This window comes from Physcomitrium patens, chromosome 11 (genome assembly GCF_059467195.1).
Source record: "Physcomitrium patens ecotype Gransden chromosome 11, ASM5946719v1, whole genome shotgun sequence".
Classification (NCBI taxonomy): Eukaryota; Viridiplantae; Streptophyta; class Bryopsida; order Funariales; family Funariaceae; genus Physcomitrium; species Physcomitrium patens.
In genome coordinates this window covers 3491441-3563529 of record NC_143420.1, presented here as the reverse complement: position 1 = coordinate 3563529, position 72089 = coordinate 3491441, and the positions used below count along the sequence as shown (strand labels likewise).

At 34.0% G+C, this 72089-nt stretch overlaps 5 protein-coding genes, 1 long non-coding RNA gene and 1 other non-coding gene across 13 annotated transcripts; 2 read left to right on the top strand and 5 right to left on the bottom strand.

The window, feature by feature from the left end:
* Positions 1–42883: 42883 nt before the first annotated feature.
* On the bottom strand, positions 42884–45252 carry LOC149988111 (serrate RNA effector molecule-like). 3 transcript variants are annotated; one of them, XM_090254108.1, is made up of 6 exons: positions 45113–45252; positions 44747–44798; positions 44017–44474; positions 43613–43852; positions 43367–43443; positions 42884–43242 (listed from the first exon to the last, which is right to left on the bottom strand). In XM_090254108.1, the coding sequence occupies exons 1-5, from the start codon at positions 45166–45168 to the stop codon at positions 43383–43385; spliced, it is 867 nt and encodes a 288-aa protein (XP_090110234.1). In that variant the 5' UTR covers positions 45169–45252; the 3' UTR covers positions 42884–43242; positions 43367–43382. The 3 variants fall into 3 exon arrangements, with proteins under 3 accessions (XP_090110234.1, XP_090110233.1, XP_090110235.1); XM_090254107.1 differs by having other exon boundaries at positions 42884–43238; XM_090254109.1 differs by having other exon boundaries at positions 42884–43238; positions 43613–43846.
* Positions 45188–49255, bottom strand: LOC112288845 (serrate RNA effector molecule). 2 transcript variants are annotated; one of them, XM_073537420.2, is made up of 9 exons: positions 48666–49255; positions 48206–48563; positions 47440–47522; positions 47240–47297; positions 46862–46936; positions 46453–46527; positions 46277–46360; positions 46073–46141; positions 45188–45900 (listed from the first exon to the last, which is right to left on the bottom strand). In XM_073537420.2, exons 1-9 carry the CDS (start codon positions 48751–48753, stop codon positions 45189–45191), a joined length of 1602 nt encoding a protein of 533 aa, XP_073393521.1. In that variant the 5' UTR covers positions 48754–49255; the 3' UTR covers position 45188. The 2 variants fall into 2 exon arrangements, with proteins under 2 accessions (XP_073393521.1, XP_090110232.1); XM_090254106.1 differs by lacking the exon at positions 46453–46527.
* On the bottom strand, positions 48732–50688 carry LOC149988110 (uncharacterized). The gene is made up of 2 exons (XR_016505390.1): positions 49264–50688; positions 48732–48865 (listed from the first exon to the last, which is right to left on the bottom strand). It is a non-coding gene; the product is annotated as an uncharacterized LOC149988110 (long non-coding RNA).
* Positions 50689–51109: 421 nt separating this feature from the next.
* LOC112288847 (mitochondrial import inner membrane translocase subunit TIM23-2) lies at positions 51110–52708 on the bottom strand. Its single transcript, XM_024533495.3, has one exon. The coding sequence runs from the start codon at positions 52178–52180 to the stop codon at positions 51587–51589; it is 594 nt and encodes a 197-aa protein (XP_024389263.1). The 5' UTR covers positions 52181–52708; the 3' UTR covers positions 51110–51586.
* A 1834-nt stretch (positions 52709–54542) lies between these two features.
* On the top strand, positions 54543–56416 carry LOC112288968 (mitochondrial import inner membrane translocase subunit TIM23-2). The gene has a single exon (XM_024533775.3). The coding sequence runs from the start codon at positions 55163–55165 to the stop codon at positions 55754–55756; it is 594 nt and encodes a 197-aa protein (XP_024389543.1). The 5' UTR covers positions 54543–55162; the 3' UTR covers positions 55757–56416.
* Positions 56417–57092: 676 nt separating this feature from the next.
* Positions 57093–61394, top strand: LOC112288967 (glucan endo-1,3-beta-glucosidase 13). Of its 4 annotated transcripts, none has more exons than XM_024533773.3 (6): positions 57093–57605; positions 58020–58174; positions 58579–59603; positions 59759–59975; positions 60248–60275; positions 60556–61394. In XM_024533773.3, exons 2-6 carry the CDS (start codon positions 58096–58098, stop codon positions 60677–60679), a joined length of 1473 nt encoding a protein of 490 aa, XP_024389541.1. In that variant the 5' UTR covers positions 57093–57605; positions 58020–58095; the 3' UTR covers positions 60680–61394. The 4 variants fall into 4 exon arrangements, with proteins under 4 accessions (XP_024389541.1, XP_024389540.1, XP_024389539.1 ...); XM_024533772.3 differs by having other exon boundaries at positions 57094–57605; positions 57786–58174; XM_024533771.3 differs by having other exon boundaries at positions 57094–58174.
* A 1573-nt stretch (positions 61395–62967) lies between these two features.
* LOC112289145 (small nucleolar RNA U3) lies at positions 62968–63197 on the bottom strand. The gene has a single exon (XR_002971773.1). It is a non-coding gene; the product is annotated as a small nucleolar RNA U3 (small nucleolar RNA).
* Positions 63198–72089: the final 8892 nt, after the last annotated feature.

The following is a 72089-nucleotide window of genomic DNA, read 5'->3' as shown; positions in this document are numbered from 1 at the left end:
TCATCAATGAAAAGCCTCCACCACCTTTGTTGCATTTGTAAGATTCTTTACTGGCTCCCATGTGCATTCACTAATATCATATCCGTGCCAATGGACAAGATATTCTAATTTATTTTGGTATCGCCTTGAATCTAAGACTTCTTCCACTTCAAACTCTTCATTATTATCTATTTCTATAGAATGAGGTAGATCTTGTCTTCTTCTTAGTATGTCCACTGTCTTGTATAGTTCAAGAAGAGATATGTGGAATAGTGGATGGATTTTCATTGACTTTGGTAGGAGTTGAAGATATGCAACTAGATTGATTTGAGTAAAAATAGGAAATGGTCCAAGCTTTTGATAGTCCAACTTGTCACAAGGACAAGTGGTCTTGATATTGTGACATATCTTATCATCCATGTGGAATGGTGGTTGTTCATTTTGATAGACATCTGCATTCATCTTTTGTTGTTCTTGAGCTTCTTTTAATTGTACCTTCATCGTTGTATGTAACTCTAATAAATGAATTGCCGAATCTTTCGCAGCAAGATTATCAACTTTTGAAAAGTCAAAAGTATCAAGTTGTGGATGATAACCATAATCGGCAAAGAAAGATGATTGTTTTATAGAAGAATGTACCATGTTATTGTACGCAAACTCTGCCAATGACAAAAGACTTGTCCAATCATCTTGTTGGTAGCTAATGGTACATCTTAAATATTGCTCCAAAACTTGATTAACATGCTCCGTTTCTGCATCAGTTTGAAGATGGAATGCTAAAGATAGTTTTATATATACTTTTAGAATCTTAAAAAGAGTCCGCCAAAATCTTAATACAAATTAAGTTCCCCTATCTGATATAATATCCTTAGATAATCCATAATAGAGATAGATATTGTCAAGAAAGAGCTTAGCTATTTCTTCACCTATGATGGATTTTGTACATGGTACAAAATATGCCATCTTAGTAAAACGATCTACTATCACAAATATAGAGTCATAAGAACCTGAGATTAGAAGATTTGTGATGAAATCCATAGAAACAAAAGACCATGGTTGTTCTAGAATGGATAATGGCTGAAGAAGTCTGTAAGATCGATGATGAGGAGTTTTTAATCTTGAACAAATATCACAAGATTTTACAAAATCTTTGACTCCTTCTGACATTTGTAGCCACTAAAAGTCCTTCGATATTAGTTCCAAATTTTTATTGTATCCAAGATGTCTTGTTGCTGGAAAGTCATGATAAGCTTAAAGAATACGTAATCGAGCTTTACCTTTTGGAATATATAGATATCTTTTTAAATATAGTAGATTTTTTTTGAATTCAAACTTTGAAGTATCATGAAACTTTAAAGGATTTTCCTTAATATCACAAATAAGAAGATCAGAGGACATACTTGACTGAACTTGCTAGATCAAAGTTGAATCAACAATTAGTGTTGATTTCATTGCTCGAAGATGAAGATGCTCTGGCTTCAAGAAAATTATCTGTTGTTGATCAAAAGCAGTATCTCTTTCCTTTAATACAAGATAAGATTGTCTAGAGAGTGCATCTAACAAATCTTATTATTTTCGTGGTCAATAAGTGAATTTGAATTCGAATCTTGACAAAGACATACTCCAATGGGCTTGACAATGATTCAAAATACATGTTGACAAAAAATGTTCAAAATTCTTGTGATCCATATACACGATGACTGGGCTAGAAGAATCTTCTAGATAATGGCACCATTCTTGAAACAAATCCATGATTGCAAGAAGTTCTTTATCGTGGATCTCATAATTGATCTTCGTTGCAAAAAAATTTCTAAAATGAAAAGCTATTGGATGAAGTTTATCATCTGTTCCCATTTGTGATAATATGGCACTCAAAGTAAAGTCTGATGAATCTGTTTCCATAAAAAATGGCTTAGAAAAATCAACGCAATCTAAGATTGGTGCAGAAACAAATACTAGCTTCAAAGCTTCAAATGCTACTTTTGCTTCTTGATTCTATTGAAGTTTGTCTTTACAAGTCAAACGTATAAGTGTAGCTGTAACTTGAGAGAAGTCTATCATGAAGATCTAATAGTAGTTGGCAAATCCCAAAAAGCATTGAACATCTCTAACCGTTTTTGGGATCTTCCAATCCATAATAGTTTGAACTTTCTTAGGATCTATCATAAGTCCATGATTTAAAATGATGTATCTTAAGAAGTCGACTTGAGTAGTGTGAAATACATACTTTTCTATCTTGGCATAGAGTCTCATATCTTTTAGTTTTTGTAACACACGACGAACATGAAGTTCATGTTCTTTTGAATTCTTAGAATAGATTAAGATGTCATCTAGGTAATAGACAACAAAATCATCTAAAAACTCCCAAAAGACATCATTCATTAGATGTTGGAATGCTACTGATGCATTTGTAAGTCCAAAAGGCATGACGTTGTATTCAAAATATCTATACTTTATTAGAAACGCAATCTCCCATTCATCTCCTTCTTTGATGTGTACTAGATTGTATACTCCTTGTAGATTTATTTTTGTGTAGATCTTAACTTGATTTAACTGATCAAGGAGTTCAGATATCAAATGGTGGTTGTACTCCTTCATGAAGGTCAATTGAACAGTCATAGGAACGATGTTCCGAAAGAGTTTTTGTATTTTTTTTTTCAAATACATCTTTAAAATCTTGATATTGGCTTGCAATGCCACTTGAAGTCTTTCCACCAGTAGAAACAGGTGTGGCATAAATGACACAAGGTGATCCTTCTTTTGCAACATGCAAGAAAGCTCTTGCACCTACAAATATAGGTTTAATTATACTAGACTTATGACTTTCTACTTGATTAACTACGTTCTTAGTTATACTTTTAAAAAAGTCAATATTATAAGAAGTTCAATCTATTTTAGGATTATATTTTTTTTTTAGCTATGATAAATCTAAAATGACTGGATTAAAAGGAGATCTAATGATATTAAATATTACAAACCTACTATGATCATTAGTTGTTATTTCTATAAGAAGGGTAACATCTCTTGAAGACAATAAATGACCATCTATAACTTCTACATGAACAAGTTTACTTTTCTTTATTAAAAGTATGCTATATCTTTTAACAAATTTTTCATCTAAAAAATATGCTGAAGCTCTTCAATCTAAGAAGGCAGAGGCTTTGTGATATTTAGGTCCTAGAATAATATTTATTGTAAAACATAGAGAGGGTTCTAAGGAGAGAATAGGACCTTTAGTAGGCTTTGTACAAGGTTTCTGCCACACGGTCCCTATTGTAGCTGGACAAATTCATTTTTTGACATGCTATCTTCTTTGATTGTCATACTCCTCATTTTATGGTTGCTTCATTTCTTTGGAAAATATTGAGCAGTGTGCTTAGATTTTCTACAATATAAGCACAATCCTTCCTAACAATGACGAGTCTTTTCTTGCTCAATAAGACGTTTGAAACGTACTACATCAATTTACATATCCTCTACTTCCAAATGTATGTGTTGAAGAGATATTGGTGTTGCCATTGAATTATAGTAACGATGAAGTCTACTTATACGACTCTCATATTGAAATTTAAAAAGACGATTGTCGCACTTCACAACAAAGTCAATTGCTTGACTCAATATTTGAGGATTAGTTTAGTTGAGCATTAATTTTTTTATCTTATATTATAATCTGTAGAAAAATTGGCTAATAAGTGCACCATCATCCTACTCAATATCAGTTGCAAGTTATTGAAATTAAAAAGTATACAACATTACTAATCGATTGCCTTGTCATAAAATATAGATCTTGTTGGTTGCAACACGAATAACATCATATTTCCTATACATGGATCAAAACTCCATTAAAAAAACCTTTAAATTATCAAATTTTGGATCTTGTCATTCAAAAAAAGATGAAAACCATGATAATGTTGAACTTGAAAGAAGCGTAGCAATGAATCTAACTTGTGATCCTGGAGTTGGATAGCTTTAAGGTTGAAGTTCAATCACAAGTTGTACTTGATTGATAAATCTTCTAAACTTTGATTTGGTGCCATCAAACTTCTCTAGTAAGGCAATTCTAGATTCTCTAACATTGGAAGGACGTTCCACTATAGGAGAAGGAATATGATTTGGTGCAGATGTTGAAGCAGCTCCAATCATTTCTATATCTTCACTTCCTGTCAATCTTGTTGCTTTTTGTGGTGGTAAATTGAGTTGATGTATCGCAAGCATTAATTCCTTCAATTGCTCTTGCATTTGTGCCATTGCATTCTTCATTTCAACAAGTTCTACCATGATAATACTTTAAAAAAAAAATGTCTAATATTGCTTACCACAAATAGAAGAGAAGACTTGAGAACAAAGAAAATATTGAGGACAATATCAGTTCAGAAGAGGGTGATCTGCAACTTCTAATACGCTTATGTCTTATGAAGAGAAAGGAGTAATCCACTCTTAATCAAGATTAGACAAAGCTATGATATTGTAAGTGTACTCTTATTAATTTATCAAGGATAAGAATTTCATAAAGATAAATAAATAAGTGAGACTTCTCTCAAAGAAAGATGACAACATAGAAATAACTCAATATGTATATTAAGAAAGAAACTGGAATGACTATTGCCAAAAGACAAGAAAACTAGAGACCCTTGAAATAAGACTAGAAGCAAGAAAGGAATTGATAAGAGTGAAGAAGGCTTCACTCTTGTCTCTATATATACTATCTAACTAGGGGCTATGTGGCGATGTTCTATAGGACCTCCAATATGTGTTGATTTTGTATGACACATGCCTTGACTTACAAGGCAAGTTTTTCTATGTGTAGGCCACATAGTTAGCTTGGTCTTTAAGCTAACAACATGTATGGCACATGGCCAACTTGTTGACCACGTTTCTAATCCAAAAAGTCAATTAAAGATACTTATAAAGTCAAAATAGAGTCTATAAAGCTTCTAGGAAGCTTCTATAGTAAATATAATAGAATTAACTTACTTTGATCTACTTTTACTTTTTTCTACATATATATACATGTAATTACTAGCTTACATGCATATGTCCATGACACAAAAGTGGATAATAATCAAAAGTTTGAGGTTGAAGAAGTCTTAGATTCAAAGTGGCATCAAAATAGATTAGTTTATCTTCTTTATTGGTTTGGAAATAATATTAATGAATATACATGAGAGCTAGCAAAGAATCTTATAAATACAACAAAGAAAGTTGAAGCTTTTCATCGACGACATCTATCAAATCAAGATGAAGAATAACAAATCTTTGCTATTAAAAAAATAAGATCTAAAAAAAATAGCATTCTATCTTCTACTTTTATTTATAAGTTTTGTGTATTTGTGATGCTAAAGAGATGAAAAATTAATAACTAGCAAATTCAACTCAAAAGCTATGACTTGTTGATTTATTGGATGAAACATTGCAATTATCAGAACTTTTGAAGATAACATAGTTGACATGAAAATCCTTAATAATAATATATCTTTTTTAAATAGATGGCAAGATAAAATGTATTTGGTATGACAACCTTAAAAGAAACTCTCAATATCTGGTTAATTTATTAGAAATAGGAATAACTCTTAATAGTATTCCAAATATTTTATTTGAAGGAAGTTACAAAGGCTTCAAAAATGATTAAATAACAAGGTGGTCTTCATGTCTTAATATGAGATACTATTTATGGCTGATAGAACCTACCAATTATCTTCAAAGGGAATAAAGACTAGAGTATGTGGCAAATATAATTTGCCACATCTTAGATTTGTAGAATTCGTTTCTAGAAGGAGAAATAATATCACAAACATAATTATTTATTTAAGTTTTTTTTATATAATTAAGTAGAAGTAAGTAAAAATAAATTTATTTCATGATATTTTTTAGAGATAATTCCTAGAAGCTTCAGACATTGTTTTGATTTTATATGTATTTACAGTTGATTGGTAGGTTAGAAACTTGATCAATAAATAACCATGTATTAGTAGCTTGTAAAATAAGTTAATTATATGGCTCACATATAGAAAACTTGGCTTGTAAGTTAAGATATGTGTCTTGTAAATTCAACATGTTTTAGAGGTCTTTTAGAATATTACCACATAATTCCTAATTAAGAGTATATATAAAAGCAAAAGTAAAACCTTCTTTATTCTTATCAATATTTTTTTAGTTCTTAATCTTATTTTAAGATTTTTTAGTCTTTTTATCTTTGGCAATAGCCATTTTAGTTTAATATCATATTATATTTGAGTGATTTTTTATTCTTATTAAGTGATATAAGAGTATTGATATTTTAATTTTTGAGATTCATGTCCTTAACAAAAGCTCCACCTAATTGCATTCTATTCTAAAAAGTTTTCAGTTGTAGAGATCAATAATAAAATTCACAATAAAAAACTTCTTGTGATTGTAGATTCTTTTCAAGAATGGCTTCACTTATTGAAAGGTGCTACACATCTTTTGATTATAGATAGATCACAAAAATTTGAAATATTTCATATTAACTTGGATTTTGAATCTGTGCCAAGTTCATTAAAATATGTCATCATTTTATTTTGATTTTATAATTGCATATCAATCAAGAAAGTAATAAAGAATATTAAACACTTTATCAAGCAAATTTTATTTTTCTCTAAAGGTTAGAGAAGTAACATTTAATCAATAATATAACATTCTCTTAAAACTAAAATAATTTTATCTTTGTGCTACTTCTATAGTTGTACTTCTTAATTTAAGTTTTCTTGAACAAATTTGTACAACATTAGCTAATGATTCATTAATTTGTAATATGAAGCAACACCTTGAAAATGACAAGTTTAAGATTGTGAAAGATCTTTTATATTTTGAAGATTGTTTATATATTCTAAAAATATTAATATAAATTTTTGTTCTTTAGTCTCATCATGATTTTTTAGCTATAAGATATTCTGGATTTAAAAAAATCTTAAAGCTTATTTCTCAAGATTTCTTATGGCTTTAAATATAGAAGATCGTGAAGGACTTTATTTTTTTATGTGACATCTATTGAAGACCCAAGAATTCTTCACATTATCCTTATAAACTTCTATAGCCACTATCAATTCCAAAGCAACTATAGTCTTTAGTATTAATGGATTTAATCATTTATCTACTGCCATTAGCTATATTTGATGCTATCTATGTTGTTGTAGATTGACTTATAAAGATGGCACATTTTATCTGATGAAAAAAAGTAATTTTGAGAGAAGAAAAAAAAAGGCTCTTTCTTGATAATTTATATCAATATCATGGCCTATCTGATGACATCATTTTTTTATCAAGGACCTCAATTCATATCAAACTTTTAAAAATCCTTTTTTGAAATATTGAAGGTGGATATCAAACTTTTTTTTGCCTTCTATCCTTAAATAGATGGTCAAATAGAACAAGTCAATTAAGTTTTAGAGTAATATTTACAATATACCATCAACTATCAAGAAGATGATCAAACTTACACAAAATTTTAAAAATCCTTTTAATAGAGTTTACTTATAATAATATTCTTCATGCTTCAATTCAACAAATACCATTTTATTCCAATTATGGTTACCATCCAAAGCTTGATTTGTTAAATACATCAAAAGATGAAAATCCAATAGTTAAAGATCTTGTAAAATAACTGTTATAGCTCCAAACTTTGAATTTTTATTTATAAGCATCTCAAGATTCTTACAAAGCATCTTCAAAAAAAAATTTAAAAAATCTCCTACTTTTCAAGTTGGAAATAAAATATGGCTTTTTTGACAAACTATCAAGATCAATTGGCCTTACAATAAGTTGAACTATCAAAGTTTGGGGCCATTTTGTTTCAAAAGAAAATCAATCCAATGGCTTATCGATTAGAACTGTCCTTATCTATAAAGGTACATCCAATCTTTCATATTTTTCTCTTAGAAGCTTATTTAGAATCAACTATTTCAAGAAGAATACAACCACCACCACCTTACATTGAAATAAATAATCATGTGGAATATGAAGTAGAAAAGATCTTTAATTCTTAGTAAATAAGAGACAACTTAAATTATTTTATTCATTGGCATAGCTACAATATCAATGAATGTATATGGAAACTAACAAAAAATCTAGTTAATATGCTATAAAAGATATAGGAGTTTCATTAATGCTATCTTCAAAAACCTAAACTTATTTTAAGATAACTTCTTTATGAAACTATTACTAAGATGTTATATATATTAGAAAGAAAGTAGATATGAAACCAATGTTCCTTAGAGAACTTTGAGTTAAAAAAAGAGATGAACTTATAGACATTCTACAAGAAGATTTTAAAAATATTTTTTAAATATTCTATTAGATTTAAGAAGGTGTCAAAAGATTATTCAAATATTTTAAAAATATTCTAATAAATTTTAGAAAAATCTAAGAAGATTAAGAAAGGTGTTTAAGAAACTTTCTAGAATTGCTTCATCTTCAAGCAACATAGAAACTTCTTAAGGAGCTTTTTAAGGTCGCTTCATTATCAAGCAATATAAAAAATTCTTGAAAAGCTTCCTAATACTTAATATATATTGGAGTTGAGGCTAAAAGAATCCTCAATCTTGACAATTCATCTCTTAAAGATCTAGCTCACCTCTCTTAGTATTGATCTTATATTTATTTAGTTTCTTATAAACTTGTTTTCTTACATATTATCCTCTTTTGATAGCCATATTTTTTATTTTTTGGTTGCATCATTTCTTTAGACAATATTGAATAGTGTGCTTAGATTTTCCAAAATACAAATAAAATCCTTCTTGATAACATCAAGTCTTTTCTTGCTCAATAAGAGGTTTGAAATGTATTGCATCAATTTACATGTCTTCCACTTTAGAATATATGTGTTGAGAAGGTAATAATATTGTCATTGAATTATAAAGTTACTCAAGTCTACTTGTGTAACTTTTAGATTCAAATTTCAAAAGTTGATTGTGACACTTTACAACAAAGTCAATTGCTTGACTCAATATTTAAAAATCATATAAATTGACTATTATTTTTTTTATCTTATATTATAATCTATAAAGAAATTGGCTAATAAGCACAACATTATATTTTTTGATATTAGTCACAAGTTGTCAAAATTATAAAGCATATAATATTATAAATCAATTGATTCATCACAAAATACAAATTATATTAGTTGTAACACAAATTGTATCATATTCTTGATATATAGATTGAAATTCCACCAAAAAATCCTCTAAGTTATTTGATATTAAATATCATTGTTATAAAAAAGATGAAAACCAAAATAATGTAGAATCTAAAAGTAGTATTCCAATAAACCTGACTTATGATCCTAGAGTTGGATAGCTTTCAGATTGAAGTTCAATCACCAATTTTACTTGATTAATGAATCTTTAAAACTTTAATTTTATATTATCAAACTTTTTAGGTATGATAATTTTTTATACTTTAATATTAGAATGGTCTTCTATTATAAAAGAAGTAGCATAATTTGGTGCAAATATTAAAGCAATTCCAATAATCTCTAAATCTTTAGTTCTTACCAATCTCATTGTTTTATGTAGTTGGAAAATGAATTGATTCATTACAAGTATTAATTCATTCAATTGCACTTGCATTTATGCCATTATACACTTCATTTCAATAATCTTTGCCATGATAACACTAGAAAAAAGAAGTTGTCTAATATCACTTTAAATATGTAAAAGAAGAAACTCAAGAACAAAGAAGCTACTAAAAATAATATCAATTTAGAAGAGGATAATTTGTAACTTCTAATATGTTAATATCTTAGCAAAAAAAAAAAAAAAAAAAAAAAAAATCCATTCTTTATTAAGAAAAGAAAAAAAATTTGATATTACAAATATATTCTTGTTAATTCATTAAAGAGAAGAACTTGATGAAAAATAAATAAGTGAGATTTTTTTTCAAAAAAAGATGAAAAAATAGAAATAAGAAAGTATGTATATTCAAAAGAAATTAAAATGACTATTGCCAAAAGATTAAAAAAAATAAAATTCCTTGAAATTAGACTAGAAGCAAGAAACAAGTTGAGAAGAGTAAAGAAAGTTTTACTCTTGCCTCTATATATACCATCTAACTAAGAACCATGTAATAACATTCTATAGGGCCTTTAACATGTGTCTATTTTATGAGACACATGTCTTAATTTACAAAATAAGTTTCTTATATTTATATTATATAGTTAGCTTATGCTACAAGCTACCAAAATATACATGTAGCTAACTTATTGGCAAAGTATTTAACCTATCAATCATCTTTAGATATATATAAAGCTGAAACAATGTCTAGAAAGCTTATCTATAAGAAATTATCAAGCTTGTCTATTTTAGCTCACTTCTACCTATTCATATTATTTAAGTAACTAATTGCATAAATATATATATTCGTGACATGAAGAAGTCAAAATAGAGATTGAAAACAGAGACAGTGGAGTTGAAAATAAGTAGAATCAAAATGAGAGTTAGAAACAAAGAAAGAAGTACTAAAAACAAAGAGGATGTGAATGATTATAATGATGGTTACAATAAAAGTAGATCACTTCAGTAAAAATTTGGATTATTTTATTATTTTTTTATATTTATGATTATAATTATTATTTATTGTTATTTCAAAAGATAGTAATTATATTAAATATTTTATATATATATAATAATATTATTTATATTAAATATTATATATATTCATATTGATATATATATATATATATATTAATAAAAATAAATTTTATTATTTTTTTAAATATATTTTATATTATTTAAGAATATATTTTTAAAAAATATTAAATTAATCTTTGCTTATACTAAATCAATCCACATATCAAAACCATCATTATATTTCCATGTGCTCTATCTTTATTTTCTTGGTTTCTAGCCCTTGTCTCCATTCACAATATCCATCCTTATTTTTAGTCCTTTTTTCCCGTCCCAATCCTCATGTCCCTATTTATAACCCTCATTCTCTCTTCTGGTTTCCAACCCTCTTTCTTATTTCCAAGCCTCCTACTTTTTTCCTAGTAAGTAATTTGACTTCAATTACTTTCTTATTAAGGCAATAAATACCTTTTGATGTCAAATGTAGGACTACATAAATACTCTATATACAAAACTTATTGCTTACATATAAAATTGCACAATGCAATCATGACAATTGATCATGTTGCAAAAAATGTATATGCGCTAAAAAGAGCTTTTTAATTCCACAATGATAGCCTATCCATAAATTTTATATTTTGAAAAAAATTAGAGAAGCAACTTATTTAAATTAACCACTTGTTAGGTAATCAGATACTTCAATTAATTATAATAATCTTTAAAGACATTAAAATCTTTATACATGAATCAAATCCTTTATGTTGTTGTAAAATATGAATTCTTGCTTGAAAATGTATCATACACCTAGCTGCGGAAGATAAATAGGAAATGTAACAACAAGATTCTACCAAGTCTTCTTAAATAAATCCTAAATAATCTATAAAATCTTTAATCAAACTTTAGCCAATTCAAAAGAAATTCAAAAGAAATTTAAAAGAAATTACAAAAGAAACATATAAAAAATGATAAATTAATCTCAAAATAAAATAATAAAGAAATATTTAAAAAAATATAAAATAATTACCTCAAAAAAATAATAATAATTCTTTTAAAATACTAAAAAAAGAAATATTTAAAATAATATAGAATCTTAAAGAAATATTAAAAATAGACATTATTTTTAATAAATCTTATATAAAAATTAATCAAATCTTAATAAATTCTTAATTAAATCTTAAAATATAAACAAATCCTTATAAAATCTTAGATTAAATCCCAATCAAATCCAAATAAATCTTAAGTAAATCTTAATTAATTACTATAGCTATTTAAAACCTCAATAAATATTAATTGATCTGTTGATGTTAACTAAAATTTTATTCATATTTCAAGTCATAAGAAATTAATAAGTATATAAAATTTGAAAAAAAATAACTTACTAACTTAAAAGAAAAAGCTGCTTGGATGTCAGCCGCCTTCTTTTTCTAATCCAAATGTTTATATTCTAACATCAACTTTTCTTTGTTGAGCCATTCAATTTCTTTAAAAATTGGCTAATGTATAGAATTCTAAGTCCAAATAGCTGTCACCAATTTGCACTCCAATTGAACTAGTAAATATTGCAATATTACAAAAACCCTCACTAATCCTAAATTTCAATTATCTAAGACCATAATCCACAAAAACTCTTATAATTGTCAATCTAACCATTTGATTAACATCAAAATTTATAAAAACATTTAAAACAAATATAATGATAGATTGTCAAAACTTCACTTATAAATATATTGTGATATTTATAAAATCATCAAAATTATGAACTTTTTTTTTATTTTTTAAAATCTAAATCCACTAAATACATCTCTTATTTTGAAAAGTCCTCAAAACCTCTCTATGCCTTCAAATCACATAAAATCAATTGTCTAAAATCTTTTCACAAGTCTAATCTTAAATCTTATTCTTTAATCAATCAAAGATCCTTAAAGTTGCCATAAGTGCATAATTTCTTACCTTGGGGTCTAATTTTAATATTGGTTCACATCCGGTCTTCTTGATGTATCAATTCTTCATATTTTGAGGTAATTTTTGCTAAAATCTATTCTTAATTTCTTTTTAAAGATATTTACATTGATTATTTATTTTATTTGGTTTATTTATACTTCTATAAAGTAAGTAGAAGTTTCTTTTATAAGAAGGTAGTATTATCACTTATTAATTTTTACTACTTTCTTGTCTATTATCTATATTTTTAAGATAATTTTCTAAAATATTTTTATTTAAGATCCTCTATAATAATTTTTTTTTCTTTCACCTAATAGTTGTATTACTTTTTAATAATGTTTATTTACCATAGAAATCTATTACACATATTAAAAAAGAAAGAACAATAGATTTGTCACTATACACATCATTCATACTTGTGGCTTCAAGTACTGATAAAGACATATAAACTAAGAGTCAAAAAGCTATAGTCATTACATATGTTTATATAATTTCTTGAAGAATAAGACAATTAGCATATAATATGAAGCAGAGGCTTAATTGACAAATGAGAGGTATGACATTAAGCTTGTTTATTTGGATTATCTTTATACAAATGATTAATTAATCAAAAGATATATGAAATATAATCATAGTTATACTATCATAAGAGGTTGAAGAAGAACAATTATGATATAGTAAATGTTGTCATGGACATACAACTGAAAAAGATTTGAGAAGGTTCTAAGAGATTTTAGAAGATTCTAAGAAGGTTCTTGTAGATCCTAAAAGATTCTAGAAGGTTCTAATAGATTTTAAGAAGGTTCTAAAAGATTCTAGTAGATTCTAAGAAAGTTCCAACAGATCATAGGAGATCTTAGAAGGTTCAAGGAGGCTTTGGATGATTTAAGAAGTTGCAGAAGAAAGATCTTGGGATTGCTTTGTTTCAAAGCCACGTGAAAACTTCTTAAGAAGCTTCTTAGGACCTAGTATATATAGGAGTCGAGGTTGAGCGGATCCTCAGTCTTGACAACTCACTTTTTATGATTTAACTAGGACCTTCTTACCTTGTATCCAGTTATTGTTATAATATCGAGTTAATTCCATTTCTTGGTCTTGAATCCTTATCTTGTATACGATCCCTAAAAATTTTTTGAGACTGCCATAAAATAATATTAGAAGCTTGGTCTTTCTTGAAAGAGAGTAGAGTACCCTTCTTCTTGGAAGTACTATAATCTTCTAAAGGTTGCAGATTATCTTCTTCTAGAGTAATATTGTTCTTTTCTTAATATTCATTTGATTTTTTTCTTTATACGATAGATCAATTTTTTTTTCTTTGAATGCATATATTTTTCTAATTTTCTATAGCAAAAGGTAGAAAAGCCAATATAACAAACTCTAAAGAGATCAAGTTAGATTCTATTATTAATACTCTTGAAGTATTGAGAATTAGGATAGAGACTTTATCAAAGTACAATGATGAACTATATATGACCATACATAATGGTCAAAGAGCTGGAGTGTCTAACCACTACATCAAATAGCAATAGAAGTTCTAAATTCTCAAACGACTATACTTGCTTCAACAAACATGAAAGGTGCATCCACTTAAGGCAATGATGTCACAACAATAATAATTAAAGAAACAAGGATCAAGCTTTCAAAATAGTTCAATAGCACCCTCTCAAAATTTTGTGGCTTTATAAACCAAGTACGACTAATCACCTTGCTTCAATCTTAATAATATTCTACTAAAGCATCTTATATTAGTTTGGTTAGAATCTTGTTCTCAAGTCAAGCTTTATCTTAGTTCATTCCATTATTTGAAGAGAATTCTCCCTATATTACACAATTTTAAAGCATTTTTGGCAGCATTTGCAAAAGCATTTCATACACATGATAAGATTTCTTCTTCAATAACTAAAATTTGAAGCTTTTGACAAGGGATGCATTTTATATCAATGTATGCTTCAGATTTTTGACAATTAGCATGTGATATAAATTGGAGAGAAGATGCATTGATGAGCCAATTTCATTAGAGATTAAAGGACGATGTCAAAGACTTATTTTTATTTATGTTGGATCTTCAAACACTCAATGAAGCCATTAGTCAAGCTATGAAGTGAAATAACCATTTATTTCAATGATGACAAGATAAACATTCTTCAATTATGCCACATGTAAATATCAATTATTTTACAACTTCTTCACTGTCTAATTCTAATGAGCATTTGGAAGCAAAAGATATGCAGATTGATGTAATTCACTTCAAACCTCTTTTTAAGCAAGAAAAAAAGTGTCAAAAGAAACTTGGCTTATAATTATATTGTGAAAAATTTAGCCACAAGGTTGATAATTGTTCAAAAAAATGCTAGCAAACATATTGAATGAAGAATGCGGCCACATTATCAAAAGCTTTGCAAGAAAATGAGGGCATCTAAATAAGGCACTATGTTTGATGTTTACGCAAATCTACAATTGAAACTTGTGGTTGCTACAGTAACAATTCTAGAGGTGTATAAGGATTTTACAAATGTATTTGAAAAAAAAAATGTGGATATCTTGCTAAAGCATTGCCATTACAATTGTCAGATTGACCTTCAAGAATATACTCAACCATTGTTTTGATCCATCTACAATTTATTCTAGAATAAGCTTGCGACTTTAAAAGAGTACATTAATGAAAATCTAGCAAAGAATTTTATTTGATATTTTAAGTTGCTAGCTAGTGCTCCAATATTATTTATAAAGAAGAAAGATGGATCTTTATAGATGTGTGTTGATTATTACAGTCTTAATAAAATCATGATAAAGAATTAATATCCATAGTCATTGATATCCAAACTTCTTAATTAACTTAGCCAAGCAAAGATCTTTACAAAGATTGATCTACGAGGTGCATATAAATTGGTACGTATTAAAAAAAGTGATAAATAAAAGATAGCATTTTGTATCAGATATAGACGTTTTGAATACAATATCATGTCTTTTGGACTTACCAATGCACCAACCATATTCAAATACTTAATGAATGATATATTTCATGAGTATCTTGATGACTTTGTTGTGATCTATTTGGATGACATTCTAATATTTTTTAAGAATCCAAAAGACCACAAAAAATATGTCCGCCTTGTATTGGAAAAGCTACAAAATATTGGATTATATATAAAACTAAAAAATTATATATTTCATGTATCTCAAATCAAATTTGTTGGAAATATTATTTCCAGTAAAGGTCTTTTTATAGAACCAAAGAAAGTACAAGAAATCATCGATTGGGCAAAGCCAAAAACTGTATATAATATCCAATATTTTTTTAGGATTGTAAAATTCTATAGGATTTTTGTTAGAAATTACTCCAAGATTGCAGCTCCACTTATGCAATTGATATGCGACGTTAAGCTAAACTGGGGACTTAAAGCAGAGAAAGCTTTTCAAAGCTTAAAAGATACTTTCATAATAGTTCTAATTTTCATACATATAGATTTCAATAAGCCTTGATTTATGGAGACCAATGCCTCAGACTTTGTATTGAAAGTAATCTTATTGCAATATGGAAAAGATAAAAAACTTCATCTAATTGTATTTCATTCTAAAAAATACTCAGGGGTAGAAATCAACTATAAAATCGACAATACAAAGTTGCTCACTATTGTGGATTCTTTCCAAGAATGGCACCACTTTCTTAAAGGCGCCTCTCATTAGGTGACTGTATATACAGATCACAAGAATCTTGATTACTTCATATCAATTCAAGTCTTGAATTATCACCAAGCGCATTGAAATATGTCTTTATCAGAATTTAACTTTTGTATCACGTTGTCATGATGTAACACGACTAATAGGTGAAAGAGTGTAGAAATTATTATAATGTAGGAGATCTTAGTTCAAAGTATTAGAGCAAATTATCTTAGAAATATAGTTAATAGTCAAAAGGGTAGTAAAACTAAAAGGTACCAATGCTGCCTTTTTAAAAAGGTGACTTCTATTTACTTTGTAGGGCCAAAAATAAGGCAAAATAAAGTAGATTGAAAAAATAAATGATATAGACATCTTTAGGAGAAATTTAAGAGTAAACTCTAGCAAAAATTACTGAGAAAAATTAGATATTGATACCCAAGGAGGGCCGGTTTTCAACCTGGGTCGAAATCAGACCCTGAGGCACAAAACTGAGGACCTATGGCAATTCGGGGATTTTTTTGTAGATCAAAGAATGGGATTTGATAGCAAACTGAATATGGTTTCCATGAGCATTAGATTTGGGCGATTTGGAGTTTTTAAGACTTTGAAAGGACTTTATAAAGTCAAGATTTTTTTTGGATGGTTTGAATTTTATAAAATAAAATAGGATTGTCATTTCTAGTGATTTCAAGAGTTTTGTAATAGATCTATAAGTAAAATTTTGTAGGTTAATGGTCATAGTTGTACTTAATATGTATTATAAATCTTAGCTTGATCTAACAATTGAATTAAGGATTACTGAGATTTAAGTGGATTAAGGTCTCAGAAAATAGAATTTTAGATTCAATGAGGGTTTTTAAGATTTCTTACAATCTACTTATGGATTGGAGTGAAATTTATATGAAATAATATTAAACTTGTTTTTCTATGTATATGAGAATTTTGAGATCAATCGAATAGAGAAAAAGAGAGATATTGGCTCTGAGAGATTGGTATCAAGGTTGGAGAAGGAGGCCGGCCAATACTTGAGCACGTTTTTGAGGTTATTGTCTATTTGGTAATTTCGATCCTTTTCAAATTTTTTGTGCTTGTTTTCAACTTAGTTTTTAAGAAGTGTGAAAAATTTTAGTTAAGATCGACGGTTCATTCATTAATTATTGAGGTTTAAATCTATTGTAGAAATTACTAGAATTTAGGATTTAGGATTTGGTTAGGATTTAATTTAGGGTTAGGATTTGATTAGGATTTGATTTAGGATTAGGATTTGATTAGGATTTTATTTAGGATTAGGATTTAAGATTTGGTTTAGAATTTAGGATTTTATTTAGGATTTAAGGTTTGATTAAGGTTTGATTTAGCATTTAAGGTTTGATTAGGATTTGATTTAGGGTTAGGATTTGGTTAGGATTTGATGTAGGATTAGGATTTGATTAGGATTTGATTTAGGATTAGGATTTGGTTTAGGATTTAGGATTTGATTAGGGTTTGGTTAGGATTTGATTTAGGATTTAGGGTTTGGTTTAGAGTTTAGGATTTGATTTATGATTTAAGATTTGGTTAGGATTTGATTAAGGATTTAGGATTTGATTAGGATTTGGTTTAGGGTTTAGGATTTTATTAAGATTTAAGATTTAGTTAGTTTTTGGTCTAAAATTTAAATGAAGTCCAATAGGATTTTAACTAGGATTAAATTAAGATTGAATTGAGATGTATTTGAGATATATTTGTGATCATTCTAATATTTCTTTAAGATTTTTTATTTTTTCTTTGTAATTCCTTTGAGATTTCTTTGAATTTGATTAAAGCTTGCTTAGTAATATTATGGTCTAATTAGAATTTAGTCAGTATTCTATTAGAGTTAAGATTTTGTTGTTACAATTTCTATTCTACTTTCCACAGCCTGGTGCCCGGAGCATTTTCAAGCAAGACTTCACGTATTACGACAACGTATTAACCCAAGAGCCAACAAAGATTATTAGATGTATTATCAAGACATTGTTGTAATGTAATACAATGAATAGATGAAAGAGTGTAGAAATTATTATATTATAGAAGATCTTAATTCAAAATATTATAAAAAATTATCTTAAAAATATAAAAAATATTCAAAAAGATAATAAAATTAAAAAACATTAATATTATCTTTTACAAAATGGACTTCTATTTATTTTTATAGGACCATAAATTAGACAAAATAAAATAAATTAAAAAATAAAATAATATAGACATGTGTAAGAGGTGATTAAGAATAGATTTTAATAAAATTTACCTCAAGAAGCCAATAATTGATATCCAAAGAGGACCTAGTGTCAACCTAGGTCGAAATCAGATCCCAAGGTACAAAATCATATACCTGTAGTGACTCCAGGGTTCTTTTGGAGATCAAAGAGCGGAATTTGATAGCAAACTTCTTAGGATTTATATAAGCATTAATTTTGTATAATTTGAATTTGAAATGAATTTGTAAGAGCCTTATAAAGTTAAGATTGTTTTGGATGACTCAAATTTTTGTGAAATAAAAGAAGGTTGATATTTTGGACAATTTCAAGAGTTTTGAAGTAGATCTATGAGTGAAATTTTGTAGATCAATGGTTATAGTTGCACTTAACATATGTTGAGAGTTTTAGATTGATCTAATAATTGAATTGAGAATTATTAAAATTTAAGTGGATCGGGGCTTCAAAAAATAGAATTTTAGATCTAATGAGGGTTTCTAAGTTTTCTTGCAATCCACTAGCTGGATCGGAGTAAAAGTTATATATATGGATATTAGAATTATTTTTTTAGATATATGAAAAAATTTAAAATAAATTTAATTGTACAAAGAAGAGATATTAGTATTGGAAGATTAACATCAAGATCAGAGAAGGAGGTCGGCCAACATTTGAATAGATTTTAGGATTTTTCTTCCATTTGGGCTTTTTAAGGATTCTTTTAAGATTTATTATGGATTATCTTTCAACTAATTTAAGATTTTTTATTAATTCTTTATAATTTCTTTAAGATTTTTTTTGAATTTGATTAAAGCTTGTTTAGCATTGTTAAGGTTTAATTAGAATTTATTTAGTATTCTATTAGAATTAAGATTATATTATTATAATTTCTATTCTGTCTTCCATAGCTAGATTTTTGGTACACTCTCAAGCAACTTTTTATATATTATGACATATTTAATCAATCCAATGTAAAAAGCTTGAGATAAAAGGTATTTAAAAAATTACTTGGATTATTTGATTTATGAAGAAGGAAGGCAAGAGAGTTGAAAGAGGGGCTATGGATGGTGCTTTGATTGGAGCTACAAGTAGAGGTACTTGTAGAAGATAAAATATGTATTTTGATCTCAATTCTACAAGCATGTTTGAGGCTTTTGCCTTATTCATACAACAGCAACAGATTAAAGTACGCAAAGAGGATATAGCAAACAAAGCATTACAAATAGTTGTAGATAAGATTGATCAATTTGAAGGGAAGGACATTATAAAGTATTTAAGGTGCTATGTAAAAGAAATAGAATTGAAGCGTATTTTAGAAAAGAAGATGGTTCAATTATTTGAACTAGCTATTTTACTAGAAATAAGAAATCATCTAAGATCTATTATAGGATATTTTGGAGGTTCATAGGAAAAATTATCTCAAACATTGAAGGATGAATTTTTCTTAGAAGATAGTGATTAGAATACAAATAAATCATTTTTTGAATGGATTGAAAGGCTAGAGAATGATCTTTTAGCAGCAAAATTATTAAAAAAGTTTGAAAAGCAATATTCTTCTTTATCAAAGAAGAAAAGGTAATTATTGGATCTAAGTAAAATAGAGCTTTTTTTTCAAGCGGCTCATGGAGAGTTGAAAGAAAAGTTGAAAATCTTGCTTAAAGATAAAGAAGAAGATGAAGGATTAATAATAAATTAGAAGAAAGTCAAAGAGGCAGTAGGGTTGTTAGCAAAAAGGGAAAAGAAAAAAGATATGGTGGATATTCAAAGACCATTACAAACATCTAAGGTAAAAATGTCTATTACACATCTAACATCTTTGATTCAACCTTCAATTGTTGTCGTATTGTAACACGGCTATATGGTAAAAATATAAATAAAAAAGATTTTATTAATATTTAGTGATCTTGGTTGATAAGAGCTCAAGATAATTTAGGATGGCTTTATAAAAGCTTTTAGAGTATTTTCTTGTCTTGATAGCTAGTAGATAAGAGCTTGTCATTAAATTTTCTTTCTAGATTGTAGAAACTATTTTACTACTTTAGAAAGACCATAAACTAGTAAAAACAAGGTAGATAAAGTAAAAAAAAATGATATAGTAGATAATAAGATGAAATTGAGGATAGGGAAGTGCTAAAAAACCTCTAGGATAAGTAGGATTGATATCCAGGAGACGACCGTTGTCGTGTTGTAACACGAGTATACCGTGAAAATATAAAGAAATGGGACTTTTATTAATGTTTAATTACTTCGAATATTGGGAGCAACGACCAACTCCAGTGCAAATACTGAGTGGCCAGGTTCAGTCACCCCGTTACAGTCAGCCGGGGCATACTGAAATGCTCCATTTGATTCCAATAACGAGAGTCAGCAAGAAGGGAAAGGACCAATTCACACGACAGGTGAGACTCGTTCGAAGAGCCAATTGGATCCAATTTCAAGAATCTAATCCGGGTCCTCTTACCCAATATGAGACTTGAATTGGTCGGACAACTCAATGCAGTCTAATTACGGGAAAATCCAGGTCTTACTATGGGCCTCAGCCAATCTGACGCAAAGGACCAATTTGATCCAATTACGGGAACATCCGGGTCTTACTACTTGACTCTTAGCCAATATGAGACCTGAATTGGTCGGACGACTCAATGTGGTCTCGATTACGGGGTTTCGATTCTGTTTCAGGTTGTCCTGTTCTCTGTGCCGTTTCAGGGAACGTTGTTTTCGGTAAAAGGATCTCTTAAAGGTAAAAACAAAAGAAAAAGCTCTGACGGCGAGAGCCAATTTCAGATCCAAGCTCTGACAGTGGGAGCCAATTCCGGATCTAAGACTGAGGATTGAAGAAATTCAAAATTAAGGTTAAAAAATGAGAGAGGAGAGAATAAGTTTTGGGGAGAGGTTTTTGAAGGATCAGAGAGCTAGCTTCATGCTTTGGGTGGGGAAAAAAGACAAAGAATTGGGTTTTTTTTTCTTCATAGGGTTTTGGGAAGACTGAGGCAATCGTTGCTGAAGTCAGTGTTGTAATGGTGAATCAGGATTTTTAATGAAGTGGATTTGATTACTCTTGACTGTTTTATGAAATCGAGTTACATCTCTGATGAAGAATTAAAAGGATGTCTATAGGATTGAGTATGCGGAGTGAATGAAATTTATTGGATTAATCTAACGAGACAGTTAGTGGATACAAAATTGTGAGTATAAAGCGCTATCGAAGATTAGCAGTTTGGGTTATTCGGGGTTCTCTGTAACGTCTAGAGACCTACCAGCTAGGACAAAAAGGACTTCGGTGAGCAGTCAAAGGGCATCTGTATAGATTTACGGTGTATTCTTGCAGTTGTTTATATTCCAACAGTCAAAAACCGATAGACTGTTTGAATATTAGCGAATCTCCATACTACCTTCTATAGCCAGACGCCCCGCGCGTTCTCGAGCAGGAAAGCACATAATACGACAAAAGTGGTGAACCCGATGTGAAAGCTTGAGGTGGAAGGTATTGGATTTCATTTGATTTTATCTTTATTTTATGGAAAAAAAAAATAAAAATTTTGAAGGATTTTTGGTAGGACATTCTGGTGGGGGTTTCTTCTAAAGGACAAGGTATGCACATGGATCCGTCTATTGCTAGTATGTTTCAAGCCTTCTCATTATCAATGCAGCAACAGCAAAGCAATGATCGAAAGGAAGCTTTGGCAACTAAAGCATTGCAAGCAGTGGTCAATAAAATTGATCAATTTGATGGGAGGAATATTTCAAGGTATTTAAAATGTTATGTTTGTGAAATGGAATTAAATCGGGTTTCTGAGAAGAAAATGGTTGAATTATTTGGACTTGCCACGATATCGGAGATAAGAGACCACATTACATCGATTACGGATTGTTATGGGAATTCATGGGAGGTTTTTTTACATGCATTGAAAGATGAATATTTCTTAAAAGATGCTGATCGCGTTACTAAGAAGCTGTTTCTGGAATGAATTGAACGACCCAATAAGAATTTGCAAGCAACAGAGCTACTAAGGGAATTTGAGAGGCAGTACTCTCAATTGTCGAAGGTAGAAAAATTGACATTGGAGCCGAACAAAGTTGATCTATTTCTTCAAGCTGCTGATGGAGAATTGCAAGGGAAATTAGAACTCCTTCTTGAAGACAAAGAAGAAGATGAAGGATTAACAACAAAGTCGAAGAACGTTAAACATGCGGTGAAATTGCTTACAAAAAGAGAAAGGATGAAGGATAGGAGCAATATTCCAAAAACAGTACAAGCACCCAAAGCTCCAATATGTACAACACCACCAACAATGCCTACAGTTCAACCTTCGACATCCTTATCAAAGAAAGCAGATATGGGGATGGAAGAAATTATACGAGGAATGCGAGATCTTCAAATCAAATTGGCAAGACTTGAAGAGAATACTTCTACAAACAATTCGAAGAGTGTTTCAAAATAAGGATATGTACAAAGATGCATTTGGTATGATGACGCTTCATACACTAGAAAAGATTGTAATGAATTTAATAATATGATACAGCAAGGAATTATTTGCTGGAAAGATGGGAAGATGGCATTAAAAGATAGGAAGGATCTTCTTCAAACCAATTTTGACAAGGGAGGAATGAGAGCATTGGTTCAAAATTACCTAAAAGAGCATGAAACAGCAGCAAGAGAAAGTGCAAGTTATGGAGCTAGAGTAGATGATGACCTTGGTGGAAGAACGGAAACTAGTGAGTTTTGGGCTTCTACCGTTTCTACAATGCAAGAAGGGAAATTACCTCGAGAAGCGTTATTGAGGACTGCAGCTACAATACGAGGTAGAACAGGTTGGGGGGATCCTGTTGAGTCTCTTTCAGTTCATGCATATATTGCCAAGAACCAACATGAAGCTTTGATGGAAGAAAAGAGACGAGGAAATTTTGATGATACGAGAGAAGGAAATTCTTCTAAGAGGCAAACTCGAGGAGACAAGGCTCGGGAGGCAGCTTCACATGAATTACCTGTAAAGGATACCTCAGCATCATTGGGAGAAAAAACAAAAGAGATAAAAGATAAGGGCAAATCAATTGCTTATAAGCTACTTTCTGACATTAAAGCGGCAACAAATTTGAAAGGAGTATTGGAAGAACGTATATTAAATGCTAAGGTGGAATTCACATTGAAAGAAATCTTGGGAATTATAAAGAAGGAGTTTCATGATGTTATCATTGACAACATTAAGCAAAAGAGGCAATTAATGGGCGAAACTGGAATGAGTCATGCTATTGATGCAAGAATATATAGAGATGAAGAAGAGGTTGATATTGGTTACAAGCAACCAACAAATGAAAAGAATGGATATAATCAACGAGTACGTTTTGAAGATTATAGTGACAAGGAAATAAAAATCTTGAGCCATTATACTCGAAAGTATTGGGCAAGGACAACTACTGAGGTATTGGTGAAAGTAGGAGATATAGAAGAACCAATTGTTGCTTTGGTCGACCATGGTTCTGAAATAAATCTCATGTCTAAAGATCTTTATAAGAAGCAAAAATGGCCAATTGATATGGAACATGGATGGACAATTTGAGCAGCTAATAATACACAGGGCGAATTATATGGAGCTTGTCCAGATGTCAAAATTTGGATTGGGGATGTTGCGACAGAACAACATTTCTTTGTTCAAGATACAACGTCTTATCCGTTGATTTTAAGACAACCTTATATTATGGCAACACGGATGGAAACAAAAGTACTTGACGATGGTTCTGCTTATACAAGGGTACGGAGTGAAGATGGGAGGAAAGCTGTACAATTTCTAAGAGTACCTCCTAACTATGAACGGAATCGAGATAGGTTGAGGAAGAAACCATTGCCAAAGATTGTTGAAGGATTTAAGGATTTTGAGAAGGTACCATTGTAAAGCGATATTATGGAGGTACAAAAGAGGAGGTATTCTCAGGAGATGAAGGTGCCTTTGATGCGAGTTTTATTGGTATATTGGAGAATGGAAATATTATGTATAAGAAAGTTGATGATTTTAAAAGAAAAGAAAGAAAAAGATTATATAATATTAAAAGAGAATTACGCAAGTTAGGTACATTGTAAGATGATGAGAGGATTTTAGGTGTTTATGAAGAAAATGGACTGGAAGATTCATTGGAATTGATTACATCTATTGGGTCAGGGGATAATGATAAGATTGTTGAGATTCATTCAAGAGAGGTTTATACCATGCTTGAATCTTTTCAAGCACCAGAAGTCACTGTAGAGACGAGATATAAAACGGCAGATAAGAAGGTAAAGCCTGTTGCCGGACCATTACCAGAAGATTCTAAAGAACAAATGGGAGAAGTATCAAAAGAAGCAAGTTTAAGAGATCCAATGAGTATTGGACATCAGTTTACTAAAGAGACTTTTGAAGAATTGAAGATTGGTTCTGATGGTTCTTTATTACCGGAGGAAATTACTTGCTTCAAAAAGATGTTGGCTAAACAAGGTAGATCGTTTACTTTTGAATCTCATGAAATTGGGTGTGTGGATCCAAATATTATAACATCTATGGTTATCTTCACTGTACTGCATGTACTTTGGAATCTAAGACCGATTCCAATACCGAGGGCACATTTACCTAAATTGGTGGAACTATTAAAACAAAAGATAAAGATGAAAATATTGGAACCTTCGTTTGCGCCGTATTCTAGTCGATGGTTTACAGTACCTAAGAAGAATGGGTCACTATGGTTTATTCAAGATATGCAACTGGTGAATGCGATAACTGTCAGAAATGCAGGAATTGGACCTATTGTGGATGAATTTGCTGAGGCGTTTGCTGGAAGGGCGATCTATTCAATGGGTGACTTGTATTCAGGTTATGATCAATTTCAACTTGCCAAAGGAAGTAGAGATATGACAACAATGAAGACACCACTTGGATTGGTTAGAATGTGTATTCTTCCTCAAGGCGCGACCAACTCAGTTACACATATGATGAATGGGATGAATAAGGTATTGAGAGATTTTATTTCAGAAAAGACTATGCCTTTTCTGGATGATGTTCCTATAAAAGGGTGCAGAGAAGGAGACAAGGATGAAACTTTAGATATGAGGGGATGTCGCAAATATATTGTTGATCATATATAAGATTGTGAAAAGATTTTAACTCGGCTTGGAGAAGTTCATCTTACATTATCGGGTATGAAGTCCGTATTTGGAGTACGAGAGGTTGTGATTGTTGGACATTTATGTCGATCTTACGAAAGAAAACCAGATCCGACTAAAGTTGATGCAATTGGAAGGATGAAAGAGGATTGTGATTCTTTAACAGAGGTTCACAGGTTTTTAGGTGCATGTGTATTTTATCGAATCTGGATCCCTCATTATGCTCACATAGCGGATCCATTATATGAACTGTTATGTAAGGGTTACTGATTTAAATGGGAAAAAAGGCATATTCAGGCAATGCAAAGATTGAAGAAATTATTGATGTCACCTCCAATATTGAGAAAGGTTGATTATAAGTGCAATAGACCAGTGATTCTTACTGTGGACGCTAGTCCAATTGCCATTGGATGGGCTGTGGGTCAAGATGATTCCAGTGGGAATAGATTTGCAGTTCGATTTGGAGCTAAAGTTTTAAGTATTCGTCAGAGTGCATATTTGCAAGTCAAAAGAGAACTTTGGGAAGTTATTTCGGGTATGAAAGCTGAAAAGGACTATTTGATTGGGGCAATAGTAGTAATTGAAACAGATTGCTTGCCATTGCTTGGAATGATTATTAACTGTTCAACGCCAGATATTACAATGTTGAGATGGATTGCTTATATTAACTCACTAAATTTAGAATTTAAGCATGTTACTGGGAAGGACAATTTAGTAGCAGACATGCTATCTCGAGCAAGATACGAGAGGGAGGACGAAATGGTTGAAGATATTGATGACGTCGGATTGAAATTCTATTCAATATCAAATCTCAACAGGGAAGACAAGCTATTTCTTGAAGAATCTTATGAAGGAGAATTATTAGATATTGGTCATTACTTGAATACCTTGACTAAGCAGGGGAATTGGTCTACAGAAAAATTCAAACAAATAAGAAAAAAAGCATATGGATTTTTACTTCGGGATGGATTCTTATGAAAGAGACCAAAGAAACGAATTGGGATGCCACGACGAGTGATAGGCAAAAAAGAAGAAAAACTAAAATTATTAAAGGAATTTCATGATAGTTTATGGGCAGGGCATAGAGGAATCTGGGCTACTTTTGCTAAACTCAAGGAACGATATTGGTGGAAAAATATGTATCAAGATGTGCTCTCATTTGTAGAGTCATGTGAAATCTGTCAATCGTATTTTAATATCCGACATCGAGATGGTCTTCATCCTACGTATCCTCTGGCTATTCATTTTAAATGGATTGTTGATTTGGTTATTATGTCAGTTGGATTATGGCAGATGAGGTATTTGGTTTTAGCTCGTGAAGATTTATCAAATCAAGTAGAAGGAAGAGCATTGAGGACAAAATCTACAGAAGGGATTTGTAGGTTTTTGCTTGAAGATGTCATTTGCCACTACGAATGCGTAGGAAAAATCACTGCAGATTGTGGAGAATTAAATGCAGAAGAAGCTCGTAAGTTCTTTGAAAGATGTGGAGTTAAACTATCACTGACTACTGCTTATAATCCGGAAGGGAATGCAAAAAGCGAACACGGCCACCCACCGATTGTGAAAGCATTAGTTAAAGCTTGTAATGGGAAAGTTAAAGAGTGGCCACGGCTATTGTCATTTGCATTATGGGCTAATCGAACAACACATAGTTCAGTGACAGGATATATGCCAATAGAACTTATGACAGGTCGAAAACCAATTATGTCGATTGAAGAAAAGGTACTTACTTGGAGTATGCTACCATGGGAAGATGGATTGACAAGAGAAGAACTTCTGGCTATTAGGATTCGAAAATTGGAGCAAAGATCAGAAGATGTGCAAATAGCATTGGAAAGGTTAAAAAGAGCAAGGTTACAAAACAAGGCGCGATTCGATAAGCAACATTGATTGAGACCTAAAGCAATCGAAGAAGGTGACTGGGTACTTGTTTATGACAATAGTCTAAATAATCAACATAGTACTTTGCGGAAATTTTCAAAACGTTGGTTTGGACCATATGTAATAACAACTATTCATGATAATGCGACTTACTCATTACGGGAGTTAGATGGTACAAAATTGAAAATATCAATTGCAGGGAAGCGAGTAAAAATATTTAAACGAAGACACGCGGAGATGAATATGGAAGACCTTAATGAAGGTATAGAGATTCCGCAGCAAGAAGATGAAAGTGATTTGGATAATGAAGGTGACAAAGACGAACTGGACAAAGACGTAGAGGATATATTCTAAATCAAATAGCAATTAGATAAATTAGTGCATATCGGAGAATGCACAAGTTCAGAGGGGGTGGATGTCGTGTTGTAACACGAGTATACCATGAAAATATAAAAAAAGGGGACTTTTATTAATGTTTAGTTACGTCGAATATTGGGAGCAACGACCAACTCCAGTGCAAATACTGAGTGGTCAGGTTCAGTCACCCCGTTACAATCAGCCGGGGCATACTGAAATGCTCCATTTGATTCCAATAACGGGAGTCAGCAGGAAGGAAAAGGACCAATTCATACGACAGGTGAGCCTCGTTCGAAGAGCCAATTGGATCCAATTTCAAGAATCCAATCCGGGTCCTCTTACCCAATATGAGACTTGAATTGGTCAGGCAATCCAATGTAGTCTAATTACGGGAAAATCCAGGTCTTACTATGGGCCTCAGCCAATCTAACGCAAAGGACCAATTTGATCCAATTACGAGAACATCCGGATCTTACTACTGGACTCTTAGCCAATATGAGACCTGAATTGGTCGGACGACTCAATGTGGTCCCGATTATGGAGTTTCGATTCTGTTTCAGGCTGTCCTGTTCTCTGTGCCGTTTCACGGAACGTTGTTTTCGGTAAAAGGATCTCTTAAAGGTAAAAACAAAGGAAAAAGCTCTGACGGCGAGAGCCAATTTCAGATCCAAGCTCTGACGGTGGGAGCCAATTTTGGATCTAAGACTGAGGATTGAAGAAATTCAAAATTAAGGTTAAGAAATGAGAGGGGAGAGAATAAGTTTTGGAGAGAGGTTTTTGAAGGATCAGAGAGCTAGCTTCATGCTTTGGGTGGGGAAAAAAGACAAAGAATTGGGTTTTTTTTTCTTCATAGGGTTTTGGGAAGACTGAGGCAATCGTTGCTGAAGTCAGTGTTATAATGGTGAATCAGGATTTTTAATGAAGTGGATTTGATTACTCTTGACTGTTTTGTGAAATCGAGTTACATCTCTGATGAAGAATTAAAAGGGTGTCTATAGGATTGAGTATGCGGAGTGAATGAAATTTATTGGGTTAATCTAATGAGACAGTCAGTGGATACAAGATTGTGAGTATAAAGCGGTATCGAAGATTAGCAGTTTGGGTTGTTCGGGGTTCTCTGTAACATCTAGAGACCTACCTGCTAGGACAAAAAGGACTTCGGCGAGCAGTCGAAGGACATCCGTATAGATTTACGGTGTATTCTTGTAGTTGTTTATATTCCAACAGTCAAAAACCAATAGACTGTTTGAATATTAGCGAATCTCCATACTACCTTCTACAGCCAGACGCCTGACGCGTTCTCGAGCAAGAAAGCACGTAATACGACACCGTTTGTGGGTCAGGGTCAAAACCAGACCTCTAGCCACTATAACGGCCGCTTAGGACAAAATAAGGGGGTATTCAGAGATTGGGATATGGGATTGGAGAGCTACCTTCAAGCTCCTTGTAAAGGTATAAGACTTAATTTTATAGGATTTGGGAGGACTTTGCAATCGTTGTTCAAAGTCAATGTTTGTATTGGTGATTTGGGTTTTTTGCAATAAAGTTAGGGCTAGTACTCTTGAGTGTTTTGTGAAATTGGAGAAACATCTGTAGTTGAAATTTTAGAAATATCTAGATGGTTGAGTATGTCAAGTGCATGAAAAATTTAATATTAATCTAATAATACGGATAGAAGATATTTGATCATTAGTATAAAGACGTATCAGAAGTTGGCAGATTGGGATTGTTTAGGATTTCTACAATATCTAGAGATCTACCAATTGGAATAAGGTGAATTTAGTGTGGTAAGTCGAAGACTTAAAGGCGGAGCTACATACAAAGTTTGAATGAGAATTAATAGTTAAAGAAGGAGAAATTACAATTCAAAGTTCGTCATCAACTTTCTAGGCAGCGGTCAAGAGACATAAGTGTGGATTTACGGTGTTTTCTTGCAATATGTAAGTTGGATTGGATTGAAACTTCTTGAGTATTTAGAAGACTTACAAAGACATTAGTGGTAGAAGTTTTACAACAATTGGATGATCAGATTGAGAATTACAACTTGCCAAAGCTTGCTGTCTTGGGTTATGGTTTAAAAATTAAAAAAAAAAAAAATATATATATATATATATATATACTAATAAAAAAATTAAATTAAATTAACAAAGTAAAAAAAGAATTTGTAATTATAATAGCTTGAAGTTATTAAAAATAGTGTTTTTAAGCACTTTGTATTGGGATTAAGCTTTTACATTGAAATCCGAAATTATTTGTATTTAGATAGTTGAAACCCACTAGACTACTTGGATACTTACAAAATATTATTGTAACTTCCACAGCCAGACACTTGATACATTCTTAAGCAAGATAGCACGTAATACGACATCACTACATCAAAGAAAGAAGCAATGAGCATTGATGAAATCATATATGAGATGAGAGATTTGCAAATAAAATATACAAAACTTGAAGAGAAGGGCCAATCATCAAGAGTATCAACAAAACAAAGATTAGGGCCAATGGAAGGTATAGTACATAGGTGCATATAATATGATAGCATAGACCATTCAAGAAGGGAATGTGAGGATTTTATAGAGGTGCTACATAAAAATATTTTTTTTTAAAAGATGGTATGATACACTTAAAAGAAAGTAGAAAAAAATTAAAAACAAATTTTGGTAAAAGAGGAATGAAGGTATTTGTGGAAGATGCTTTTAAAGTACATACAATCTTAAACAATGAAGTATTAATATATTTTGTGGAAGTAAATCCTAATAAATATTTAAGTATAAATCTTGAATTTTTAAAAGAATCTAGTTCTTTGTGGACAAATACAATGACTTATGTTGAAAGGGGAAAATTTACTAGAGATGATTTATAAAGCATTGGTAATAATATTTGATAAATTACTAGGTGATATGATCCAATAGATAGATTATTTGTACATGCTCATATTACAAGAAGTCAATATGAAGCAGTAATAGAAGAAAAACAAAAAAGAGATGAAAATGATAAAGGACCTTCAAAAAGAACTACAAGGGGAGAAAAATCACGACAATAAAAAAATCCTATATATAAAGAAATAACAAAGAATATTTCTATAAAAAAAATAAAATAAAATAAAAAACAAAAAAAAAAACAAAAACAAAGACTCTTGCTTATAAATTACAATCAGATATTGAAGCTGCTACAAATTTGAAGAATGTATTGAAGGAGCAAATTTTAAGTAAAAAGGTTGAATTCATTCTTAGTGAAATTGTAGGAATTACAAAGCATGAATTTCATAAAGTTAATATTGATACAATAAAGAAAAAAAGGCAATCTATAGGAGACATTATGACATCAAATGCACAAAGAACAAGATCACCAAAAAGCAATAAAGATGAAGAAGATAAAATGCAAAATTTTGGAGATGTCTTGCAAGAAAGATTTACAAAAAGAGATGATGTCATTCAAGTTTCTAGTCATTATTCTAGAAGTCATTGGATAAGAGCTACTATAGAAATTTTCATAAAATTGGGAGATTTAGATGAACTAGTTGCAGCATTCATTGACCATCATTTTTAAATCAATTTGATAACAAAAGAATTGTATAATAGGAAAAAATAGACTATTGATACCGAACATGGATAGATGATAAGAACAACAAATAATTCAAAGAGAGATTTGTATGGAGCTTGTCCAAATATCAAGGTGATGATAGGAGATATTATTCATGAACAAATTTTCTTTGTGCAAGATATGTCTATACATCCTATTATATTGGAACAACTATATATTATTGCCACACAAATAAAAAAAAAAAAAAAAAAAAAAAAAAAAAAAAAAATGGATGATGGTTTAGCATATGCAAGAATAAGAAACCAAGATGGAATGAAAATAGTTCAATTTTTAATTATTTGTACTATTCATGAGAGAAAAGCTATTACCAAATGAGAAATTTGAAGACCTTGAGGATTTTTATTGCACACCATTGTAAGGCCAGATTACAATGGATTAAAAAGAAAAATACTCCCACTTATTTTACAAGAAGAGATATTATCTATTGGACTTATTGACATGACAAAAGATTGTATATTATCTTTTAAGACTATTGACAAGATAAAAAAGATAAAAAAAAAAGATAATATTAAAAATATTGAGCAAAACTTGAATGAAAATAGAGAATTGGTTGAAAATAAATTTATTTCAAGAGTATTTGAAGAAGTAGATTTTCTAAATACTATAAAAGAATTAAATTATTTAATACAATATAGGTTACAAAGAGAGAATAAAGTTATTAATGTGTGTTTTAAAGAATTTTATAATGAAATTAAAGAATTTATAAAAAAATTTAAGTCACCAAGAGATACGTATTGAAACTAAATATAAATCAATAGCAAAAAAGATAAAATTAGTGGTATATAAAATTAGGTGTATTGATCCAAGTATTATAGCATCCATAGTTATTTTTACTATTCTTTATGAACCAAGGAATTTGCCACCAATTCTAATACCAAGAGGATATTTATTCAAGTTAATAGATTTATTCAATGAAAAGATATAAATGAGAATTTTGGAACCATCTATGGTACCTTATTCTAATCAATGTTTTACAATGCCGAAGAAAATTGGAACAATGAGGTTTATATAAGATAAGCAATTTGTGAATAAAGTAACTATTAGAAATATGGATTCAAGTCCAATTGTGGATGAACTTGAAAAGCATTTTTTGGAAGAGAAATCTATTTAATGAGTGATCCTTATTCAAGATATGATCAATTTCAATTAATAATAAAAAGTAGAGATTTAACAACTATAAAAAAACTATTAAGATTGATCAGAATATATACATTACTACAAAGAGCTACAAATTTTGTGGTACATATGATGAATGGAATGCATAAGGTATTAAGAGATTTTATTCTAAGAATAATAATACCTTTTTTAGATGATGTATCAATTAAAGGATTTGAAAAAGAATGAAAAGATGAGACTTTGGATTCAAAAGGATGTAAGAAGTTTGTGGCAGATCATATTGATAATTGTGAGAAGATTTTGAAAATGTTAGAAGAAGTTTATTTAACCTTATTTGGAACAAAATCAATATTTGGGATAAAAGAAGATTTGGTGGTAGGACACATGTGTGGGTCATATAGATACAAGCCAAGTATGGAAAAGATTGTTATTATTAAAAAGATGAAAGAATGTGCAAATATAATAGAAATGAGATGGTTTTTAAGAACATATATAATAAACAAGGGAGTAGATATTCAATAAGATTTAGAGCAAAGATTTTGAATACTAGACAAAGAGCATATGCGTAAATCAAAAGAAAATTATGGAATATAGTAATAACTATGAAAAATAAAAAAGAGTACTTGATTAGAGCATCAATACTTATAGAAACAGATTGTCTACCTTTATTGGATATGATTATAAGTTGTTCAACTCTTAATATTACTATGTTAAGATGGATAGCATATATCAAATTTACGAATCTAGAATTTAAACACATTGCAGGGAAAGAAAATTCAATCACAGATATGTTATCAAAAGTAAAGTATTATGATGAAGAAGAGATGATTGATTTGTAAGATGATATGGATACAAAATTTTATACTAATGCATTATCAAACAAAGAAGGTGTATATTTGAATATATGATTGAAAATATTTTTAAGAGATTTATATAAAGATAAATAAAAAGATTTTAGAAAGTATTTAAGCACATTAAAACGATAAGAAAGTTCGACAAATCAAGAATTCAAGAAAATTTATAAAAAAACCTATAGATATTTTTTATATGATGGCTATTTATAGAAGCATCTAAAGACGAGATAGAAAGTAACATAATAAGTGATATATAATTTAGAAGCTCAATAAAATTTTATTAAAGAATTTCATGAAAGTTTATGGATAGGACATTGAGGTATTTGAGCAACATTTACTAAGTTGTGAGAAAAATATTAGTAGAAGGATATGCACAAAGACGTAGCAAATTTTATAAGATCTTGTGAGACTTGAAAAATATATTTAAATATTTGGTATCAAGATGGATTACACTTAACATATCTTTTGGCTTTACATTATAAGTAGGTAGTGGATTTAGTGGCAATGTCTATAGAACTTGGACAAATGAAGTATTTGATACTTGCAGGAAAAGATTTATCAAATATGGTTGAAAGATGAGCATTAAAAATAAAGAATATTGAAGATGTATGTTAATTTCTATTAAAAGATATTATTTGTCACTATGATTGTATTGAAAAAATTATAGCAAAAAGAGGTGAATTGGATGTGAGGGAAGCATGAAAATTCTTTAATAGAATAGAAATTAAACTTTTTTTAATAATGGTGTATAATCTAGAAGGTAATGGTAAGAGTAAGCATGGGCATGCATCTATTGTGAAGACATTAGTAAAGGCATGTAATGGCAAAGAACATAAATGGCCTAGACTACTACCATTTACACTATGAACAAATCATACAATTTATAGTTTAATAATATGTTATATGCCTTTTGAATTAATATATGGACAAAAACCAATAATGCCAATAGAAGATGTAGTATCTACATGGGATGTATTGCCTTCGAAGAATGATCTCAACATAAAAAAAATTTTAGTATTACGGATTCAATAATTAGAAAGAAGAACTTATGATATTCAAGTGGAAATAGAGAAATTGAAAGAAGCAAGAGAAAAGAATAAAGAAAAATTTGATAAAAAAATATTGACTATGACCTAAGATAATTGAAGATAGTGATTGGATATTAGTTTATGTTAGTAGCTTGGACAATCAACATAGCATACCAAAGAAGTTTTCAAGGACAATAACACAATAAAGAAAAAATAAACAAGTGAGACTTCTTTGAATGAAAGACAAAAAAATAGAAATAACTTGATATGTATATAAAAAAGATACTGGAATGGCTATTGCCAAAAGACAAGAAAACTAAAGACCCTTGAAACTAGACTAGAAGCAAGAAACAAGTTGACAAGAGTGAAGAAGGCTTCACTCTTGTCTCTATATACACTATCTAACTAGGAGCTACGTGGTGACATTCTATAGGACCTCCAATAAGTGATGACTTTGTAGGATACATGCCTTGACTTATGAGGCAAGTTTTTCTACGTGTGGGCCACATAGTTAGCTTGGTCTTCAAGCTAATAACATATGTGGCACATGGCGAACTTGTTGACCACGTTTCTAATCCAAAAAGTCAATTAAAGATACCTATAAAGTCAAAGCAGCATCTATGAAGCTTCTAAGAAGCTCCTATACTAAATACTATAGAATTAACTTACTTTTATCTACTTTTACTTACTTCTACTAATTTATATATGTAATTATTGATTTACATGAGTATATTCGTGACATTACCTCCCCTTCTAGGGATGAGTTCTACGAGGAGCAGTCATCATATGTTGAGGAAATCTATGATGCGACGAATTAAATTTGCAACATACTCTGATCTTTGTTCTCTTCGAAGATGATTGATAGGGCCTCTCAACCATCAATAGTGTCCCATACCATGGCGGGAAGACCACCCAATTATTTGATCATTGTTGAGGCCTTCATAACTTCCTTCAAATAAAATATTTGGAACACCATCAAGAGTTGTTCTTACCTCTAGCAAAATCACCAAATATCGGGAGTCCCTTCTCAAGTCGTGATACCAAACGTATTATATCTTGCCATCTATTCGAGGAAGAACATGTCATTCTTGAAGATCTTCATCTCAATTGCATCATCTTGAAGGTTGTAACAATCGTAATGTCTCGTTCGATAGGTCAGCAAATGAAGGCTCTTGAGTCAAATCCGTTGGTTGTTGGTTCTCCATCTCCTGACCGTCACAACTACAAAGAAGCTACAAACAAGGATTGAAAGTAGAATGTTATCTTGCCTAGATGTTGTTTCTTTTATAAAAAAAGATTTTCATCTTGATTTTGATAGATGTCGTCAATGAAAAGCCTCCACCGCGTTTGCTGCATTTGCAAGATTCTTTACTAGCTCCCATGTGCATTCACTAATATCATATCCATGCCAATAGACAAGATATTCTAATTTATTTCGGTGACGCCTTGAATCTAAAACTTCTTCTATTTCAAACTCTTCATTATTGTTCACTTCTATAGGAGGAGGTGGAGCTTGTCGTCTTTTTGGTATGTCCACTGTGATGTATGGTTGAAGAAGAGACATGTGGAATACTGGATGGATTTTCATTAACTCCGATAGATGTAAACGATATGCAACTGGATTGATTTGTGCAGAAATAGAAAATGATCCAAGCCTTCGATAGTCCAACTTGTCACAAGGACAAGTGGTCTTGATATTGCAATAAAGTAGCCATATCTTATCACTCATGTAGAATGGTGGTTGTTCCTTTCGATAGATATCCGCATTGACCTTTTGTTATTCTTGAGCTTTTTTTAACTAATCGTTTATCGTTACATGTAGCTCTGACAAATGAATCGCCAAATCTTTCGCAGCATAATTATCAACTTTTAAAAAGTCAAAAGTATCAAGTCATGGATGATAACCATAATTAGTAAAGAAAGGTGTTTGTTTTGTAGAAGAATGTATCATGTTATTGTAAGCAAACTCTACCAATGGCGAAAGAGTTGTCCAATCATCTTATTGGTAGTTAATGGTACATCTTAAATATTGCTCCAAAACTTGATTAACATGCTCAGTTTGTCCATCAGTTTGAGGATGGAATGCTAAAGATAGTTTTATATCCACTTTTAGAATCTTGAAAAGAGTCTGTCAAAATCTTGATACAAATTGAGTTCTCCTATCTAATATAATATCCTTCTGAAACATGTAGGCATCCTTCGAAATAGAGTAGATTGTTCTTGAACTCGAATTTAGAAAAATCATGAGATTTAAAAGAATCATGAGATTTAGAAGAATTATTCTTGATATTGTGAATAAGAGGGTCTAAAGACATACTTAACTGGACTTGCTTCAGAAAAGTTAAATCAACAGTCAATGTTGATTTTATTGCTCGAAGATGAAATTGCTCCGACTTCAAGAGAACTGTTCTTTGTTGAGCAACGGATGAGTAATATCTCCAGAAGTAATATCTCCAAAAGACAATGGATGACCATCTATGACTTCTACATGAACAGATTTAGTTTTCTTTACTAAAGATATGCTATGTCTTTTAGTAAATTCTTCATATAAGAAATATGTTGAGGCTCTTGAATCTAACAAGGCAGAGGCTTTGTAATGTTTAGATCCTAAAATAACATTTAATGTAAAATAAGGAGATGGCTTTGAGGAGAGAATAGGACCTTTATTAGATATTGTAAAAAGTTTCAACCGCACGGTCTCTATTGTAGTTGGACAAATTCGTTTTCTGACATATTGTCTTCTTTGAGAGCCATACTCCTCATTTTGTGGTTGCATCATTTCTTTGGACAATATTGAGCAGTGTATTTTGGTTCTCTATAATATAAACATAATTCTTTTTGACGACGACGAGTCTTTTCTTGCTCAGTAAGAGGTTTGAAATGTACTGCATTAATTTGTATATCCTCTACTTTCGAATGTATGTGTTGAAGAGGTGTTGGTATTGCCATTGAATTATAGTAACGTTGAGGTCCACTTGTACGGTTTTCAGATCGAAATTCAAAAAGGTGATTGTCGTATTTCATAGCAAAGTCAATTGCTTGACTCAATGTTTGAGGATCAGATAAGTTGAGCATTAATTTGTTTACCTCATATTATAATCCATAGAGAAATTGGCTAATAAGTGCAGCATCATTCCACTTAATATCAGTTGCAAGTTATCAAAATTGTGAAGCATACAATGTTACTGATCGATTGCCTTATCGTATAATATGGATCTTATTGGTTGCAACATGAATTGCATCATGTTCTCCATACATGGATCAAAACTCCGCCAGAAAAGCCTCTAGTTTATCCAATATTGGATCTCGTTGTTCAAAAAAAGAAGAAAATCACGATAGTACTCAAATTGAAAGAAGCATATCAATGAATCTAACTTGTAATCTTGGAGTTGGATAGCTTTGGGATTGAAGTTCAATCACAAGTTACACTTGATTGATAAATCCTCAAAACTTGGATCTAGTGCCATCAAACTTCTCGCATAGGGTAATTCTTAATTCTCTAATACTAGAAGGGCGTTCCACCATAGGAAAAAAGATATGATTTGGTGCAGATATTGAAGCAGCTCCAACCATTTCTATATCTTCACTTCATGCAAATCTTGTTACTCTTTGTGGTGGTAAATTGAGTTGATGCATCGCTAGCATTAACTCCCTCAATTGTTCTTGCATTTGTGCCATTGCACTCTTCATTTCAATAAGTTCTACCATGATAACACTTAGAAAAGAGAAGATGTCTAATATAGCTCAAGACAAATAGAAGAGAGGACTTGAGAACAAAGAAAATACTAAGGACAATATCAGTTTAGAAGAGGGTAATCCATAACTTCTAAGATACTTATATCTTATCAAGAAAAATGGATAATCCACTCTTAATGAAGATTAGACGAAGCTTTGATATTATAGGTGCACTCTTGTCAATCTGTCAAGGACAAGAATATAATAAAGACAAATAAATAAGTAAGACTTCTTTCAAAGAAAGACAAAAAAATAGAAATAACTTGATATGTGTATTGAAAAAGATATTGGAATGGCTATTGCCAAAAGACAAGAAAATTAGAGACCCTTGAATCTAGATTGGAAGCAAGAAAGGAATTGACAAGAGTGAAGAAGGCTTCACTCTTGTCTCTATATATACTATCTAACTTAAGGCTACGTGGCGATGTTCTATAAGACCTCCAATAAGTGATGACTTTGTAGGACACATGCCTTGACTTACAAGGCAAGTTTTTCTACGTGTGGGCCACATAGTTAGCTTGGTCTTCAAGTTAATAACATGTGTGGCACATGGCCAACTTGTTGACCACGTTTCTAATTCAAAAAGTCAATTAAAGAGACCTATAAAGTCAAAACAACATCTATGAAGCTTCTAGGAAGCTTTCATATCAAATACTATAGAATTAACTTACTTTTATCTAATTTTACTTACTTCTACCTATTTATATATGTAATTACTCGTTTACATAAGTATGTCCATGATAGAAGTTTGCAAAGAGATGGTTTGGGCCTTATATTATTAAAAAGGCATACAACAATGGAACATACTTATTATAAGAACTTAATGTACATAATTGAAGATACTTATAGCAAGAAAATGAATCAATTTATTTTAAAAATAAGATGAAGATATTTTTTTTGATGAAGGACAAAATCGAGTACAAGATTTCAAAGACTTGTTGTCAATCAAGGTACAAAATTGCATACTTACAACAACTCCAAGGTTCTTTTGGAAATCAAAGAATAGAACTTGATAGCAAATTTGATAGGATTTTTATAAGCATTAATTTTATGTAATTTGGATTTTTAATGACTTTATAAGAGCCTCATAAAGTTAAGTTTGTTTTGGATGACTCAAATTTTTGTGAAATAAAAGAATATTGACATTTTACGCAGTTTCAGGAGTTTTGAAGTAGATTTATAAATAAAATTTTGTAGATCAATGTTTATAGTTGCACTTAATATATGTTGAGAGTTTTAGCTTGATCTAATAATTGAATTCCGAATTATTGAAGTTTAAGTGGGTTGGGGCCTCAAAAAATAGAATTTTAGGTCCAATGAGGATTTCTAAGATTTCTTGCAATCTACTAGTTGGATTGAAGTGAAAGTTATATGTATGGATAGTAGACTTTTTTTTCTACATATATGAAAAATTTTAAATCAATTTAATAGTACAAAGAAGAGATATTAGTATTAGAAGATTAGCATCAAGGTCAGAGAATGAGGTCGGCCAACATCTGAGTAGATTTTAGGATTTTTCTTCCATTTGGGCTTTTTAAGGATTCTTTTAAGGTTTATTAAGGATTATCTTTCAACTCCTTTAAGATTTTTTATTATTTCTTTATAATTTCTTTAAGGTTTTTTTTAATTTAATTAAAGCTTATTTAGCATTATTAAGATTTAATTAGAATTTATTTAGTATTCTATTAGAATTAAAATTTTGTTATTACAATTTCCATTCTACCTTCCACAGCCAAGTGCCTAGTGTACTCTCAAGCAACACTTCACATATTACGACAACATTCTTACCTTGAAGTAAATGAAGATAAGGCAACATATAATCAATAACAGGCAACCTTGTTAAAGCCTGAGCAATTTCATCTTCTAGCAATCAATATATCAATATATGTGGATTTATCATTTCTTCATCAGGTTCATAAAGCCTCAACCATGGACCTTCTTATTCTTAATATTAAGTGTCTTGCCAACAACCTTCTTGAAGAGTCTTCTAAATTCAAGATTTAAGACAACATCTTATTCTTTGAAGAACGTTTGTTCGTTCTTGAAGAGCCAACTCGCTTGCGCATTCTTCAAACATGCCATGACTTCCCTGCAGTCAAACATTTTGGATTCAATAAGACCTTAGGACTTTTGTCTAGAGACTTTTGATAGCCTAAAATGTGGAAAGACATTAAGGAATTTGTACTATCATGTGATACTTGTTCAAAATCAAAGAATCCTTGACTTCGATCATATGGACTTCTTCAACCCCTTCCTATTCCAAGACAATTATGGTCATATATCTCCATGGATTTCATTACAAATCTTTTACCATTAAGCTCATTTGATACTATCTTTGTAGTTGTTGTTTGATTGACCAAAATGGTACATTTTATATCTTTCAAGAAGTCAATTATTGGTAAAAAAAGGGCAAGACTCTTTATTAATAATATCTATTATTACCACAAGTTGCCAAATAACATTGTATCGAATCGTGGGTCATAATTTGTATCAAGCTTTTAGAAGGCATTCTTTAAGATTCTTAAGATTGACATCAATCATTCTTCTACCTTCTACCCTCAAACTAATGGCCAAACAAAGTGGGTCAACCAAATTTTTGAGTAATATTTGAGGTGCACCATCAACTATCAATAAGACAACATAACTTCCTACTTATTATTAATAAAGTTTGCACATAACAATACAATCCATGCATCTATGCAATAAATGTTATTTTACTCAAAGTACGGTCACCATCCATAGTTGGATATGATAGAGCCTTCAAAGTTGGCAAATTGAGTAGTAGAGGAATTTGTTACGAAGATGGCCGAACTTCAAGCAACCATGAAGACTCTCCTAAAAAGGGCTCAACAATGTTATAAGCTAGTAGCAGATGAATTAAAGAATGAACATCCTCCATTCCAAGTTCGTAACAAAGTATGGCTTCTTCGACACAATATAAAAACCAATAGGCCATATGATAAGTTGGACTACCAAAGGTTGGAACCATTTGTGATTTGAAAACAAATCAATAACGTAACTTATTACTTAGAATTATCTTCATCCAAGAAAATTCATCCACTTTTTTATGTTTTATTTTTGAAAAGGTATAAAAAATCAAATATAACAAGTCGAAGAGAACCACTACTTCTTATAGTTGAAATTAATGATCAAGTTGAATTTAAGATAGAAGAGGTATTATATTCAATGATAAGATACGAAAGGCTTGAATATTTAGTCCATTGGCACAGATATGATATTAATGATTGCAAGTAGGAACTAACTGGCAACCTTGTAAATGCAAAAATGAAGGTTCAAAAGTTCCATCAATGACATCTATTTAGACCAAAAGCGGTGAAATGAAAAACAGTAGCTTGGTAAGATGGCTTCACTATGAAGATTCTTAATTCTTCGCCTTATAATGAAGGAGAAGAGATAACTTCTAAAGAGGCAATTTTTTCAAATTTTTAAAATAGTATAAGTCAATAGTTTGAATTCACGACTATAGCATATTTATATTCTTTTGATCTTGTCTACTTTATGTGATATGAATAGTCAAGAGATAGATACCCTGCTAGTCATACCATCTCAACCAAGTAACTCATGGAGACAATCCCAAAATGAAGAATTGCCTAAACCGCAAAGACGTTGAAGGATACTCAATAATAGGTTGCTGGTAATTGTGTTTGAGATAGAACCTGCCTATGAAGGATGCCCAGAAAGAATATTTGTAGGACAATTCTATAACAAAGATATCAAAGTTCATGCTTAGTAATAAGTAGAAGACTTGGGATACTATCAATGGCTATAAGGGCCTATAAATCATTTGCCTCACAAAAAACAACTAGAATATATAGCAGTCACTATGCAATAGATCTTCAACTTCTTGCGCATATATTGACTTGAAACAACATTACTTCTCGAAAACATCAAAGCTAGAAGAGGAGGTGATGTTATAGACATACAATTGAAGAAGGTTCTAGAAGGTTCTAAAAAGGTTCTTATAGATCTTAGAAGATTTTAAAAGGCTCCAGTAGGTTCTAAGAAGGTTCCAAAAAATTCTAGTAGATTCTAAGAAAGTTCTAGAAGGTCTTAGGAGATCGTAGAAGGTTCTAGGAGGCTTTAGATGATTTAGGAAGTTGCAGAAGAAGGATCTTAGGCTTTCTTTGTTGCAGCTTAATTGTCATGAACTCCAACATCAACATATTTCTATCTAAATATGAGGTAAAAATGCACATATATAAATTGAAAACTTGTTATGTCAAATTATTGTCTGATATTCTTAAAATATTTATTTATTTATTTATTTATTTATTATCAAAATTAAAATCAAATATTTTCAAAATCATTTCTTTGCTTGACCAAAATAAATATCGATATAAAAATTATCTCTGAGAATTTTATTTAACTATTTATTTTAACTAATTTTCTTTTTGTTTCTTTTTAATTCTATTCAATTCTTTTCAATTTTGTTATTTTTTATATGACATGCTTTAATGAAATATAAAACTATGTCAAAAAAAATCTCAAATCTTTGAAAATTATTATTATTATGAATATGTATATTTATTCTTATAATTATTTTTATAGAGATTTTTTAAATAAGAATTTGAATTAAATTTTAAAATTAATTGAAAATGCTTTGAATACAGAGAATTATTTAAAAATGAAATATTCATCTATAAGATTTAAAATCTAATTTATTCTTATAAAATTATATATAATTTTATAAGATGTGTGTACACATAATATTACTAAAATAGCTTTTTTAGTCTTCGAAATATTTGCATTCAAAAAAAAAAAAAAAAAAAAAAAAAAAACATGCAAAATTAATTTGGCTTGTCCAAAATACAATTAAAAAAATACACAACTTCTGGTAAAGGTTAAGTAGGCAGTCAAAGAGGTTTTTGGGACGTATAGTTCAATGCAGTTTTTGAAAGGTATGAGTTGAGAGTTATAACCATATTTACTACCTTATTTGATATTTCATGTAATTGTTCTTTGATGCGTTTAGAGAGCTTCTGAAACTACAAGCTTGAATGCAAGTTTATTACCAAGCTTCTCAGAGTCAAGCATTAAACGTGCAGATGTTTTGAGTTAACTGGTGATAAAAGCAAGAGGTCGATGCCGTGCCGCACACAAACGTGCCACCATTGGGATGATCAAAATGGGGTAACCTGACTTCACAAAAAATGGATTGGTTCAATGATTCCAACGATAAATCAACAATTTAACCCTCTCGTCACGTCTTTTAAATCATTACCCAAGAGAGTGTCAGTTGAGTTATTGATTGGGGTTAGCTTACTCTGCGACAAAATGGCTCATAAAGTTCTGTAATCAATCACCGTGACTTCATCTCTGGGAGTGTCAAGGTCATGGTAACTGCATGGATCACAACACAACCGTTAGCTCAATGGATACCTCTGACGGAAGAAAGGTTGTACCGCTATTTGCACAGATTCGCCATGTCATTGATTTCATACCGCTTTTATACCTTCCCATACTGTACCCCCGAGTTGAAATGTGTAGGGTAGAGACTTTAGGAGTGCACCTTTGAATACCACGAGGATCATAGTGTGAGCCATGAGGAGGAATCATCATAGAAGGGAAATCCGACAGACCACCACCCAACCTAGGACCTGGTGTTGGTCTGTTACGATCCCTTGGCCATCGGTTATTGTCGTCCACAAAACTCCGCTCAAAATCACAATGAGAAGGACCAGGGCCCTCGATCAGAAACCTCATTGTTATTCCAGGAGGAGCTGGTACAAACGGACCCAATGGACTGCAGCTACAGAGAATTAATAAGAATAGCATAATCTCATGGCTGGCAACCGTGATCAATCTAAGCTACCTTGCCAGTTGAATGTGATCTCAATACAAACTTGTGTAAACAAACGTGCAGTCCAATCAAGCATGCATTACTAGCGTATGGAAGAAAGGTCAATGACTTACCCAGCACCAGGGACAGGCATCAGCACCTGGGGTGGACAAGGAATATCAGGTACAATCAGATCGCCTGGCAAACCGTGAAATGGAGAATCGCTGAAGTGATCGAACATAAGAGGCTCCATTGATACACGCTCAAAGCAACTTCCCAGATGTCTTCCACCGAAGAGAGATGGTCTTGCAGTTCTGAGAGGAAGAAAAACACGAGGCGGCGAAGAATGTTCTGATTTTTCTCTGTAAAATTGTGATTTTTCCAGACCATCACGCTCAAATTGTTCGTCATCTCTGACCTTCGAGCATTCTTCAAATACCTCGTCAGTGCGTGGAATAAACTTAGTGTCACGAGATTGATGGACCTCCGTACTTGGACGCTGCTTGTCAGAATTTTTTTGATCTACAACATCATCAATTGAAGGCCCAAAGATACTAGGTCGACGATGTTCACGACTTTTGCCACCAGAATTCTGTAATTTATACAGCAATAACCAAACCATTCATCAGTATGTTAATAAGATATCCTACATATTCAATTGGCCTTTTTCAACTTGACTCATGACTCAGGGTTTTGTGATACAAAAAGAGCTGCACAACCTCCCGGATGACCGCAACACAGGAATCATTGAACTTATCCAACCCACTGAATGGGCTTAATTGCTTCCAACAAGAGTTGCTTGAAATAAGTTTTGGTTTGTTGTAATTCCAGATATGAAATTTGGAATTTCGAACATTTACGTACCTGTTGCAAATGTGTGAAGGTGGTTTGATCAGATCCTACAGCATCTACATCCCTGCAATTCAATTTGGTCACAGTCGAGAAAAAACACACAAAACGACGTAACAACCATGTGAGGTTTCCTGATTATCTCTTCTCCCTTTGTTGAACAGCTATAACATATGTTCCTCAACCCTTCAAGTCGAGATCCATTCAATTTTCTAAAATTAGTATTATAAAAATAAAAAAATAAAAATAAAAATAAAAATAAAAAGTGGGGGGCGGAGGGGCCTTATATTCCTCATTGATTATTCAAGCAATTACCAACGTAAACCATCATGCATTGAAAAAAATGATGTTACTGATTGTCATGAAAGGTAGTTCATTCACCTCATATAATTTTGAAAGTACAATTCCTCTCGAGCCTTGACAATTGCGTCAGTCATCAAGTCAGGGTGCTTCAACTTCAGATGCTTATGAACAAATTCTGGTCAATTAAAAAAAATTTGGTACATCCTTTAGCACCACACCCATACTTCCAACCATATTTCTCATCCCGAATTTTACGCACAAAAGTGTCCAAAGCATCACTACCTGTGGACTGCAGTGATTCTTTACCAAGCATAAATTCTATGAGATCACCACTCTGAAGCCTAGCTTGCCAGGTAGTCTCTAATTTCTTATCCCACTCTGCGAACATGCTCTCCTCTATGTTGCTATTGGAACCTCCTTTGCTTTTGGATTCCGTAGATGTTATGATCCGAAACTTCTTTGGCTGTTCCTTGTATTCAATCATGCCATAATAGTCCAGAAAATGAACACGCCACAGATATGTACGCATCACCTCCGAAAGTTCAACATCCTCTAAATCCTTAACCTGTTTAAAAGATCTCGTTGTCGCCGTTGACCCTACCTCAGTCACATCACCTTCAGAATTTTCATCTGCCAATAAAATGTTATCGCCGATTCCTTTCTCAGCATCCAACTTCTTTATGAGAGACCTCGCTAGCTCAATATCAATAATGACTCTTCTCGGTTCAGAACATCCTGGACATTCTGTCGGAGCAACATTATTTTTTTGAGCTCTAGAATGTAGTCGGAGGGACTTTCTCTTCTTTACTTCATACCCTGAGTCACTTTCAGGCACCTTGTTGGTTGGGGTTTCCATGCTAGGACCTCTGCATGTCATACGCCTCTTGAGGATATAGAACGTACCGTAGTGTGTAAAATGGTTTATTTTTTTAATTCATGACAAAAAATACTTACATGGACACTAGGTCAACACTGATTACACGCACATTTGGTTGAAAAAAATAATATGCATCTTAGATATCATTACCCAGAACTTACGATTCAAGGAAGCCAGCTTGAAGCTCTGATAGCAACTCTTTTGCTAGAATTTTGGCTCTCTCATTCCTCCTGTTCACCCAACAACCAAAAGACCGTAACAACCTTCTTCATTCCAACATGCAACTTCCAGACACACTAGGTTTACAACCAGGCTAATTTCGAAATTCAATGTCGATTGAAGAGACATTCGTAGTGATTGGTCACCTTGCAAGGACAGCCTCAAGCCTTGCTGGGTCGTACTTTTCCCGCAACCTGGACATTCTTCCTTTTAATCGGCATGCAAAACAACTTGCATCCATACCAACCCACAATTAAGTACCAAAGCACCTTAGGTTATAAATGGAATGTGAACACTGTTATTAAAAATGTCGAAACCCTACCAATCATCATCTTTGTGCTTCTTGAAGAAAGCCAGCTTCTGAGTTATGATGTATTCTTTCTTGTAAGATTCATATCTGCTAACCAACTGATCGAAATTGAGATGATTGCAAAATTAATTAACAGTCCTACACACGAAATTCTTGTATGTGCTCAGAAATATAAAAAGGTCTAATGAAAAGAATTGGCTTAACATTGGAAGGAATATCTTTTCGTGATGCTTAAGCTGGGCAATTTAAGTTTCAAAACTTTGTGGAACTACGTAACAATACGAGGAAACTTATATGATTATTTCACCAATCATAAGCACGGGGTGATTACAAAAATCAATAAGATTTTTGTACACTGGAAACAACTATTCTTTCCATTGTACCAAGTGACAAAGAATAGGTATTTGAGACTAACATTTACCTACGCTGCGCATCTCCTGGTAATATATCATCTTCTAGCTCCAAAATTAACTGTTTGTATGTCAACAAACCTCCACTGCACAGGTTCTGGGTCAGACACAATAAAATATGTATATGATGAAACATGTATTGAAGTAGAATCGACGAACGACATGTGCGAAGCACTGAATTCTCTTGGACAGTTGCTGGCTCAATTGCCGCATCATATTCATGAACCTTCTAGCGGACTGCGTTATTAGAGGCAAGGAAAAGCAAAAGTATCATTTCATATTTGGGATATCCACGGACATGCATGTTGGACAGAACATGGTTCAACACTGGAAGTGCTTGATCGGGAAAGTATACACAAAAATGTTGAAGGCTGGTACATGAAACATACTTTTGTGGAGCAGAAGAGTCATCGTAAGAAATTGAGGGATACGGTCCGATGCTGAAACCTGAACATCCTCAATGTTCAACCATATGCTATGTCACTTGGTGTTGCTCATTGTAAGCAAGAAACCGCAACATGAATTTCTTCGGAATGTCACTCTTCTACCCTAGCACTCAATTTGAAAAGAAAAAACACGCCACACTGACCTTGAAGTTTTGCACAATTACAACTACTTCGACTTTTCATTTTTCCTGACAAGAATAACCCCGCCCCGCCAAATCCTTCAAGCCTGCAATCAGAGACAATATGAAATTAGCCTCACGGCCACCAGGAGAATATTCTTCAATTCAATTCTCCAACTTGTAAGTGAAATATCTCCTACACGTGATAATCTAAAACGACATTGATTGGTTTTAACAGAGGCTAAGGGATGGGTAAACAGAAAATCATTTTGAGTAATATAATATAAATTTCTATTTGGTCATATCATCAAGGTCAATTACGGCTCGAAAATGTACAACACTGTGATAATCTGCAAAGATGCTCATGCTATTGCAAAGCAGCTAAATATAACGCATAACACACCCCTAAAGATGGCCAAAGTCAATGCTCACCACTGGAAACGACGAGGAAAACCCTGCAATATAGAAATACGCGAAATCGAGATATCATACCTCACTGCCTACATGAGTCTCGTAGTTTTTGGTACATGAGAAAATGGGAAATGGCAAGAGCAGACGTGGTCTTCAAACTCTCATTCAGATATATACCGTTAAAATACCAACCCAGAGCTTTCTTTCTGACTATTCAAATGCAAATAATGAGATCCTGCTGATAATGACATCACACGTGCCATAAAATAACAAGACTGTCTTTTTCGAACATGGTGTCATGAAGAAGAGGACTATCCAGGAGTGAATCTGAAGAGCTCAAGAAAGGTATCAGTAATTCTTGAAATTAGCTTCGCGTTACCTGCTGTCATTTGCTAGTCCTCGACCACCATCATCTTCAAGGTTTTTCTTGCGACTACCTTCAAGCACATCCCAGCGGCGTTTATATGGGGGAGATCGTCGAGGAAAAGGGCTTTGACGCCTGTCTTTGTTAACGCCAGGGGGTGTGGCCCTCTTGCGGCGCTTGCAGTCTCTCCCCCTTTCTTTTCGATCTCCTGTCCCCAATCGTTCTTGACTACTCCGTTTCTCGTATACGTGATCTCGTTGTGGCGCTCTGCCCTCCTTTTCGAATCGCCGCTCTCTAGCATCACGCTCCCGCCTTCTGTCTTCTGTTCCTCGATGTTTAGAATGGTCTCGCCGGCTCTCTTCCCATCCAAAACCTTTCCGTGGGATGTCCATTGCACCATCCATAACTACTGTTTTTCAATTGCCCCTCAGTTAAATAGAATAAAAATTTGATGAAATTTTTCAGAAGCTCATACCTTTCAAGCTGTGCATTGAAGAGTTATGAAATTTGTCCACTGGATTGCTAATTAACTGCTCTTCACCTGAAAATCTCCAACTCTCCATCCCCAAACTTGCAAGCAATTATTCACACGCTGAAAATTGCACATCCCAGAAATTCGCCACTGCTGCGAAGATAGCAACACTTAGTCGCAGACTTGCAAAACAAAATGTCTCCCTGATTAGACACACGACAAGTCACAGCCAGAATTGATAAAACGTGGAGTAAACTCACTCACATATACAAAGCCTTATTCTAAAAGTCTAACTACAACCTGCTGCAATCTTCAAACAACAACTTAACTACAAAAAATCATCAACAAGGAAGACACTAAGAAATGGCAACACCACACTCCCAATACCCCCAATTTGCTCTCATAGACCAAAATGGAGCGGCAGCCGTAAGATAAAAACACCTAACCCTTGCTCTTCTTCCAAGAACATCCAAAGCACACGGCATTCTTTTCCCAGGAGTCGGTTTTCTCATGAAAAAGCCTAGTAAAACGGGCCAGCGCCACAATTCAGAGCGACGACGTGGAAGCATCTTCCTTCACAGCCCAAATCAGCAGCAGATACCTTGGAATGTTGCCAAAAGATATGCACGTAAGCATGCAAACTGATGCGGTTCTCCCGCCGCTGCCTCCTGCGTTAAGCATTCAACTTCTTGAAATACTATTGTCAGTAGCCTAAACACCCATTCACGAACAAGCCCCGGGCAGATACTTGTTCGGTCATCACCTAAGAAGGGCCGGTCGTCTGGACGGGTTAGCCATGATAGGTACTATGACTTCCACGGGCGGGTATTTAAGCCCGAAGCAATCCTGATGCAATACAGGAATCAGACGAGCTTCCGAGCATGCATTTATATTCTTTGTATTGCGGATTCGTCTGTAAACATTAGGTCGTGTGCGGGCGGAGAGAATGAAGTTGACGGGGTAGATTTCGGTATTGCTCGCCACAAGCTCATTCAGGTACCGAAATCTATCCCGTCAACTCTAAGTTCCGCTTGTCGCCGTTAAGGAATGGGACAGGCGGCACTGCAGTTGATCGAATTTTGATAGAGGCAGTTAGTAAGCAGAAATTTAGGGATTTTACAATCGTGTCACCGTTTGTGGGATTTTCAAACACTCTGACGCGCAGGAGAAGAGCATCACAGTGGTTTGGATTATTGGAATTATGGTGCAAAGATACTTGGATGGTTGAGCTGCGATCTAGCCAATCAACACCACGTACCAGCTCTTTCACAGTCGTCGTCGTCGTGTGAAAGCGGAGTAATTCTTTGTCCTATTCCGAAATTCGGTGGACAATGTGAAACGTAGTGGACAGATAAGACACGAAAATCTTCGGTCAAGCTGCAGATTGCAGAGTAGGTTTTTGCTAGGAACTTGATGCGTGGATTCTGTATTAAGTAGTGTCACTGGTGTGGCTTGGTTCTGCCGGTTGTAGTCAGGATAACAGTAGGAAACAGGAATCCCAGAACAGGATTTAAAATCATCTCTTAATATTCGGTATTGATGATTATTGAGAAACGTCCATGAATTCTGGTCGTGAATTCAGTACAAAGTTATTCAATTCCAATGGTCAGCGTTTTCATGGAGAAACTAAGTGCCGAAATCAAGTCTCCATCCAAGGCACGCTGGCCAGACTTACAACCCTTCTTTTCCGTCACACCCACGCCGTAAGGTCTGCAGTAAACATGTCAGTCTATAAGAGCATGCCTTTGAGGTGATGAGGTGTAGACTTGTAATTTACCAGCGTCATCTATTAGGCTGTGTCAATCCCAATTAAACTCACGTTCAGATTTGCCAGATCGTTTCACTATCTCTATCCATTTGAAAAGCAAATATCCAAGCAGTCTCATCGTAGTCCATTTTTTCCATAAAATCGCTTTAGTATTTGAAATCATTTGGAGCAAAAGAGGATGTTATATATACACACACACACACACATATAAATATATATATATATATATATCAAATTGAAACTGAAGTTGAGAATTGTCTCTGAGGTTTAATGATTTGGACAAAGAACCAAAACACAAGATATTCAAAATTAGATGAAAGAAAGGCATGAATGTCAAAATAATCAACCACTATGAACCAATAACACTGTCTCTGTACCCTTGTTGAAAATGGCTGACTGGCCATCGAGTTTTTAGACACAAGAAACCATTGATCCAAACCAAAGAAGTAAAAAACGAAAACGACTAAACCTGAATATTAGAATAATTGAAAGCTCCCGGCATTCCAAATTTGAAACTCACTATGCCTTCGTAGCATTCCTTGATTATCCGAGATCAACTGCCCGCCAATCGAAGATCACTAGCAGACATGAAGAACACAGCATTAAAAATGCTTGTCCACATGGATTTGTACCACCAACACAAAGTCAAACGGGTGCAAACAAGTACATAATCGAAGGGTTTGTTCACGAGGCAAGAAGCATTGTGAGATCATATTCCATAGGACTTGGAATCTAACACATTGTTACAATTTCCCATCGCCTCATTCCACAGACTTCTCCTGTGGCAAGCTCACCCCTCCTCCCCCATCAAATGCTCACACCCCTCTTCTACCCTAATCCTACCTCCACCTATCCTACCGCTACCACTGCTTCCCACTCCATCACCCCTGCTCCCGCCAATCCCTCATCAAAGAATCATCCTCCACACTCCTCCACACGTCTCATCTCGTATAATCCCTTCCGAGATCCACCCCGTTCTGCAAACCCTAAACCTCCCCGCATCCCAACTCCTCTTCTTCGCTCGCTCTCCGGAAGTCGCCCATCCTCATCCCACTCCATCGCAACCCAGTTGCCCCACCCGATCTCACAATCACCCGCAAAAATATATCAATTTCTCCCCGATCCCCCCTCCCCCTTCCTGCGCCACCTCCGCTCCTCATATCGGTAAGTATCTCTTCGTCAGCTGCTTCCCCGCCACCAGCCCCGCCGCCGCGATGCCTCCCAGCGCTCCTGCGATCGCCGCCGTCCGCGGTCCCGCTGCTGCCTTGTACATCACCCCCGTCCCCAGCCCCGCGATCACCGTGTTCAGCATGTCGTCCGTCGCCCTGTAATGAGACGCCGTGCTCTCGAACCCCGCGTACATCAGCCCCAAGATCCCCACCGTGTTTCCATACGCGCGCCCCCTGTGCCCCGACGCATTCAAAAACCTATTCACCCTGATCTTCATCGTGTCGCTCCCTTCCTGCGATCGCAACCCCTCCAACGCGCCCTTCGCACCGCCGCCCACCGCGCCCGCCAAGTAACCGCATCCCGTGTGGTACGTCAGGTTCTCGCTCCAATTCCGCCTCTGCACCACCGCCTCGTCGGGGAACAGATACTCCGGCGCCGAAGGCAGTCGGTACACGCTCTCCAAGCTCTTCAAATCGGCCGCGCCATACAAATCCGCGTATGGATTGTACAGTCGCCCCTGCCCCTGCCCCTCTTCACCGAACACGGCCCCGCTCTGCGAATCCTGCCTGTCGTCGTTCATCGTCGCTCGCCAACTTCACTCCCACCCAAAGCAACAACACTACCACAATGCACCAAGGCCGCGCATGCTACTTCTCCGATCGGTCAGACCCTCAGTGATCCGATGGGAGTTGCACCGATTGCCGGAAGCACCGGCAAACACAGAAACCCTAAAAGTGCCTCCGGACGTAGTGAACCTTATGATGAGATTTGCAGTGGAGGAAACTCCAAGTCTCTTCGTGTTCACACGTGGGAGTTGCAACAATTGTTTCTGTCTTTTCATTTTAGTAACTTCAAACTTTATATTTGGTAGTAATTAATAACCAGTGGAGTTTTTAGCATAGGACACTTCTTTACATATAAACTTACTTCAGATACATAAATAAATGAACTGAATATCTCCTTACTGTGAATTAGTAAATTGCACATTTGTTGTAGATCTATAAAACCTCTCAGTTAGATATCTCAGTATATGATTTTTGTTGTTGCAATAATGAATTTTTTAATTTTAACTGCAAGGATGATTAATAAATTCATTACATTTCACAGAATATGTGGTGTTATTTATAATCAACACAAATATAGCAATCAATCTCTCGTGTGACAAGAATAGAAATAATTAGTTCATTACTTCTTTTGAAGATTAATATGGTAATGATTGTATCTTATTAAAATTAAAATGTAGCTTCTTCTTTTTTGTCATTAAGTGGTCCTTCCATAATTATTAACTCATTTTTGGAATTCTTAACCCTTAAGTAACTTATATAACTCAAATAACCAATAAATAAAATATGTAATGTGTATTTCAAATAAATCTCATATTTTCAAATTTTATCTAGATGTTTCATTTAGAAAAAAATTAGATTGTCACACTTATCTGAAATATTTTTAAAATATTGTAAGAACTATGAAAATAAAAAAATAAAAAATAAACAAACAAATTGATTGATTTTAACCAAGTACATATAAAAAAATACAATTTTTTTTATTTAGGATTCAGTTTTGTAACAAAAACAAATTCTAAAGCTTCATAGCAGTGAATTTTGGAAATAAATAAAAAAAATACATAAAATATTTTAAATAAAAACATATAATAATATTTACTAAATATTTGAAAGGCAGATAGTGATGAAATGTATTGAATAATGTTATTGTATGGTTAAATTCATATATGTATGTATTAAATTTAAACTATAAATAATATTGTGTGCTTTTAATCAATAATTTAGAGTTCATGAATATGTATAAGATTCAACACATCAATGTTGAAAACATATATATTTCTAAATCAAATAGCATTCAATTACCGATTTTGGGAGTAACTATTGTCCTCATAATTCATTCTCAGACAACATTTATAGAATCAAATAGTTTCATTTATTCTGATTGAATATTTATTGATGAAATTCAAGACAATTAGATATGTAATGAAATTTCTTGCTTCAAAAGCAACTTAGTAATTACATGTGTTGATTCATTCTCTGCTCGATGTTATAAGGATTGATTCTTGATCGATTAATCATCTTATTTGAGTGTGACAGAATATCATTTTATCTTCTAGCAAATAAGGGCTTGAATGTATCTATATATAGACATATATTATCTTAAATTTTTATTGGTATAGTACATATGTTACACAGCATGTCGTACATAACTTGTCTTCTAGGTTTGATTCTACATAAATTACAAGACTTCAAACAAAAATCGATATATTTGTATTAAATATAAAAAAATAAATATATTTAGCTCAAAGTTTGAATATTAATATTTATATATTTACATTTTTTTTCTTTTTTTTCTTGTAAAATATTAGTAGATGTAGACTTAAGGCCTTGTGGATTCCTATATATTCTATTGTTGAATCTTTTCTTATGTGAGGTATGTAAATTTTAAAATATTTTGACATATTTTAAAATTAACTTGTTAATTGCTAGCATTATTAGTCTCTTTTCACTTTCTTTGTGTTAAATTAGTGACTTGTACATTGAGTTGTATCTTCAAAGCAAATAAATAAATAGAAATCTTTTTTCATGCTACACATTTTTTTTTTCTTTCTAAATAAGCAAAAGCATCACAACATTTACTCATTTGGGCAATCCAGAATATAAAATTGGTATGGTTTTATTATTTTATTATTATTATTTTGATGCCATTAATACATGTTTATACTTAAAGAAATACACATTATATTATTTGCATTAATACTCATTTTCAAATAAGTAACTCAAATTTGATAAAAAAGAAAGAAAGAAAAAGTATTATTTTATCTGATTTTAAAACAATTCATTCTCATTGTTACTTTTGGAAAAGTGGTATTGTACTTACGTTTTGCAAAAAAAGCTAACTTCAAAATTGTACAGCTACAAATGACATGGCTTGGTAATGTGCAAAAATATTTGAATTATTTACAGTAATTATATCAAGATTGTTATCACAATACTTTCTTGCAACAATCTTATTTGTACAAACTACAATGAAGCTATTCCATGCCATAGATGTTCATTTATTATTATTTTATTTATAATGTTAGATTTCTTAGATCATAAATGATTAGACTACCCACCAATTAGATTAATCACATCTCACTTCGCTAACCTAGCCGTCAGATACGAGTGAAATGAAGCCAACATGTAAATGCTTAAAAATAGAACATCGTCGTGCAGCTGTAGCGACCGTCCCCTTTGAATGAAAGAGAGGTCGGAGGTGATCGAAGGGGCAGACCACGACGAGACCATTCTAGAAGCCACGGATTCGCTTCCATCACCACTAGCATGCATTCCACTTGGGTCCTCCAAGCCTGTATTGGCTCACACTCACCATTAGGGGTTTTCATAACCCTGGTTGCGCAATTTTCCACTACTCTTGCTGTTGCAGTTGCTCAACAATTGACTAGACGTGAATTTGAGGCCGTTACCAAGCTTTCTCTGAGGGTCTCACCAATCGGAGGAGTAGCTGGCGCGGGTAGTGTTGTTGCTTTGGGTGGGAGTGAAGTTGGCGAGCGACGATGAACGACGACAGGCAGGATTCGCAGAGCGGGGCCGTGTTCGGTGAAGAGGGGCAGGGGCAGGGGCGACTGTACAATCCATACGCGGATTTGTATGGCGCGGCCGATTTGAAGAGCTTGGAGAGCGTGTACCGACTGCCTTCGGCGCCGGAGTATCTGTTCCCCGACGAGGCGGTGGTGCAGAGGCGGAATTGGAGCGAGAACCTGACGTACCACACGGGATGCGGTTACTTGGCGGGCGCGGTGGGCGGCGGTGCGAAGGGCGCGTTGGAGGGGTTGCGATCGCAGGAAGGGAGCGACACGATGAAGATCAGGGTGAATAGGTTTTTGAATGCGTCGGGGCACAGGGGGCGCGCGTATGGAAACACGGTGGGGATCTTGGGGCTGATGTACGCGGGGTTCGAGAGCACGGCGTCTCATTACAGGGCGACGGACGACATGCTGAACACGGTGATCGCGGGGCTGGGGACGGGGGTGATGTACAAGGCAGCAGCGGGACCGCGGACGGCGGCGATCGCAGGAGCGCTGGGAGGCATCGCGGCGGCGGGGCTGGTGGCGGGGAAGCAGCTGACGAAGAGATACTTACCGATATGAGGAGCGGAGGTGGCGCAGGAAGGGGGAGGGGGGATCGGGGAGAAATTGATATATTTTTGCGGGTGATTGTGAGATCGGGTGGGGCAACTGGGTTGCGATGGAGTGGGATGAGGATGGGCGACTTCCGGAGAGCGAGCGAAGAAGAGGAGTTGGGATGCGGGGAGGTTTAGGGTTTGCAGAACGGGGTGGATCTCGGAAGGGATTATACGAGATGAGACGTGTGGAGGAGTGTGGAGGATGATTCTTTGAGGAGGGATTGGCGGGAACAGGGGTGGTGGAGTGGGAAGCAGTGGTAGCGGTAGGATAGGTGGAGGTAGGATTAGGGTAGAAGAGGGGTGTGAGCATTTGATGGGGGAGGAGGGGTGAGCTTGCCACAGGAGAAGTCTGTGGAATGAGGCGGTGAAAAAATGTAGCAGTGAGTCAAGTTCTATGGAACTGGGAACTGGGAACATAGTTAGTGGTCGTGGCCCTGGATGCGTTAAGTGTTGGTCGTATGAAATTTAATAGCGGAGCCGCACAGCATCTTAGTGTCCATGTCTCGAGGAACCCTAGAACATTTATATTGGCTGAGTCTGGTTGCTCTCTGGGAAGGCCTCTGGACCGAGGAATTGTAAACTAATATTGAGATCATTATTTATGAAATCGAGAACTTCGTAGCTATGTCTGCCTAAGCGGAATGCGTGATTGCTGCCAGCATCTTCTCGTGATTGCCGAGTTTTAACTGCGGTCATTATTCGTGAGTGTTTTACTTGGAGTTTGTGTTTTACGTCGCATATATCCTTTTGAGGATTCAACCATCTTCGGAATGATATCCAAGCTTTGGAGTATGGAACCTCCTAACATTCGTAGAAGAATGATCTGCTTGGTCCATCCGTTTGGTTTTGCACTCGTCCAACTCCTGCTAGATTTGTTACGATTTTATTAAGTGCGGTTGACTTAATATGGTCTTTCAACGAACTGCGAAGCTCAATTGACAAGCGTGCCTCGGGTGGTGTAATCCTCCGCGTTAAGTAAAATCCCTGGTTTAGCTGTTTGGTAGCTCTGGCGCAGTTAAAAAAGAATATTTTCTCTAGAGCACAATATTCTTTTAACAATCAGCAGGCAATGTTAGCTGCTGGTGGTGAGTCTGTGGATAGGATCAGGAGCAGGGAGAAGAAGGAATTTGAATTCTAACACAAAACTGCCTATGTTCTTGAAATACCTTTAAAACTTTACATGTGGGTGGCTTTCAAGCAATTTTCATTAGATCCAGTGAAATGTCAAACAATGGCAACAGAATACCGTTTTTCGGCGACGAATTTCAGATCCATCGACACTCCTCGCAACGGTCGCGGATTCATTTTCGAATCTATTACTTAGCTGGCGGCTCGTTGACGTAGTGATGTCGTGTTGTCAGAAGCGCTCACATCCTCGTGAGCAGTTCGGCTGGTTGGTGCTATCTCCGTCCTAGAGCCATCGGGCGAATCTTACGGTGGGTGTCCAATTAACCGCGGTTGTGCTCTAGAGCGAAGACTCAGTTAGAGGCATAGCAAATCGAGTGTATGATTGGGATCAATTATTTGCTGCAGGGGTCTTGGTTGGTAACCATTGCAGTGCAATATGCTACTGCCCCAAGCGGCCTTTTGCTGGGTCGGTTCTCTCGCGTTTGGGGAGGCCTGAAACGGCCATTCCCAAATCTCTTCGAGGCAAATTGTGGAGTTTAGATCCTTGCTGCTTTCTTTTGTATATGTGTCATTTCCAAGTCCAAGAGCAAGTCTAGACTCGTTCCAAGTTCACTGTCCATGACCACGATTCCTCTGTTTCCCGTCCCCTCTACGGGATCTTCTTTCTACTGAAGATTCATAATCAGGTAGTTTTTGCATCCTTACATGCTTCTGCTTTGAGATTGTTTCGTCAGATCTCTCGACTGTTCGGTTGGATTTGATGGTTCTTTGTTACGCATTGTTTCAATGCTTCATCCAATAGCTTTACCACTCTCGAACTCAGTTATGTATTCTTTAGTTGTTGCTGAAGCAATCTTCTTCACTAGATCTTGTAACAAGCTCAGATTTCAAGCGCTCTACGCCTCACATTCCCGACACATCGGTACTTCCAATTGCAGTTTTCCTTGTTTACACTTCCCTGGGAATTTTTAGTAATTAGCGTTACGAAACTAGCACTGAATCTGGAACAGAATGCCATAACTTCTTCTGAGCTGCCATCAGCGGACTTAAACTAGTAAGTTTTCCTCATAGCAATTTATAATGCACAAGCGGCCTTGTAGATGTACGAAACGTCTTGACCAGCAATTCTTTACACAATTCACACTCTTCGTCCTCTGCATTAGTAAAACTTCCTCCATGGTGGCGCCGGGGAAATTAGGGCATTGCTGCTCTTGGCTACTGGTTTTCAGTTTGATCTGCTTCGTCCCTTCCGCAGGTACTGCCCGCTGAAGCCCTCCCAAAGCTTGCAGTTATCTTTCAAAATTTATGCCATATCTTTAGCGCCGCATTGCACCATCCTTGTGCTTCAATACACTGTGTCAGATGGAGTTACCTTTCAGTGAACACAAACCCTCACTCTACTTGTATATATGTCCAAATTTGTCCCTCCCAATTTCTGCAATTGACCATGTACCGGGTTGGTGAGATTGTGATTTATTCGGACCATGGCATAATCCCTACCCCGACATGGATAGGGAACCCTTACGAACAGCTACGTTTGGTGATACCAGAGAGAAGATAAACTTAGCGTTGATGAATTCGACAGAGTCTCGTGTCGGCTGATATTAGGCGCCGCGAGGGCAACAATCTCATGTTGACTATCCTGTTTCCTCAATGCAGCAGCCTATGTGGGCCTCAATTACGGCCGAAACGGCGACAATCTTCCATCACCGTCACAAGCCGTTTCGCTTCTAAGAAATCTCGGCATGTCTCAAGTGCGGATCTACGACAGCGACCCCACCGTCCTCGCTGCCTTCCAAGGGTCCAACATCCAGCTAGTGATCGGCTTGCTCAACAGTGAGCTCGACGACATTGGTGCCTCTTACGCCTCCGCCTCCGCATGGGTGGCTTCAAAGATCCTCCCTTACGTTAACTCCACGAATATTTTCGCGATTGGAGTAGGCAATGAAGTTCTGACCGGCTTCACGAACGCCTCATCGCTCCTAGTGCCGGCTATGAACAATATCTACAACGCGCTCACAGCCAACAACCTTCAGAGCATCAAGGTGTCGTCTCCTTGCTCTATGGAGCTGCTGGCGCAATCTTACCTCCCATCATCTGGAAAATTCAGTAGCAATTACAGTGATATCCCTGTTCTTCTTGAATTTCTCACTCGCACATCATCACCGTACATGGTAAACGTCTACCCCTGGAAAGCGTACACCGCGCAACGGGACGCCATTTCCTTGGACTACGCCCTCTTCTACCCTAACGCGGGCGTTTTCGACTCTGGAGCAAGTTACACTTATACTAATCTGTTCGACGCACAGGTTGATGCGGTGCATGCTGCCTTAACAAAAGCCAATCACTCCGACTTAGTTGTAGTAGTCAGTGAAACCGGCTGGCCCACCGCAGGAGACACAGGAGAAGCCGGGGCTTCGATTCAAAATGCCCAGACTTACAACGCCAATTTGGTGAAACGTGTGATGAGCAATACGGGAACGCCAGCGCGGCCGGGTGCTATGCTCAACGTTTTTTTGTATGAGCTTTACAACGAGAATTTGAACGTGGGGCCTGCTTCCCAGAGAAACTTCGGCTTATTCAACCCTGATTCTACTCCAGTGTATGCGATCAACTTCGGAGGGAGTAATTCCGGTGGTAATGGGTACGGGTATGGACGACGAAGCTGGTGCATTGCGAAACAGGTTGTTGAAATCCCGGAGGCCACCTACGTTTGCCATTGTCTTTATAGGATTTAGGTTTTCTTGTTGTCCATTTGTCGGGATTCTGTCGTTTCTGTGTGGACTTACGGCCTTGTGTGATTGTTGCGTGTATCCGACTTTGTTCCGTGACTCATCAGGGCATATCGGAGACTGCCTTACAAATCTCAATAGACTTCGCTTGTGGTATGGGAAATGTGAATTGCACAGCCATACAACCGAACGGCACCTGCTTCCTCCCTGATACCAGATACTCCCATGCATCATACGCAATGAACCAGGTCTATGTCAACAGCTTTAACGGAACCTCAGCCTGCAATTTTCAGGGAGCTGCTCGAATCACAACCACGGACCCAAGTAAGTTCAGTTGTGCTTATATAAACCATCAAATTCCTACACACTAAAGGAACGACCCGTTTCATTGCGGTGAACTTTGTTGGCTGCGCTTATCATCTCGAGCTTCTGACTTTGACCGCAAATTTATCTAGATTCTGATCTTTACTCGTCGAACGTCAGATATATGCTGTTGAAGTTGAATAATATTTAAGAACATCTCCAAGGCCCTTGCTTTTCCTTCAAATGTGTTCAGCTCACTTATTGTATTCATTTCGTGGCTTTCTTTTGTGCAGGCTACGGTTCTTGTGTGTATCCAGCCAGGTACATATCTTCCAACTTTGCTGAACTGTGGCCAGATCTCTATGAGACTGATCATAAGATTCAATGCATCCCAGCCCAAGGTGTCGATCGATGACACCTTTGGCCACTTGGATGGAATCGGCACCACACTTTTACCCTCTGAAGCTCATCAACACATTCATGCCACTTTCGCATGTGCACATGTCTCTTCTGTAATGGGAAATCTTATACTGCTGTGGTCGGACCCCTGATTTGCACAAAACCCGCGTCTCTTATGTTGTGTTCGATCTGTTTTGTGCAGCACAATATCCTATAGCGGAAGTCACATGTCGACACGAAGATTCTCTTCCGCACAGCAGCTGTATCAACTCTTCTTCCTACTCTTCGCCATCATCTGCTGGGCATACACGGGAGCAGAGCTGTAGGCAACTTCCATTCCATCACTGGACCGATTTTCGCCAGGCTTCAGTGAATTTCATGCGAGTAATGAGCGTTAAGAATGAGCTGCACTGTGCGTGGCTCGAAGCTACACTAGTTGTGTATGAAAAATGAGCCGATCTTATCGGTGAAATTCTTCGGTCGTATAACTTGTGAAGCGGTGGATGAGTCGAGCTGTAGACTGTGCCATCTTCGTGGTGCTGTCCCACGTCCGAAGCTCGGTGTCCATGGAGGGTCTTAAGCCATCGTGGCAATACGGAAAAGAAAGGTGGAATTCTATATCTAAAAAGCGCAGCTGCTGTATCAACAGAACGATCATTTTTTCCTGAGAGAGTATGTTCGATTAATAGCATGCGGGTGTAATACCACGTTGTACCGTCCACAAGGAGAGCAGATTTTGGTATCCTTCGACAACCTCTGTTGAATGACGCAATTTATAGTAAATGTTGAAGTAATGAGGCTGTATTGGACAGACCTGCAGTCATTGGAATGAGTACAGCTATTTTCACAACACAGGCAGGCAGACATACATATATATATATCTCTGAAAAAATAAATAATTATACACACATGTATGTATATATACTCATTCGTCCTAACAACTTATCACTGCTACTTTTCAATAACTGCTTAAGGCAGTGGAAAAATGTTGTACACTTAAGCCAAAATTCCAAAATCAATGATTCTAAAGTGCACATTTAATTTGCTCTTGTCCAGTACTTCCTCTTGTTCCAAATTTCAAATCATATGCAAGTCTCAAAGTGAGAAAGAATGGATTAAGATAAAGCCAATGTACTTGTTGAATTGATGGTTTTTCTTCTTGTTTTATCCAACACAATGTGTCCAAATTGGCAAAGCATATTCGATTGAGTTAGTAAAAAAAATAATATATAGCTCTGTTGCTAAGGAGGTGGTGCAACATTTATGTGAGTTCTACTTTGGCAAGATCAGGGACAATGTCTTGGACCATATAATTAAGGCTAATTAGAGGCCCTCTTGCACTCTCTAACAATGTGTAGTTGTTAGGGTTTAATACATGTTTAGTGCTATGTAATTTTATAATATGAAGTAGTAGTAGCAATTGTTTTTGAAATTTTCTTGTTTTTAAGTCTTTTAATATCAATTGCTCTAAAGAAAAAGGTGAAAGAGTTTGCTTGACAAATACTAAAAGAATGAAAATATTTACTTCTTTAGAAAATCCAAAACCACCTTTGATGTAGTTGCTTGCATAATTAAATGGAGTAAGCAAAAAGACTATTTGTGATACTTAGAAAAATAAACATGAGATAAAACTACATATTTTGTCTAATTCTTGATAAATTCAAAGTGCTATACAAAGAATTTTGAAAGCCTAACTCAGAAGCTCTTAATGAATAATTTTGTTTGTAGATTGCAACAATTCAACAATCAAAGGTAGATTTGCTACCTTTCTTTTTAATTTTCAAAGCAATTAATCTTAGGGTTATTATGGAATTGTATGATTTTATAGGAAGTTGGAAATGGTTTTTAAGATTTAAAGTTTAAAAAGGACTTAGATTAATGCTTCTTTATGCTAAAGATATTAAAGTCAACAAATATAGTCCATATTTATTAGATGCTTTGGACAATCTTTATGATGTTGTCAGAGAATACAAACCAAAGAATATTTATAACATGGATAAGATTGGATTATTTTTTAGACTTATTCCTAAGTACTTTGTTCTACTCTCTACAAAAGATAAATCAATTACTTGTGATGAAAAGAAATTCAAAGAGGGATTGACTTTAATTGTTTCCACTTTTACATTTGGTTATCACAAGTTGCTATGCCTAATGATTGGAAAGGCAACTACACTAGCATGCCTTGTGGAACATATTTTACTTCTTTACTTCAATCACAAAAATCTTAGATGGATAAAGCCATATTTAATATGTGATTTTATGTTTTTTTTGCACTTAGAATTAGAAAAATAACAAGCAAGAAAGTCCTCTTGGTATAGGATAACACTCTTGGGCATGAGAAAGCATTTGAGAAAAATACAATTAAAGAAGTAGTTCTTTATGTCACATTTTTCTAAATGTCGCATTGTAGAAGCAACTAATGGATATGGGAATCATTGTGGTGCTGAGAAAACACTTTAAATATAATTCAATGAAGGGTTTGTTGGACTTTTATGTCCTACTTGGTATAATCAAAAGGAACACTCAAAATTTTCAAGCATAAAACATGATTTAATCTTCCAAAAGCACACTCAACAAAAAGGAAACGAATAAACTCCTTGTGGAGTCAGTCGGTGCCCGTCAGAACGCTCTCCGTCCATCACCGTCCCCATTAGTGAGGGGGCGGGACATTCATCTAGCTGGCTGGCGACCGGGCCCGCAAGAGGGCACACTGGCACAAGCCGCGGAAATCTCGCTCAAGTCGGAGAGAACTACATCTTCGTCCAAGTAGAAGGTCATGTCTGCGACGGTGAACACAGATCGGATGTACGCACTGTAAAACAGATCCTGTTCAAGTATAGTCAAGCTAGAAACTTTTCATCCCCACCTCCATATACCGGCCTTCCCCACCACTCGCAACCACAATGGTTCAACTCCCCCTTCGGCCGCACGCTTCCCTCGCCTCGCCTATCACTCACTCACTGTGTTGCCACGACTCCGACTCCACCACTCGCCGACACTCACTCGCGCTTCGTCTTCTCCCGACCCAAAGCTCCGCGGCCAAGGCCCCACCCTCCGCCAACCCCTGCCCCATTTCACGCGCTACCTCCTCTTCGCAACATCCCTACCCTTCCCACTTGCAAACGAACAATCGCAACCACGCACAGAAGCCCACAACACCATCAACTCCGATTCTGGCAGCCATCTGTCACCCAAAGCAATCCAAAGATGCAGCGGGCTTCAACCAAACTGGTGAGCGCAAACGCCTCGGCGTGGGATTTGAGCAATAAGGCGCTGCGCTTCAAGGACCAACTCCACTTCAAAGAGTGCTGAACATGGAAAATCTACTACGACATTCACCAAAACATTCTCAGCCTTCAATCCACCTGCCATTCAAAATCCCACGTATTGTCCCTGCCCTTGTTTTGCTCCTTTCTTTCGAACTATGTCCTGTGTTCAATTTGCCCGTTTTTTTCCATCTTTTTGTTTTTATTCATTTTCGGTTATTCTTCATTCAAGTCTTTGTTTGTTAGTCGCATATTCCTACTTTAGGTGAATGGCTAGAGTTTTTAAGAAAAGTAATGAAGTTTTGAGGTTGGTCCAAGTCCTTGAGTTTGGATAATTTGGAAGTCAATAGATTAATTCATTGGTTATTAAGTTTAAGAGAGAAGATGATACTATCTTAAAAGGATATTTATGAAGTGATTTTTAAGGGTTGGATGGGTGGTTTTTATTGCTAATTTTTATATATTTTTTAAACAACAACATAATTCAGCAATGTTAACAATAATATGAATTTGTGAGTATTGGCAAACTACCAAAATGTCTTATTGAGTTGGAATAACAATTGAAATTGAATATGTTGATTGAAATTCTTGGAGAAGCTTTAGTAGATAATTTTATTTATAATATTGGATAATTTTTATAATACTTAACAAGATTGTTGACATACATGAAAAATTATACAAAAATTACATGCAACTAATACTTTTTACATGTTTAGAATAAAATAAATCAATATAAACTTGAATTATACTTTCAATAATTTTATTTGTATACATAATTTAGATATTTTTTTTAATATATTACTTATTTAAGACAAAAGTTAAAATAATTCAAGAAAGATAATATTCTATCTTTAATCCTTGTTTTTAGTTTCTAAGTATGAATGGCACTAAAGACATCAAGAACTATCAATCAATAGATTCAACTCAAGAACTATTATTTGTTGAATTATCAGAGAAGACATTGCAATTGTCTTAACCTTCAAGATGACAAAATAGAGATGAAGACTCTTAAAAATAACATGTTCTTCTTCAAATAGATAGTAAAATATAACTTGTTTGATATCATGACCTTGGAAGAGTCTCTCAATGTTTGGTAATATTATTAGAAGTAGGAACCACCATTGACAATGTTCAAAATGTTTTATTTGAAGGGAGTTACAAAGGCCTGAAGAATGATAAAATATTAGGATGGTCTTCTTGCCATAATATGATTATTGTTGATGGCTATAAGGCCCTATCAACCACCTTTGATGGAACAAATATCAAAGTACATAGCAAATACTATTTGTAGTATTTTAGACATTTTTAATATTTAATTATCGCTCTTTGTAGAACTTATTCTTAAAATAGGAGATAATATCATTGATATATATATATATATATATATATATATATATATTTATTTATTAAGATAAAATATTAAATAAAAGATAAATCTAAATAAATTAAAAACTTTATAAATACAAATTTGACTTTAGATGTGTTTGTAATTGATTGATAGGTTAGAAATTTGAATAACAAGTTAACTATGTATCACATATATTATTAGATTGTATTATAAGTTAACCATATGGCGTACATATAAGAAACTTATTGTACAAATTCGACTTGTATCTTGTAAATTGGACACATGTCAAAGATCATATAGAACATTGCCACGTAGCTCCTAGTTCGGTAATATATATGGAGAAATAAATAAAGCCTTCTTTACTCTTGTCAATAATTTTTTTTTTTTTTTTTTGTTTTGAATCTTGTTTTAAGAGTCTAATCTTCTTGTCTTTGGCAATAGCCATTCTAATTTTAATATATTATTATCTTTGAGTGAATATCTATTCTTTTTGAATGTTACAAGAGTTTATTGAGTATTTTCTTGATTGAGGTTCATATCCTTGATAATATCTTTTTAACTTTGGTATCCAAACTTTTTAATCAATTTAATTAAGCTAAGATTTATATTAAAATAGATCTATTAGGACCATATAATCTAATATGCATCAAATAATGAGATGAATAGATAAGCATATTTTTAACAAGGTATAGATATTTTAAATATAATATCTTACCTTTTAGACTCACAAATATATCAATTATTTTTCTACATCAAATTATTATTTTTTTTTAAAGAATTTTTACGTGATTTTATTGTCTAATATTTAGATAATATTTTAATTTATTCTAAAAATATAAAAAAATATGAAATTTATATTTTTTATATGTTATAAAATGTCAAGGACAAGAATTTAATAAAGCAAAATAAAAAAGTGAGACTTCTCTCAAAGAAAGATGATAAAATAGAAATAACTTGATATATATATTAAGAAAGAAACTAGAATGGCTATTGCCAAAAGCCAAGAAAACTAGAGACCCTTGAAACTAGACTAGAAGCAAGAAAGGAATTGACGAGAATGAAGGAGGCTTCACTCTTGTCTCTATATATACTATCTAACTAGGGGCTACGTGGTGACGTTCTATAGGACCTCCAATATGTGTTAACTTTGTAGGACGCATGCCTTGACTTACAAGGCAAGTTTTTCTACATGCGGGCCCATAATTAACTTGATCTTCAAGCTAACAACAAGTGTGGCACATGGCCAACTTATTGACCACGTTTTTAATCCAAAAAATCAATTAAAGACACCTATAAAGTCAAAGTAGCATCTATAGAGCTTCTAGAAAGCTTCCATAGCAAATATTATAGAATTAACTTACTTTTATTTATTTTTACTTATTTCTTCCTATTTATACATGTAATTATTGGCTTACATGTGTATATCCATGACATTACCCTCCCTTCTAGGAATGAGTTCTACGAAGAATAGTCATCATATGTTGAGAAAATCTATGATGCAACAAATTGTATTCACCACATACTCTGATCTTTGTTCTCTTTGAAGATGATTGATAGGGCCTCTCAACCATTGATAGTATCCCATATTAGGGCAGAAAGACTACCCAGTTATTTGATCGTTGTTGAGGCCTTCTTAACTTCTTTCAAATAAAACATTTGGAATACCATTAAGAGTTGTTCCTACTTCTAGTAAAATCACCAAACATCGAGAGTCCCTTCTAAAGTCGTGATACCAAACTATCAAGGAAATAAACTCCAAAGAAAGATAATCTCAATACACTCTTGTGTCACTCGAAAATACTTAGATGTCACTCAAAAGTGATAATATATTGAACTAGAATGACTATTGCTAAAGACTAAAAAATATGACGACTCTTGAAAGTAGAGTGGAAATAAGAAAGGAGTTGATAAGAGTGAAGAAGGCTTCACTCATATCTCTATATATACTATCTAATTAGGGGCTACGTGGTGATGTTCTATAGGACCTCCAATATGTGTTGACTTTGTATGACACTTGCCTTGACTTACAAGGCAAGTTTTTCTATGTGTGGGCCACATAGTTAGCATGGTCTTCAAGCTAATAATATGTGTGGCACATGACCAACTTGTTGACCATGTTTCTAATCCAAAAAGTCAATTAAAGACACATATGAAGTCAAAGCAGCATCTATGAAGCTTCTAGGAAGCTTTCATATTAAATACTATAGAATTAACTTACTTTTATCTACTTTTACTTACTTCTACTTATTTATATATGTAATTAGTAGCTTACATGAGTATGTCTGTGACCATATCGTTCCTTCTAGAGATGAGTTCCACGAGGAGCGGTCATCATATGTTGAGAAAATCTATGATGCGACAAATCATATTTGCCACATACTCTAATCTTTCTTCTCTTCGAAGATGATTGATAGGGCCTTTCAACCATTGGTAGTTTCCTATACCATGGTAGGAAGACCACCAAGTTATTTGATTGTTGTTGAGGCCTTCATAACTTCTTTCAAATAAAACATTTGGAATATCATTAGGAGTTGTTCCTACCTCTAGTAAAATCACCAAACATCGGGAGTCCCTTCCAAGGTCGTGATATCAAACGAGTTGTATCTTGCCATCTATTCGAGGAAGAACATGTCATTCTTGAAGATCTTCATCTCGATTGCATCGTCTTAAAGGTTGTGACAAACGTAATGTCTCATCTAATAGGTCAACAAATGAAGGCTCTTGAGTCAAATCCACTGGTTGTTGGTTCTCTATCTCCTTAGCGTCACAACTACAAAGAAGCTACAAATAAGGATTGAAAGTAGAATTTTATCTTGCTTAGATCTTGTTTCTTTTATAAGAAAGGTTTTCATCTTTATTTTGATGGATGTCATCGATAAAAAGCCTCCACCACCTTTGCTACATTTACAAGATTTTTTATTGGCTCCCATGTGCGTTCACTAATATCATATCCGCACCAATGGATAAGATATTCTAATTTATTTTGGCGCCGCCTTGAATCTACAACTTCTTCCACTTCAAACTCTTCATTATTATCCACTTCTATAGGAGGAGGTGGAGCTTGTCTTCTTCTTGGTATGTCCACTGTCTTGTATGGTTCAAGAAGAGATATGTAGAATATTCGATGGATTTTTATTGATTTTGGTAGATGTAAACGATATGCAACTAGATTGATTTGTAGAGAAATAGAAAATGGTCCAAGCCTTTGATAGTCCAACTTGTCTTAAAGATGAGTGGTCTTGATATTGCGACAAAGTAACCATATCTTATCACCCATGTAAAATAGTGGTTGTTTCTTTTGATTGACATCGACATTTATCTTTTATCGTTCTTGAGCTTCTTTTAAATGCGCCTTCATTGTTGCATGTAACTCTGAGAACCAATTTGCCATATCTTTTGTCGCAGGATTATCAACTTTTGAAAAATCAAACGTGTCAAATCATAGATGATAATCATAATTGGCAAAGAAAAGTGTTTGTTGCATAGAAGAATGTAGCGTATTATTATAAGTAAATTTTGTCAATGGTAGAAGAGTTGTCCAATCATCTTGTTAATAGTTGATGGTACATCTTAAATATTGTTCCAAGACTTGGTTTACGTGCTTTGTCTGTCTGTCAGTTTGAAGATGAAAAGCCAAAGATAGTTTTATATGTACTTGTAAAATCTTAAAAAGAGTTCTCCAAAATCTTGATACAAACTGAGTTCCCCTATCTGATATAATATCCTTTGGTAATCCATCATAGGGATAGATATTGTCAATAAAAAGCTTAGCTGTTTCTTCACCCATGATGGATTTTGTACATGGTACAAAATGTGCCATCTTGGTGAAGCAATCTACTATCACAAATATAGAGTCATAAGAACCTGAACTTGAAAGATCTGTAATGAAGTTCATAGAAACAGAAGATCATGGTTCTACAATGGGTAATGGCTGAAGAAGTCCAAAAGGTTGATAATGAGGAGTTTTTGATCTTGAGCAAATATCACATGATTGTACAAAATCTTTGACTGCCTTCCACATTTGAGGCCACAAAAAATTCCTAGATATCAGCTCCAAAGTCTTATTATTTCTAAAATTTCTTGCTGCTGAAAAGTCCTTCTGAGCTTGAAGAACACATAAATATGCTTCTCCTTCTGGAACATATAGGCGTCCTTCAAAATAGAGTAAGTTGTTCTTGAACTTGAATTTAGAGGAATCATAAGATTTAGAAGAATTATTCTTGATATTGTGAATAAGAGGGTCTGAAGACATACTTAACTAGACTTGCTTGAGAAAAGTTAAATCAATAGTCAATGTTGATTTTATTGCTCGAAGATGAAATTACTCCGGCTTCAAGAGAACCATTCTTTGTTGCTCAAAAGCTGCATCTCCTTCTTTTGGTACAAGATAAAAATGTTTAGACAAGGCATCGGACAAACCTTGTTGTTTTTCTAGTTGATAAGTGATGATGAACTCGAATCTTGATAAAGACATGCTCCAATGGGCTTGACGATAATTTAATATGCATGCTGACATTAAATACTCGAGATTCTTATGATTCGTGTACATGATAATTGGATTTGAGGTTCCTTCTAGATAATGATGCCATTTTTGAAATGAATCCATAATTGCAAGAAGCTCTTTATTTTGGATTTCATAATTCATCTGGGCTGCTAAAAATTTCTTGGAATGAAAAGCTACTCGATGGAGTTCTTCATCTGCTCCCATTTATGACAAACGGCACCGAAGGCAAAGTCTGATGCATGTGTTTTCATAAAAAATATCTTAGAGAAGTCGATGTGATACAAGATTGGTGCAGAAGTAGGATTTAGGGTGGTCAATCTTTATTATACTCAAATTTGTCTTTACAAGTCAAACGCATAAGTAGAGCTGTAACTTGAGAAAAGTTCTTGATGAAGATTTGATAGTAATTTGTAAAGTCCAAAAAGCATTGCACATCTCATATTGTTCTTGGAATCTTCCAATCTATGATAGTCTGGACCTTCTTGGGATCCATCATCAGGCCTTTGATTTTCTTGGCTAACGATATTTCTTATTTTTTGACAAAGTCTTCGTCTGTGAAACAAGTTGAGGCTCGTGAATCTAATAATATAAAGACTTTATGATTTTTGGATCCTAAACACACATCTATTGTAAAACAAGGTGAGGGATCTGAGGAGAGAATATGACCTTGATTAGGTATTACACATGGTTTCAGCCACATGATCCCTATTGTAGCTGGAAGAACTCGTTTTGTGACACATTATCTTCTTTTGCAATCGTACTCCTCATTTTTGTGATTGCGTTGCTTCCTTGGACAATGCTAAGCAGTATATTTAGCTTCTTCGTAATATAGACTTAAGCCCTCTTGACATCGTCAAATCTTTTCCTGCTCTGTGAGGGGTTTAAAACATACTGTATTAATATGCATTGGCTCTAGCCTTGATGAAAAGGTTTCCAAAAACTTAGAAGGTGTTGCCATGACTTGACTTGTTCCTCTTCAGCCATATCTTTGTTCTTGATGTCTTTCAAATAAACGATTATCACATGTAATAGCTTGAGCAATGAATTATTTTAAAGAATCTATTTTTGACATTGTTAATAATAAATCTTTGACATTATCCTTTAATCCATAGCAAAATTGATTAATAAGGGCTTTATCATTCCAGTCCACATCACAAGCAAGACTTTGGAATTCAGCGGCATATGTGGTGGCTGAACGTGATCCTCGTCGTAATGATACAAGGTTGATCTTTGCTACCCTTTTTCAATCACTTTTTCCAAATGTAGCCGTAAATACTTTCAAAAATGAGTTCAAATCATAGAGTAGTCGTGAATCTTTTTCCATCAAAGGTGCAAACCAAGAGAGAGCACTTCCAGATAGAAGTGCGCCTATGAATCCAACTTGAATAAATCTATCAGGATATTGGAAAGGATGCAACCTTAAGTAGGATTTAACTTATTGCAAAAACCTTCAAAATCTTGATTTTGTTCTGTCAAACTTTTTTGGCATATTAATCCTTGCCTCCCTCGAGCTTGTAAAAGTAAAACTCCTCGAATTTGGTTGCGAGGCTAATCAACTTATTTCCTTAAACTGCACAACTTCTTGGCGTAGACTCTGAACTTCTTCCATAGTAGTAAGAATAGTGCTTCCATGGTTGGTGTTGGTGATGTGTGAAATTTCGGTCCTAAGAGTATTAACAAGCTCATAAAGATCTGCGATAGTTGCAAATCTATTTTCAATTCCACAAAGTGTAGCATCCATGATTTTTCTTTCTATAGACAACTCAAACGAATTCAAAAGTTAAATAAGAGGAGGATTTTTCACAAACTCTAAAAACAAATTCCACAAAGAGGGGTAATCCTCTCTCTTAAAGAAAAAGATCAATATTAGAAAATAAGATTTTTTTGTTTAAAGGTGTATAGTTTACAACCTTCAAAATACAATAATAGAAGTGTGGTAATCCAGATAAGATAGAAATAATATGTTAGCACTCTTGTCAAACTATCAAGGACATGAACTCCAAAGAAAGATAATCTCAATACACTCTTGTGTCACTCGAAAATACTTAGATATCACTCAAAGGTGATAATATATTGAACTAGAAATGCTATTGCCAAAGACTAAAATACATGACGACTCTTGAAACTAGACTGAAAATAAGAAAAGAGTTGACAAGAGTGAAGAAGGCTTCACTCATATCTCTATATATACTATGTAACTAGGGGCTACGTGACGACGTTCTATATGACCTCCAATATGTATTGACTTTGTAAGACACTTGCCTTGACTTATAAGGCAAGTTTTTCTATAAGTGGGCCACATAATTAGCTTAGTCTTCAAGCTAACAACATGTGGAACACATGGCCAACTTATTGACGACGTTTTTAGTCTAAAAAGTCAATTAAAGACACCTATGAAGTCAAAGCAGTATCTATGAAGCTTCTAGAAAGCTTCTATATCAAATATTTCAGAATTAACTTACTTTTATGTACTTTTGCTTACTTCTACTTATTTATATATGTAATTACTAGCTTACATGAGTATATCTGTGACACAAACGCGATGTATCTCGCCATCTATTTGAGGAAGAACATGTCGTTTTTGAAGATCTTCATCTCAATTGCATCGTCTTGAAGGT

Bases quoted from the DNA above. Each gene is read 5' to 3' on its own strand.
- LOC149988111 (XM_090254108.1), bottom strand. From the start codon at position 45,168: ATGACTGACGCAATTGTCAAGGCTCGAGAGGAATTGTACTTTCAAAAT. The intron at 44,799-45,112 runs GTGAATGAACTA...ATTGAATTGCAG, and splicing joins TACTTTCAAAATTATATGAG to GGATGTAGATGCTGTAGGAT. The intron at 43,444-43,612 runs GTGCACTCCTAA...TGATCCATGCAG, and splicing joins GATCCTCGTGGTATTCAAAG to TTACCATGACCTTGACACTC.
- LOC112288845 (XM_073537420.2), bottom strand. From the start codon at position 48,753: ATGGAGAGTTGGAGATTTTCAGGTGAAGAGCAGTTAATTAGCAATCCA. The intron at 47,298-47,439 runs GTCAGTGTGGCG...GAGGATGTTCAG, and splicing joins TAATTGTGCAAAACTTCAAG to GTTTCAGCATCGGACCGTAT. The intron at 46,142-46,276 runs GTGACCAATCAC...TTGGGTGAACAG, and splicing joins CTTGAGGCTGTCCTTGCAAG to GAGGAATGAGAGAGCCAAAA.
- LOC112288847 (XM_024533495.3), bottom strand. From the start codon at position 52,180: ATGAACGACGACAGGCAGGATTCGCAGAGCGGGGCCGTGTTCGGTGAA.
- LOC112288968 (XM_024533775.3), top strand. From the start codon at position 55,163: ATGAACGACGACAGGCAGGATTCGCAGAGCGGGGCCGTGTTCGGTGAA.
- LOC112288967 (XM_024533772.3), top strand. From the start codon at position 58,000: ATGCACAAGCGGCCTTGTAGATGTACGAAACGTCTTGACCAGCAATTC. The intron at 59,976-60,247 runs GTAAGTTCAGTT...TCTTTTGTGCAG, and splicing joins AATCACAACCACGGACCCAA to GCTACGGTTCTTGTGTGTAT. The intron at 60,276-60,555 runs GTACATATCTTC...TGTTTTGTGCAG, and splicing joins TCTTGTGTGTATCCAGCCAG to CACAATATCCTATAGCGGAA.